General features: G+C 35.8%; 1 long non-coding RNA gene across 1 annotated transcript; it reads right to left on the bottom strand.

Moving 5' to 3' along the window:
- Positions 1-17,289: 17,289 nt before the first annotated feature.
- On the bottom strand, positions 17,290-34,122 carry LOC149747971 (uncharacterized). The gene is made up of 3 exons (XR_016394888.1): positions 32,504-34,122; positions 25,784-25,863; positions 17,290-25,387 (listed from the first exon to the last, which is right to left on the bottom strand). It is a non-coding gene; the product is annotated as an uncharacterized LOC149747971 (long non-coding RNA).
- Between the last annotated feature and the right edge of the window lie 37,967 nt (positions 34,123-72,089).

Here is a 72,089-nt window from a genome sequence, read left to right as displayed (position 1 = left end):
TTAATCCTATCTGCTTTAATTTTCACAGAAAACACAGATATAACTGATTATTGAAGCAAGTATAAAAGCTAAGAAATATAGAAGGAGAAAGGGCAAGAAAAGGAATTTGGTTGAACCAGAAAGCCTGAACTCAGGATAACTACCGATTTAACAAAAAAATTAGCTTTAACCTTCTTGGTAATCAAGCCGCCCCCCCAAAAAATAAAAAGAATATGAGTTGCACAGGTTTCTTAATATAATAAAAAGAATCATACTAGTTAGAAAAACTTCTTCCCTGATTTAAACTCTAAAACAAGCTAGGTATATGGGTACATCTTCATATTGAACATACAGAACAAAATCACAGTTATTTTTAAAAACGGAGATTTTATAAAAGTTTTGAAATATTGAGCACATTATGAGAGTTTATACTGCTATATGTAAAAGTAAGTTGTGGTACTTTCAAGGCAAATACAAACTTTATTAACTGGATTTTCATGTCAGTTTTAAACTATCAACATTTAATATCTTTAAACATTTCTACATTGGCAAAACTTTTCTTAAACGGCAAAAATTCAAAGGTAAAGGTATTAAAGGAGGAAAGAAGCAAGGAATTGACATTAAAATTTGTTGACTACAGCATCCTTGTAATTTTTTGGTTACCTCTCCCTGTTTATGATGCATGAAGCTATGAATAATTTAGAAAATTATTCTAAATGATTTAGAATGTGTACAGCAAAAATAGGACCCATATTTCCTGTTCAGTCTCCTCATTTTTACACAGAACATCCCCTTAATCTTTTCCAATATGTGGTTTCATAGTCTACAATAATCTCAAATATTTTTATCAACACAATAAACACTTGATATTTACAACATGGGCTGAATACTAGATATTTCTTTCTGGAGAAATAGAGACCCATATCTAATTATTCATCTACCCTCTTTTGTTAAACTGCTTTAGGTACATTAATTTTAAAACTATTTCTGTGAGGAAAATATTTTATTCAAGAAAGTAGATATAGGAGATAGCAATGTTTTCTTCCTTATATATAAATAATGCTTTTATTTCCTTGTTGTCCTGCTACTTATTTATATATTTTCTACACTTTTCACTTTCATCACAAGCTGCTACAACAGAATCTGAGAACACAAGATTCTTAAGTCCAAAACATTGCAAAAGAAAAAGAAATGGTACTTATAAACTACGTGGGGTGCTGCAAACTCCTGGCAATTAATTTCAATTAAGTTATTTACAAGGTGTGCCACTACTACCTTGTGCCCAGATGTTTCAGTTGGCAAAATGTGATGGCCACCAATGTAGTCAATTTCAGTATGGAATTTTCACACTGAATTCACAGCACCTTCGTAACATTAGTACATGATGTCATCACCCTTTGCCTCATCATAACCATAAAAATGCCAATACGAGTTGCAACAAATTACTGCAGGCAATTGCTGAGTTCTAGCGATGTTGTAGTGAACACCTGGACTGGCTCGGAATCTAGCAGCTTTCAAAGTTTCGTTACCAGATGTTTGTGGAACAACTTATGTATGTATGGAAAACATACACTTTTTTTTTCATTTGCATGAACGATTACCAGATCTTTGGAAGTAGTGGAAACACATGTTTCATGAAAAAAAAGTTAGCTAGTAACAATTTTTTAGAGAAATATTTTTATTAAAGTCAGCACGTTTAGTCTTAAACACTCTGAATTGAATCTGCATAATCATGTTTATATGCAATTATTTGTTCACATAATAAAACACATCTTCACAAATTAGGTAAGTGGCTTAGTGGATTATATATACCTTTCTTTGGTGAAGAAAAAAAGAATTTAGGAAAGTTTCATTAATATTAAAATAAAAATCATCTTTCTGTCTGATTTTGATATTTTTGTATTTTTAGAATAATATCCATTTAATAATTGTCTTCCTTTTCTTAAATATCCTACGTCTTCCTAGAAGAAGACAGAGACTGTTTAAAATTGGCTGTATTTGTTTATTTTTGCCACTAATTTAAGATAATATTAACTTTCAGTGCATTTTAGGAAAATTTCACTTTGTTATTCAAATAATAAGTAGGCTTAGAAAAACACTTTTCTGTATCATTTCAAAATATATTCTACACCCATAATGAGAATAAGAATAGGAAGAAAACCATCACTAATTTTTTGATGGCTCTATTTCTTAGAGGATTCTAAGTCTAAAGAAAGTGATGATATTTAATTTTTTAACTAACTGAAATACTAGTCCTATTAAAACCAACAGGTCTCCCCTTTATTAAAGTTAAACTATTGTTCCCATTGTAATTCACTATTTTATATAAGGATCTGAAATAGACTACATTTTCCTCCCCCTGGGCAACTGCAAGAAGTTGTTAAAACTATTAATAGCTGTCTGGTAACTGTTAGATTTTCAGTGATTTCATTTAGTTCAAAAGACCTCTAAATTTAACCAGGTGTTAAATTTATTAAGTCCTGGATAATATCAAAGGATATTCTATTAGGGATGCATTTCAGGATTTGATGAATACATTATGTCCATAAAGGCCCACGTATAAGAAAATATATTTCTGCTACTCACTAAACAAGCAGGTAAGTAAATGTCTGAAACAAAAACAAAAGCAAAAACAAAAAATCCTCCTGTCTTTTTTAAGAAGCAATTATTTCAACACCTTTACTGAGAAATGAGAATTACACATGCCATTAAAACAGACCTGTTCGCTATCAGGGTATAAACTGAATCAAGTGCCAGAAGCAAACGTACATTAATAGGCTGGAGAGTAAATTTGAAATGAAAAACCCCTTTGCAGCTTTAACACTTAGGAGATGGATACACATCACTCTTTGCACTGCTGTGAAGTTCACGGTGGTCCTGGGGTGCTACCCTGATGATTTAGTTTGACTTTCCTTCTTGTATGTCCAGGAATCCCTCCTCATCTCCCGGGAGTCATTCTGAGCTGGGGGTGGTGCTGCAAACAGGCGCCTCCAGGGCATCCCTAGGGAGGCGCGGACCAGAGACACACTGAGAGTCACTGTGGAGCCCACATTTTCTCATTCCTTGTTTGTTGTAAGACCTGGGCCCAAGAGGGTGCACAAGAATGCCACGTGAATATAGTCCCCTATGTTTTGTTAAGAAAATGTAAATGTTTCACTGTTGCATTTTTAACCTGAAATGATCCTGAAAGTTTAATCTTGACCCGTAGGCAAAATAACAGAGTACCTCTTAATGCCTATTTTAAAAATAAGCTGCAATTTGTTTTTAGTCCTTGGGACATTTTTACACTCCCATTAAATAAAAGAAATAATCACAAAGGAAATTAAACCACAAAGAAAATATGTTAAAGCCATGTTTAGCATCTGACCTAAATATATAAAACAAAGGAAATACATGACTGTGGTTAAGACTTGGTCTTTAACCCGTCTATTGCATTTACAGCACGTGGTAACATGGTAACAATATGTCAAAAAGATTCTTAAGCTGTATTTACTCAAAACAACATATTTGGAAGAAGAGTGAAAAATTCATGGAATTATTCCAATGTTTATGCACTTGAAGTAAAGCTTCCAGTTTTTTAGGAGTATCAGTAGTGTTAGAAAGGTCAGAATTGATGATTTGGGGATGTTTACTACTTATATCTCCTCCATATGCAAATATAATTTCCAGTGAAATAGCTGAACATCCATGGGTAGTACAAGTCACTCAAGTCAGCACACAATGAAGCTCTAGTGTCCACAGGCAATCTGGTCAAAATGATTCCCAGTCCAACTTCCCCATCCTTATATTCCCCAAAGAGTGAAACAGTTAAAGGAGTTCAGCACTGGTACCCAAAATGCCTTTCAGTAGTCTGAATTCTCTTTATATGTTAGAGGTAATACACCACATTTTTCCACTGCTTCATTTGACATCCTTAAGCCCACATATTAATGAAGGCAAGCAAACAAGAGCAACACTCAGAATCTTTGTTTTATCCCTAAGGGGTCATCCTGACATGCTTGGTCTGAGACCCAGGCTTTGCCCACTGCATGATTTTATCACCTCACATTGAAACTTCAGGATTTTAGCCATCCCAAAAATTTAGTCCAGTTCAACTTGCAAGTAGTCATGTATATATTAGATCATATGATAAAGTAGAAATTATTCATTGGCAATTAAGTTTTTCACATAATGAAAAGATGAACACCATATTTTTATTATTGCTAGAGGCATTGCCCAGTAGGTATATTTATATAGTACATTGCCCTGCAGATGCATATTTAGGATTTCTAAATGTCCAGTATGTTCTATATAATCTAAGCGAATCAGGTGGTTAAGGATCCTTGTCATGCATTGGAGAGTGGTTGAAGAAATCCAGTTCTGGTGGGAAGATACAATCCTGTCTAAGACAGCACATTGGGCCTGCTCCAAGGAGCTAATGTAAGAAGTGGAGTTCTGCTATCCTCTTGGCATGAATCTTAAAGAAATTTATAAATGTGTCTTTGGAAAGTCTGTTTTTGTTGAAGCAGCATTTTGATAATATCCTAACTTTTCCCCTTTGTGAAGATCTTTCTTTACATGTATTTGCTTAATTGCATTTCAGCTTTCTCTACTAGGTTCAGATGAGTTGATTATTTGGGGAGTATTTAGTATCAAAAATAACTAGGAAATTTACAACTGGAATAGAAGAAAGAAAAATTGAGTTGTTTGTTTAAATACTTTTATCATGATTAAATTTGGCCCTTATTTGAAGGTGCCCTTAAAAACTGCATCAACAAACTAGTATATATAGGATGGATAAACAACAAGGTCCTACTGTCTAGCACAGGAAACTATATTCAATAACCTGTGATAAACCATAATGGAAAAGAATATGAAACAGAATATATATATATTCATAACTAAGTCACTTTGCTGTACAGCAGAAATTAACAAAACATTGTAAATCAACTATACTTCTATAAAATTTAAAAAAAATTTTTTAAAACTGCATCAAAGCAAGCAGGAGCCTGACAGCTGAACACAATGCGTCCATGTAGATGGAGAGTTAGCCTGCCTAGAAAGAAGCTATTGTGCTATATCGTGATTGGGAAGTGCCTCACCGTGGTAGGTTTTATTTAGCATCTGCGCCAAAACCTTCACTCACCAGCTATTGAAGTTCTGAGAGACAACCCACAGAGCAGCTCAGGGACAAAATTAGATGGGAGTTTCCTACCCCTTAATTAAATTTCAACTGATTTCTGCAGTGACAGGGCTCCAATTAGAGGACGAGTTCAGAGAAAGCCTAACATAGTTACCTGTGGCTGTATCATAAGTTTTAATGCAACCCAGGGTGTGGAGAGTACAACCTTAAGTGAGCCTTCTTTATCTGTCTTAACAGTGACAAATTTAACTCAGATAAATCATAAAGCCTGGAGGGAAAGTTTCTTTTCTTTGTTGAGTTTTTTCCTAAGTGGTCTAATCCACATATATGAATCACACATAAATACAGTTCTTGGGGAGACGATTTCCCTTTGTTCCACATGAAGTATATTTCCCACAAAAGCCATCCGCAAAATCTGGTTCTAAGATTTTCACACACTCGACAAATACTAACACCATATAATGCTGGCATGCTATCAGCATTTCCTATATATATATCTACTTATATATGTAGGTACATATATTATATTCAAATAATAGTAAAGATACTAGAAAAGAATAGTAGTGCACTTCGTGATGATCTTTGTGAGATTTCCAAATTCTCAAAGTCTCAAACCTTCTCAAAGCAGAAGACATAATGATTTCTTTAAAATGTCACTAAAAATCTGTTCCCCTGTCTCTCTATTTAAAATGAGTATGGCCCATCCATTTTAAGTCAGCATTTTCAAAAAGGATCAACTGAAACTTGAACGGGCAGAAGGAAAAATGTTTCCACTTCTACCAGACTTAAAAGAAGTTGGGCATCTTTTCATATTTTTCTTGTTAGCATTGTAATACAAAACATCTGTAATAATTTAGTAAATTAAATACATTAAAACAACAAATAAAAGCTGTAATGAATAAAATACAGAAGACCCCATGCAGCTGCCTGTTCTTTTCTTGACAAGCTGCATGGTTAAGTAGCTAGAGACATGAATAACTGTGCAGGCAGGAAATACACTAGCGAGCAGGACAGAGAGCTGCCCTGTGTTCATGTGAAAACCAGCTTTGACTGATTTCATCACCTTTGTAACAGAATGCCATATTCTGCCATTTCTCTCCAATTCTCTTCCCGTCTGTGGAAACAGTAATCTCATAACTTCTTTTTCCTTTATCATTCTTGTCTAATCCCATTTTCTCTTACCTGCCAGTTCTCTTTTCTATATCTTTCCATCATCAGAACTACTACGTTTATCCAAACTGTTATCTCCTACCTAGATTACTGAGAAGGTTTTGAGCTCATATCTCTCTCTCTTCATTCAAGTTTAGCCATTATATAGAAGTCAAGTGCCTTGTCTCAAGTAATTCAAATAATTCTCAGAAAAGAACTTAGAGTGACAGACAAATGCTTAATGGAGAAAATCTAAATTCTTTGACCTCATTACTTATGGGCCTCTATCACCAAGTCCTTCTGAAATTATCCCTTTTCAGCTATTAGAATTCTACCAATAGAGTCTCTTAATTTCATACAGACCACCTTCTATTACATACCTATTTCAATCACTCACATTCATGGCTCACATCTCTTGGCCATTTTATGAGCTGATCTACCAAGAATGAATGAATGCCCACTTCTTTCATCATGACAGTCGACATCTGGGGGCTGCAAACTCAGATGTCTTCAGGAGCAGGGCAGGTAGCATACTCATGATAGAGTAAATGAGGGGACAAAACACGAAGGAGGGAGGACCTTCAAGATGGTGGAGGAGTAAGATGTGGAGATCAGCTTCCTCCCCACAAATAAATAAAAATTACATCTACATGTGCAACAGCTCCTACAGAAAACCTACTGAATGCTGGCAGAAGACATCAGGCTTCCCAAAAGGCAAGAAAATCCCCAAGTACATGGTCATGTGGCTGACAGGGTCTTGGTGCTCTGGCTGGGTGTCAGGCCTGAGCCTCTGAGGTGGGAGAGCCGAGTTCAGGACATTGGACCACCAGAGACCTCCCAGCCCCACGTAAAATCAATTGGTGAGAACTCTCCCAGAGATCACCGTCTCAATGCTAAGTGCCAATTCCACTCAACAACCAGAAGACTCCAGTGCTGGACACTCCATGCCACACAACTAGTAAGACAGGAACACAACCCCACACATTAGCAGAGAGGCTGGCTAAAATCATAATAAGGTCACAGACACCCCAAAACACAGCACCAGATGTGGTCCTGCCCACCAGAAAGACAAGATCCAGCCTCATCCACCAGAACACAGGCACCAGTCCCCTCCACCATGAAGCCAACACCACCCACTGAACTAACCTTACCCACTGGGGGCAGACACCAAAAACAATGGGAACTACGAACCTGCAGCCTGCAGAAAGGAGCCTCAAACACAGTAAGTTAAGCAAAATGAGAAGACAGAGAAAAAGCAGATGAAGAAGCAAAGTAAAAACCTACCAGACCAAACAAATGAAGAGGAAATAGGCAGTCTACCTGAAAAAGAATTCAGAGTAGTGATAGTAAAGATGATCCTAATCTTGTAAATGGAATGGAGAAAGTACAAGGAATGTTTAACAAGGATCTAGAAGAACTAAAGAGCAAACAAACAATGATGAACAACACAATAAATGAAATTAAAAATTCTCTAGAAAGAATCAATAGCAAAATAACCGAGGCAGAAGAACGGACAAGTGACCTGGAAGATAAAATAGTGGAAATAACTACTGCAGGGCAGAATAAAGAAAAAAGAATGAAAAGAATTGAGGACAGTCTCAGAGACCTCTGGGACAACATTAAGCATACCAACATTCGAATTATAGGGGTCCCAGAAGAAGAATAAAATAAGAAAGGGACTGAGAAAATATTGGAAGAGATTAAAGTTGAAAACTTCCCTGATATGGGAAAGGAAATAATCAAATCCAGGAAGTGCAGAGAGTCCATACAGGATAAAACCCAAGGAGAAACACATAGGGACAGATATTAATCACACAAACAAAAATTAAATACAGAGAAAAAATATTAAAACTGGCAAGGGAAAAGCAACAAATAACATACAAGGGAATCCCCATAAGGTTAACAGCTGATCTTTCAGCAGAAACTCTGCAAGCCATAAGGGAGTGGCAGGGCATTTTTAAAGTGATGAAAGGAAAAAAACCTACAACCAAGATTACTCTACCCAGCAAGGATCTCATTCAGATTTGGCAGAGAAATTAAAACCTGTACAGACAAGCAAAAGCTAAGAGAATTTAGCACCAACAAACCAGCTTTACAAGAAAGGCTGAAGGAACTTCTCGAGGCAGGAATCACAAGAGAAGGAAAAGAAGACCTACAATAACAAACCCAAAACAATTAAGAAAATGGTAATAAGAAAATACATGTCGATAATTACCTTAAATGTAAATGGATTAAATGCTCCAACCAAAAGACATAGACTGGCTGAATAGATACACAAACAGGACCTGTACATATGCTGTCTACAAGAGACCCACTTCAGACCTAGGGACACATACAGACTGAAAGTGAGGGGTTGGAAAAAGATACTCCATCCAAATGGAAATCAAAAGAAAGCTGGAGTAGCAATTCTCATATCAGACAAAATCGACTTTAAAATAAAGACTACTACAAGAGACAAGGACGGACATTACATAATGATCAAGGGATCAATCCAAGAAGAAGATATAACAATTGTAAATATTTATACACCCAACATAGAAGCACCTCAATACATAAGTCAAAGGATTACAGCCATAAAAGGGGAAATGGACAGTAACACAATCAAAGTAGGGAACCTTAATACCCCACTTTCGCCAATGGACAGATCATCCAAAATTAAAATAAATAAGAAAACACAAGCTCTAAATGACACATTAAAAAAGATGGACTTAATTGATATTTATAGGACATTTCATCCAAAAACAACAGAATACACTTTCTTCTCAAGTGCTCATGGAACACTCTACAGGATAGATCATATCTTGGGTCACAAATCAAACCTTGGTAAATTTAAGAAAATTGAAATCCTATGAAGTATCTTTTCTGACCACAACACTATGAGACTAGATATCAATTACAGGAAAAAACTGTAAATATACAAACACACGGAGGCTAAATGATACACTACAAATAACCAAGATGTCACTGAAGGATTCAAAGAGGAAATCTAAATATACCTAGAAACAAAAGACAATGAAAACACAATGACCAAAAACCTATGGGAACAGCAAAAGCATTCTAAGAAGGAAATTTATAGCAATACAATCGTACCTCAAGAAACAAGGAACATCTCAAATAAACAACCTAACCTTACACCTAAATCAATTAGAGAAAGAAGAACAAAAAACCCCAAAGTTATCAGAACGAAGAAAATCATAATGATCAGATCAGAAAAAAATCAATCAGAAAAAAAAAAGAAATGAAGGACACCATAGCAAAGATCAATAAAACTAAAAGCTTGTTCTTTGACAAGATAAACAAAATTGATAAACCATTAGCCAGATTTATCAAGAAAAAAAGGGAAGAGACTCAAAACAACAGAATTAGAAATGAAAAAAGAGAAGTAACAACTGACTCTGCAGAAATACAATGGATCATGAGAGATTACTGCAAGCAACTATATGCCAAAAAAATGGACAACCTGGAAGAAATGGACAAATTCTTAGAAAAGCACAATCTTCCAAGACTGAACCAGGAAGAAATAGAAAATATAAACAGACCAATCACAAGCACTGAAATTGTGGTTGTGATTAAACATCTTCCAACAAAGAGAAGCCCAGGACCTGATGGATTCACAGGTGAATTCTATCCAACATTTAGAGAAAAGCTAGCACCCATCCTTCTCAAACTCTTCCAAAATATAGCAGAGGTAGGGACTCTTCCAAACTCATTCTACGAGGCCAGCATCACTCTGACACCAAAACCAGACAAAAATGTCACAAAGAAAGAAAACTACAGGCCAATATCACTAATGAACATAGATGCCAAAATCCTCAACAAAATACTAGCAAACAGAATCCAACAGCACATTAGAAGGATCATACACCGTGATCAAGTGGGGTTTATCTCAGGAATGCAAGGATTCTTCAGTATATGCAAATCATTCAATGTGATAAGCCATATTAACAAACTGAAGGAGAAAAACCATATGATTATCTCAATAGATGCAGAAAAAGCTTTCAACAACACTCAACACCCATTTATGGTAAAAACTCTCCAGAGAGTAAGCATAGAGGGAACTTACCTCAACATAATAAAGGCCACATATGACAAACCCACAGCCAACATTGTTCACAATGGAGAAAAATTGAAACCATTTCCACTAAGATCAAGAACAAGACAAGGTTGCCCACTCTCACCACTATTATTCAACATACTTTTGGAAGTTTTAGCCACAGAAGTCAGAGAAGAAAAAGTAATAAAAGGAATACAAATCGGAAAAGAAAAAGTAAAACTGTCACTGTTGCCGATGACATGATACTATACATAGAGAATCCTAAAGACGCCACCAGAAAACTACTAGAGCTAATCAATGAATTTGGTAAAGTTGCAGGATACAAAATTAATGCACAGAAATCTCTTGCATTCCTATACACTAATGATAAAAATTCTGAATGAGAAATGAAGGAAACACTCCCATTTACCATTGCAACCAAAAGAATAAAATACCTAGGAATAAACCTACCTAAGGAGACAAAAGACGTGTATGTAGAAAACTATAAGACACTGATCAAAGAAATTAAAGGTGATACAAACAGATGGAGAGATATACGATGTTCTTGGATTGGAAGAATCAACATTGTGAAAATGACTCTACTACCCAAAGCAATCTACAGATTCAGTGCCATCCCTATCAAACTACCACTGGCATTTTTCACAGAACTAGAACAAAAAAGTTCACAATTTGTATGGAAACACAAAAGACCCCGAATAGCCAAAACGATCTTGAGAAAGAAAAACTGAGCTGGAGGAATCAGACTCCCTGACTTCAGACTATACTACAAAGCTACAGTAATCAAGACAGTATGGTACTGGCACAAAAACAGAAAGATAGATCAATGGAACAGGATAGAAAGCCCAGAGATAAACCCATGCACATATGGTCACCTTATTTTTGATAAAGGAAGCAAGAATATACAATGGGGTTTCCCTGGTGGTGCAGTGGTTGAGAGTCTGCCTGCCGGTGCAGGGGACATGGGTTCCTGCCTTCAGGAAGATCCCACATGCCATGGAGTGGCTAGACCCATGAGCCATGGCCACTGGGCCTGCGCATCCAGAGCCTGTGCTCCGCAACGGAAGAGGCCACAACAGTGAGAGGCCCACGTACCACAAGAAAAATAAAAAATAAAAAGGATATACAATGGAGAAAAGACAGCCTCTTCAATTAGTGGTGCTGTGAAAACTGGACAGCTACATGTAAAAGAATGAAATTAGAACACTCCCTAACACCATACACAAAAATAAGCTCAAAATGGATTAAAGACCTAAATATAAGGCCAGACACTATCAAACTCTTAGAGGAAAACATAGGCAGAACACTCTATGACATAAATCACAGCAAGTCCCCTTTTGACCCACCTCCTAGAGAAACAGAAATAAAAACAAAAATAAACAAATGGGACCTAATGCAACTTAAAAGCTTTTGCACAGCAAAGGAAACCATAAACAAGACACAAAAAGACAACCATCAGAATTCGAGGAAATATTTGCAAACAAAGCAACTGAAAAAGGATTAATCTCCAAAATATACAAGCAGCTCAAGAAGCTCAATGTCAAAAAAACAAACAACCGAATCCAAAAATGGGCAGAAAACCTAAATAGACATTTCTCCAAAGAAGATATACAGATTGACAACAAACACATGAAAGGATGCTCAACATCACTGATCATTAGAGAAATGCAAATCAAAACTACAATGGGGTATCACCTCACACTGGTCAGAATGGCCATCATCAAAAAATCTACAATCAATAAATGCTGGAGAGGGTGTGGAGGAAAGGGAGCCCTCTTGCACTGTTGGTGGGAATGTAAATTGATACAGCCACTGTGGAGAACAGTATGGAGGTTCCTTATAAAACTAAAAATAGAACTACCATATGACCCAGCAATCCCACTACTTGGCATATACCCTGAGAAAACCATAATTCAAAAAAAGTCATGTAACACCACGTTCATTGCAGCACTATTTATAGTAGCCAGGACATGGAAGCAACCTAAGTGTCCATCTACAGATGAATGGATAAAGAAGATGTGACACCTATATACAGTGGAATATTACTCAGCCATAAAAAGAAACGAAATTAAGTTATTTGTAGTGAGGTGGATGGACATGGAGTCTGTCATACAGAGTTAAGTCAGTTAGAAAGAGAAAAACAAATATCGTATGCTAACACATGTATATAGAATTAAAAAAAAAAGTTTCTGATGAACCTGGGGGAGGACAGGAATAAAGATGCAGATGTAGAGAATGGACTTGAGGACACAGGGAGGGGGAAGGGTAAGCTGGGACGAAGTGAGAGAGTGGCATGGACATATATACACTACGAAGTGTAAAATAGATAGCTAGTGGGAAGCAGCTGCATAGCACAGGGAGATCAGTTCAGTCCTTTGTGACCACCTAGAGGCGTGGGATAGGGAAAGTGGAAGGGAGACGCAAGAGGGAGGGGATATGGGGATGTATGTGTACATATAACTGATTCACTTTGTTATACAGCAGAAACTAACACAACATTGTAAAGCAATTATACTCCAATAAAGATGTTTAAAAAACTGTAGTGCAGTTACATTATAATTATAAAATATTCATAATTCCTCACTCACATCCACTGTGAGTTTCATTTATTACTTTGAGCATTAAATTCTATTTAATTTGAAAAATTTTCCAAATTCTGTAAATAAAATACTGTGTCTGAAAAAAAACAAAACAAAACACGAAGGAGTGGTACAGAGTATGGCTAAATTGGAAAGAGCTGGTCTCGTGTAAAAACATTCAAGTTTAAGTTGTTTTTCAAAATACCATCCTGGCCCAACAAAACGTAGTAGAGTTAATTTGTCAAGGGCCAGAAATTTGCAATCTCTGAGTTATAATTACCAATATCTTCATTAAGATCTGTTAAAAATTTACCTTCAGAACGTCTTTCTGAAGATTTCCATCTGTAGTCTTTATTTTCTATTCCTTCAGTGATTTCTAGACAGTTTGGCTTACATTGCAATACAATTACTTTTGCTCTCTACTTTGTTCATTTATGGCTATATTTTTTTCTCAGTTATCTAGGAAATTTATTTTGGTCAAAAAGAGGTCTTGGGTTTTGATTCTTTTGTCCTCATGTTCTAGAGATAACTTTCCTCCACTTTTATACATAAAAACATGCTGGTCAAGCATAAAAAAGAATCAATAAATCAATATACTACCAGGGTAAGATCTTCTGAAAAATTGTCTCTCTAGCTTACTTAGCATTTTCTCTGATTTCCTAGAAAGAAACAAATTGAAAAGTAAGGGAAAGGAAACTGTGGGATTCAGAGTGAAATAAAGAGAAGCAAACTGGTGTTTTGATACAGTTTATTTAATGTTAATCAGTCTCCAGTCAAGAAAGCTAAATCACATGTGAAAATAGCACTAGATGAGGAATTCTCACTTTATAACTGTGGCCAAATAATTTACTATTTGGCGGGATGTTTCCTTACATATAAAACGGTGTGTTTGGGGTGTGGTGGTAGGGGCAAGGTGGGGGTAGCCTTTCTGGGGAACACATTTTGGAATATCTGCTTAGCCTACGATCCCCTTAACTACCTCCCCTCCCCACCCCAGACTACAGGGATATATTCCTTTAAGTCACGTGACCCTCATTTCTGGACCACAGCTAATTGGAGTATGATTGGCATCCATCAATGTCTCTCCCTCAGGGAATGGAACTGTAGTGGAGAGAAAGAGATTCAGTGTGTAATGTTTCATGTTGTAGCGTATAAATTTGGGCCACATCCTACCTAACTGATTAGGAGACAGAGAAATACAGAAGATAAAAGCAGGGACGAGAGATAAGTGATAGAACTGGCCTGGGTTCAAGACCTCCTTCCTGTCACCACTTCCAGTCATTCTGTTTGTAGTTATTAGCAACCAACAGTCTAATATTCAAGGTTCCTCTCTACCCTTTAATTCTGTGATGCTATACATTTAAGTTTTCTCATCTGTAAAATAGAGGCTGTGAGTGGAAAAACAGTTAACAGGATAGTTCATTTTAGTGGGACTCGAAAACCATGTAGTCAGCCAAAACTGTCCACACAAGTTGTGTTTCCTGGGATAGAAGGCAGAGTTTGTCATAATGACACATATCTTACTTTCCACCCCAGGTGATGATATGGAGTTCAGGAAAAAAATAACCTAAAAAGCTGTGAGGATTACTAAGGTAATATCTGAAAGAGGTTTTAAGTTTCCCCAATATAAGAAACATATGGAGCCTAAGAACTTTATGCATTTCTTTTTACATGTATAAGGAACCCGAGGAGAGAGGCTCAAGTATATTCGTACATAATTGTCATGAAATTATCCATAATACTTTCAACATTGTGCAAAATAAATGCTTGTTGAGTAGTTTTTTAAATTGTTTGATCTATTAAATGGACTTAATAAAGAGACAATAATTCAAAGGGCTGTGAATGGTATTACACCCTTACACATTGGGCTGAAAGGACTTAATTTCACTGAGCGATTTTCGGTTTCAGTATTCTTGGAACTTCTGGCTGGTAGTTTCACTCCATGTACCCTCCTGTGTGAGTGCGATAGAGTCTTGTTGCAGGACGAAGGGCTATGAGAGTAGAAGCTGGTCTGTCACATATCAAATTGTGCTCCTAAAAACATAACTACAGATGAAGGAAAAAAGTTTACGAAAGGCTTGTCCCCCAAAGCAGATGTTTGTAGTAGCCTCCAAAATCAGGGCATCTCTATGGAATAGCACCTCCTTCCTTTATTTTAGCCTAAAAATCTTTCCTTTCTTAGAAAGAGAAGAAGACAAAAGAGGAGAAAGAGGAGGGGAAGGAGAGAGCAAAGAAGACAAAAAGAAAAGACCAGAAGAGAAAGAGAGAGAAAAAGAGAAGAAGAGAAAGAGAGCAGGGGAGAGAAAGCTGGTTTTCTTCCACCTGTGTTCACACTCAGACTTCTGGAGTCATCCCCCTCATGATTTTGCCCCCTCCCCTCCTTTACTCTCTTGAATCTCTTGCAATCTGGCTTTTCCCTCCTTCACACTGAGAAAATTATTTTTGAGACTGTCTCCGAAAGCCCTAAAGCAGCACAATTTGATGGGCACTTAATTATTATTGCAACGGATTTTTAATAGAATTCAAAATATTTACCAAACTTCATTTGAAATGCTTGCCATTCTTACTTTATGTGGCAATTACTTGATCTTCCTCTACCTCTATTTGTTCTATCTCCTTCTTCTTCGGCCTCTTTTTTCTACAATCCGTCCTTCTACACTTTGGTTTACCTCCAAGATTTTGTCCTTGCACTTGTCTGTTCTCATCTACACGTTCTTCATGGCAGTCTCAGCCACTCCTGTACCCTCAGGTGCCAGATATTTATGACTCTTGACTTTTTTTTTTGTTTTTTTTTTTTTGTGGTACACGGGCCTCTCACGGTTGTGGCCTCTCCTGTTGCGGAGCAGAGGCTCCGGACGCACAGGCTCAGCGGCCATGGCTCACGGGCCCAGCCGCTCCGCAGCATGTGGGATCTTCCCGGACCGGGGCACGAACCCGTGTCCCCTGCATCGGCAGGCGGACTCTCAACCACTGCGCCACCAGGGAAGCCCTGACTCTTGACTTTTTATCTTTAGTACAGGCCCTTCTCTCGAACTTCAGATTTGTATTTCTAGGCTTCCAATAGACCTCTCTACTAGATATATCACAAACACTGATATAAGCTTAACTGATCCAAAATTAAATTCTCTTTTCTCCTCTTTCCAATTCTGTTCCACTTCATTAGATCTTAGTATCCAAGTCAGAAACTTCAGAATCACTTCTTCTTCGTTACTCTTATCTAAAAATTCATTACATCTGGTTGAGTCGATGGATGTCTCTGGGATCAACTCCGTACCCACTGTTTCTGTCTTGCTTCAGACTCAGCATTTCTTTCCTATTCTGTTGCAGCAGCCTCTGACCAGATCTCCTTGCCTGCAGGCTTTCTCACGCTTCCTCCCTCCTGAATCTGTGTTCAACATTGTTGCCGCTGGTATCTAAAGCACAAAACTAGTCATGGCACTTCTCTGCTTAACATCTTTCAGTGATTTTTCATCACCTATTTTTTAAAAATCAGCTCCTTTCCTTGATGAACATAAAAGGCCCTTCATGATCTGACTCCCTCCTCCCTGTTATTGTATTTCCCCATTTTCCCCTACTCATTCTTTGTGGTTCAGCCTTAACTATCTCCTTGCAGTTTCTCAAGCATGCAGGTTTTGGACAGGCTGATGCATTTGCCTGGAATGATCTTTCCTTCTTGGGCACTTAACAAATTCCTGCTCAGTATCTGAAAATTCCATAAACATCACCCTCCATGTGCATCTTCCTACAGCCATTCTCACCCAAAGCACAGAGGTACATGCCTGCGTTAACCTGTTTCTCCCCGTGTAGTAGTTTACAACACAAGGGGGCCCCATCAGTCCTCAAGTCCCCTGAGAAATGCCTTAGTCACCTTTATTTCAGTGTTTTAAGTTTGCCTGATGCATAATATGTGCTCAGTGAATGTTTGAATGAATGACAAATGAATAAACACAGAAAATGACTAGAGAGAGGGGGTAGCTTGTTGAATGTATTTGGCATTCCTTTCCTGTGCCACTTGGACTATATGTAACACTATGCAAAAATTTCCTTAAATCTCTTGAAAGCTAAGTTTCAGAGAAGCAGAGAACTGCATAATAAAGCAAAAGTTTGAAAATGAAGCTCCTTTATAAAAAAAAAAGAAGTGCTTTCTTAACTCAAAGCGAGTATCTGAACTAATTTAAAGGAGAAATTTTTCCTTTTGTTACTAATTGCTGAAATAAGAGAAATCATGTCTGGCTTTCTCATTGTTAATTCTTCCACTAGAAATATTTGAAAAAGAGTAACCAGTCTTACAGCCTGTAGGATCACTTTCGCCCAGGGAACAAAACCTGGACAAGTGCGTCACCAGCTACCTGGCAAAATCCTCTAGCAGACCTGCATCTACACGCACGTCTCTGATTTTATAAGATCCTGTACCTGACAATAAACACATCAACAGTGCATCTAGACTACGAGGTCATATGCAGAAACTTATGACTTCAGCAGGGGTGGAGATTGTGGGGCAACAGAGCCTAGATCAGGTGAACTTCAAAATAGAAAAAGCACTTGTGTGTTCATGTGGAAAGGAAACAGGAAAGAAACATGTTAACAAAAGAATGACTTGTCATCATTCTGGGAACTACTGGAGCAAAGAATTATGAACTTAATCCAATACCTGGATAATTGTAATGACGTACAGAGCTTTTCAGGAAGATTTCTACTAACTCTTGCGTGAGAAGTGGGTGAAGAATAGCAATTAAAAGTGCATGTGAAGATCAGTTTGCAAAAGGCATTTCCATTTACATTAAGAAATTTCTTTCTTTGGATGGTAGATGATGTCAGATTGAAAACATGTTGACAAGCTGAAAGAATATTTCCCCGAATAGGAAATGGAAATAAAGGAACTTCCATGAGCCACAGGCCTGGCCAGAATCTTTGCCTCTTAAATAATGTTTATACTGTTTCCTCCTCCTCCCTTGGCAAACCCCGTATCTTTCCTCTCTTTATCTGTACTAATTGTTCGTATCTTCCCTAATAATTTTTTTTCTTTTCACTTGGAGGGAGGGATGACTTTACCATTTCCAGAGCCCAGAAATCCTAGGACAAGCGTAGCCAGATTCTGCTCGACCACAAGTCCAACATGAACAGACAATGCATGGAAAAGAAAAAAGCAGAGCAGCATCACCTTTGTGTTATTTTGAATCTTCTCAGCAAAGTTATAAAAATCTATTCCATTAAAATCTCCACTTAAATCTTTAAATTGCTGATTCTGAATACAAATAATAAATGGTAAGCTATCATTATTCGTATTCCATTCATTGGAATTTATAATGAAAAAAAACAAAAAGCCTTGTGGTCAGACCCAGTTTCATGCAACGCCGGTCTCTGTCTCTGATTACAGAGATGTTTTATGGGGAAATGTGAGTTGAATTTTCTAATGTCAGACTAAAGTGTTTAGAATTGCACTCCCCAATTCTCTATTTTCTTTCCATAATCTAATGTTAATTTTATTATGCAGTAATTCTCTCTTCAATCCATTTATATATGTAGTCTCCCTTCTCTTCTGGAGGTAATAAATTTCAAGTTTTCCATCCATCATATAAAATATACGTTTTTCTTCTAAATTCCTGTTTAACAAATTTTATGGGGGTGTTCCCCATTTTAATAGGATTATCACTATACTTCACAATTTTAGAAATTTAGGTTTTTATTTTTTTTGAAACAACCATTATTGAAGCTGAAAATTCTTAAACTTTTTTGCTCTCCAAATAATTTATGCAGTGCACTTGACTTTACCTAGCTTCTTGGGTTAAAACACGTAATTATGGTTTAGTACAAAAGCTATCCATTGTTATGTACTTTTTTAGCTTGTTTTGATTGTGGCTGCATATTGGGCTGCTGTCACCTGATTTCTCCAGCTGTGGTTTTCAAGGATTTCCAGTTTCTTGTTTCATTTTTTTAAATGAAAATAATGGTTCTCTTTATTAATTAAAAATCCAACAAATAAAAATTTCCAAAAAATAAAGAAAATGAGTCACTTGACTATCTTCCTTGCAAAGATCACTGCAGTCGACTTTCTTCTGAATACTTTTTCTTTGCTCATATTCTGATATATTATTTTCCTAAAAGGAAAAAAAAATACAGACATGATTCTTGACTTGGGAAGAGTCTGGGAGGAAAGGAGTGGTGTGGTTGGTGATTCAGAACCATCTGGGGATCTTTCTCAAAGTACACATGATTCCCCACCTTATTCAAACCTGATTCCTGAAAAGGCAAATCAAAATGAGTGGGGGGAGAGAAGAGTGAATGATATATCCCACCTTAGCCTATCATTATCCTACCATTCCCACCTCTCCATTTGAGAATTATTGTTCTAACGCCACTTTGTAATCTTTTTTCTCATTTACTCTATGTTGTAAACATTTCTCTGTACCAATGACCAAGTATCAACTATTCAGTCAAAGAGAGATGTCTATAACATATTTTAAATGGAAAAAAAGAAATTAGAGGTTAGCACAACATTGTAAATCAGCTATACTTCAATTAAAAAAATTTTTTTAAAGAAATTACAGAACAGAGTGTTCAATATGTTGTCATTTATGTTAATGCTATACATATATATATATATATATATATATAAAATGTTTTGAAGGGGTGTTTGTCTGTTAATAGGATTTATCTCTGGAGCTTTTGGGTATTGGGGTGTTGGGGGCATCTTCACTCTTGTATGATTTGAGAATGCGGAGAGTTTTGTGCAACTAAAAAGAGACTGTGTTTTGGAAAAGACGAATATAGATATAGAAAATCATTTTAATAGCAACTTAATACTGTGTGGATCAACTATAATTTTTAAAGTAGTCTCCTTTTTCTCTTTTAAAAACATTGTGAATAATGCTGATTTCAGTATTGATGTATCTACCTCTTGTATCTATCTCTTAGTGCACTTGTTTGTTCTTAAACAGAATTCCTGATCAGGGAAAGGGTAAAGAGAAGACATGTGGAATACTTGAAATCTGTTGTCAGATTACTGTCTGAAAAAAAACACTCATTTGTTTCCACCAATGGACATGTCCACTTTCTCACAACTTTATCAACAGTGGGTATTTTCAATTCTTTTCACCTTTGAAAATCTAATACGTATGTGAAAAATGTAATTGAAGTTTGCATTTCTTTGATTACAAATGAGGGAGAATATTTATTCATACATTTATTGATCATATACATTTCTTTGGTGAGTTGCCTGTTTAGGGTCTTTGCTCACCTTTCTGTTGGGGTGTACATATTTTTATTATTAATTTGTAAATGCTTCTCATATCTTAGGTGTATTAATGATTGCTATATATTACTAACATGAAACTTGTGAGCAGTTTGCCATTAGTCTGTATAGGTTTTCTTTTGATTACAGAAATGTATATGCTTATCCATTTACTTATTCATCCTGTCCTGTATGATTGGCTTTCTTGATGCAAAGTTACAAACAATTTACTTTTATTAATATTATCATTTCTTATATGCATTTAAATCTTTAATCCATCTGAAATATATTTAGGTGTTATTGCTTCCATTTAAGGCAAACATTATTTTGCAATAATTTGACCTTAATTTCTAAGTATTCAACAAAGTCCAAGTGTCATTACACTGATACTGTAATAAGCCATTTTGTATTTATTCTTCTTATTTGTTTAATGCTATTAAAATATAGTGTTCTACCTCATTCTTTCTCACACTTTTTTTCCTCTTCCTCTTGTAGTCAGTTGTAAGCAGGGTCTTTTAATCATGCATACAGTACAGATGTTTCGTAAAATAGGGAGGTATTAATTTATTCTGTTTCCCTATATTCCAAATATGAAATGTAGGGATTAATGGTTATTTCAAAAGTGATTTAAAATGTGGCATAAACCGCCTCTTGGTTTGCCATAGTGTCTGACACATTGCAGGCTTTTGATAAGGGTTTTGGGAATGGCTAGATTGACAAACCAAACAAAATATTCAAATCATAGCCAATAAATGGCACTAAAATCTCACAAACAATGTGATGTTTATACTGCTGTTCAGCCCAAGCTTGTTAACCCTTCATTTATTCACTTTGCCATGATATTGGTAAGCAATTTATTTAGCACCATGGACTTTCTGATCTCCATTTGTCATAGGGGTCATTTTTAATCACCTCTCACAAGATTGTTGGAAGAGTAGCAAGATACGATTCTGAAAGTGTTTTGAAAGAAAATAATTTTTTACATGAAAATATGCTGTAATACAAACAAATAGCAATGGCTGTGGATGGTCTGCTGCTGCTATAAAAACAAATAAGAGCATGATAGCCAATCAGCGTGTTTCCAACTGGCCTATAAAGGGTTGTGATTTCAATTCTGAAACAAAAATGAATTCCCCACACAAAAATTCATGAAGACAAGTATCACCTGTCCTGCCAGACCACAGTGAGGAGGAGACTGGTTGCAAGTTAGGTATTTCCTGTGGGCTCAGCTGTATCTATGATTATAAGTGGTGAGTATTCATTCTTCAGAGTTGATGTGTGTTGATGACACGTCTGCCCTCTGTGGCTCGGCTCCAGGGCTCTCCACATCACAGCCAAGCCATGATAGGAAGAACTGCATTGTATAATAATGACTTACCTCACCTCCTTCTGACATAATATCTCATACTCTCATGGGGCTTTGTAGTCATATGGCAATTTTATGCCTCACAGAGTTTCAAGGAAGAAGGTAAGTTTCATTACTATGTGTGAGTTATGGTAATATGTGCCATACTAATTTTTCGTTAAAAAAGCTAATTTACAGGAGACTGACTTGGCAAAGTTAAAGATATATGCTCCACAAGCACTGCCTCAAATGGCAAAATCAGTATCAGAACTCAGGTTTACCCACAAGTATTTATTTAGAAACTACTATGTGTCCACAACTGTGATGCATGCAAGAGCCACTTGTTTTCCTTTAAGAGCCTTCATAATCTGAAGCTTTACCCTCTTTAGAGGGTAAAGACAAAACTCAAAAGTAGGTGTAATATAACAATCCCAGTACACCTCAAGGGTTGTAACTACCTTCATGTGTAAATCAATACACCTGAAGAACCAGATGCTTAGACCAAACTCAGGCACCGCAGACTCACTCACATCCTCACATGATGGAGACACTTGGGAATCCTGGATTCCCTCTTGGGGGGAGATTTTAAGCTGTTTCTCAATGGCCGTGCTATTGGATTATTGGATAGTATAATTCTTTGTAGCACAACAGTGGTAGAGAGAAGGGGGAACTCAGCATGAAAACTATAGCATCCCCACACCTTCCCAATGCCCCCTTTGTACTGAGTGGATACATTTCCAAATGCCCCCTTAGGGGTGGGCTCCACCCCAGGTGAAAACCACTGGTCTGTGAGATTCCAAGAATTTACTTTATTTCATTAGCTCATTTTAGCTGTGAAAATCCACAGGGAGTCACAGAAAGCAAAATTTTATTTGGTTACGAGTGATTGTGATTATCCATCCATGCTTCTGAACTTCACGGCAGGTCATTCCATTTTTGAAACAACTCAAACTGTTAAAAAAATTTCTTAAAATAAGGAAACAATGACTTCTGGCCCAACACATGGATTGAACTCTTGCACACTGTAACCAAACCTCACACGAAACAGAGTAAATGGATAAAAAGCTCAAAAGGACCATGAAAACAGGAGAGGAGACGACATTGGGTGTAAAGTCAAGCCTGAACATATCACTACCTACTCAAAACTCATCAATGTCTTCCCATCTCACTCAAAGTCCACAGTCCTTGCCAAGGCTACAAAGACCCTGCACAAATACTGTCATCACTTTTATTCTGTGACATCACCTCCCACCACACTGACCTCCTTGCTGTTCCTTACAAGCTAGTGTTCCTGCTTCAGGTTCTTTGCATTTGAATGAACCATATCTGCTTATCTCCTTCCCTAACTTTCTTCAGGCTTTTGTTCAAATGCTACCTTTCGGAAGAGTCCTTCTCTGCACATGCCATGTAAAATAGCACTCCCGTCACTCATCTCTCTCATCCTAATTTATTTTTCTTTATAGCATTTATTGCCATTAGACTCCTTTTATATTTTTGTTTATTGTCTGTCTCCTCCTCTAGAACATAAGCTCTAGAAGGGCAGGGGCAAAATGATGTCAATGAACTGAACGGGTCAAGGAATGTCAAGAAATTTTTTTTTCAAAAATGGAAAACACGTAAGTAAAAGAGGTAATTGACACAATCGAGAAGAGAAAGCTGAAACCTAAGTATCTGTAGATGGAATGGCAGCAGAAACCAGCCAAGTCATACTGCAGAGCCTTGAAAAGTCTTAGAAATTGGAGGCACCAGAGACCCCAGAAGAAGAGAGTGGATAGTAGATTTGAAAAACAAGGTGGTGAGGATCAGCTGAAATTCCTATAAAAGAAATTAGATCCCTGGTCCACTCTCCAACTTCATGTAACCAGGCAATAAGCTCTCTTCAAGACTGACAAAAGACTAGAAACGGAACAGAAACTCAGGATGAGAGGATGTCAGGTGGTGAAAACGCATGAGGCATCATATACCTAAAATAGGAGATGTAAGCACAAGTCTACATTGTGAGCTGTGAGGAACCCCTCTTCCCCCCTCCCACACACATGTGGACTTTCCAATCTGATTTTTTGTACATCACTCTTAAATATGAACATGTGGTCAAATACAATACATACTTGAAGAAAGTTCCAGCATGAAAGAGAACAAAACAAAGATAAAAAGAAATTCAGAAGGTGGGACCTAATCAAACTTAAAAGCTTTCTACACAGCACAGGAAACCATCAACAAAATGAAAAGACAACCTATGAAATGGGAGAATATATTTGTGAATAATGTGGTGAACAAGGGGTTAATATCCAAAATATACAAACAGCTCATACAACTCAATATCAATAAAACAATCCAAATGAAAAATGGGCAGAAAACCTAAATAGACATTTCTCCAAAGAAAACATACAGACAGCCAACAGGCACGTGAAAAGATGCTCAACATTGCTAATTATTAGAGAAAAGCAAATCAAAACTACAATGAGGTATCACCTCACAGTGGTCACAATGGCTATCATTGAAAAGTTTACAAATAATAAATGCTGGAGAGGGTGTGGAGAAAAGGGAATGGTCCTGCACCGTTGGTGGGAATGTAAATTGGTGAAGCCACTATGGAAACAGTATGGAGATTCATTAAAAAACTAAAAATAGAATTACCATATGACCCAGCAATCCCACTCCTGGGGATATATCCAGAAAAGACGAAAACTCTAGTTGGAAAACTACATGCACCCCAGTGTTCATAACAGCACTATATACGATAGCCAAGACATGGAAACAACACAAATGCCCATCAACAGACAATTGGTTTAAGATGTGGTGTGTGTGTGTGTGTGTGTATATATATATACATATATATATATATATATATATATGCAATGGAATATTACTCAGGCATAAAAAAGAATGAAATATTGCCATTTGTAGCAACATAGATGGACTTAGACAATATCATACTAAGTGAAGTAAATCAGACAGGCAAATATTATATAATATCACTTATATGTGGAGTCTAAAAAATAATACAAATGAATCTATATATAGAACAGAAATAGACTCACAGACATAGAAAACAAACTTATGATTACCAAAGGGGAAAAGGGAGGGAGGGATAAATTAGGAGTATGGGATTAACATATACAAACTACTATGCATAAAATAGATAAGCCACAAGGATTTACTGTATAGCACAGGGAATTATACCCAGTATCCTGTAAAAACCTGTAATGGAAAATAATCTGAAAATATATATATATATATATATATATATATACATATATATATATATATATAAAAAACTGAATCACTTTGCTGTATACCTGAAACTAACACAATGTTGTAAATCAGCTATACTTCAATAGAAAAAAAAAGAAGAAATTCAGAGGGAACAGGTATTTCAGGGAGGAGAAAAAAATGCACTTAAAAGTTATTAATATGCTTAGGGAAATAAGAGAAAAAATAGGTTGCTGTTTTAAAAGGATGCATTTAGAGGATAAGAAAAATGTACTGTGAATGAAAAATATTATAGAAGAAATAAAAATTCAATAGAAAAGTTGCATATAAAAATATAGATTTGCAAAAGATAAAGAGATGGAAAACATCAAAGAACATAGAAGAAATTTAAAAGATCAGTCTAAACAGTCCAGGTAATAAGAGTTCCAGAAATAGATACAGAAGGGAGAAGAAATTATCTAAGAAATAAATTAAGAAAGTTTCCCAGTACTGAGATATATAAATTTCTATTTTGAAAAGCCCCCTCAAATTGCTTCCACAGGGAATGAAAAATGATCCTCATCAAAACAGGTCATCGGGCTTCCCTGGTGGCGCAGTGGTTGAGAGTCCGCCTGCCGATGAAGGGGACACGGGTTCGTGCCCCGGTCCGGGAAGATCCCACATGCTGCGGAGCGGCTGGGCCCGTGAGCCATGGCGACTGGGCCTGCGCGTCCGGAGCCTGTGTTCCGTGGCGGGAGAGGCCACAGCAGTGAGAGGCCCGCGTACCGCAAAAAAACAAACAAACAAACAGGTCATCATGAAATATCAGACTGACTATAAAAGCTTCCAGAGAGAGACATTAAAAATCAGGTCATATCTAAAGTATTAGGAATCAAAATAGCAACAGATTTCTCAACAATCCTAGAAGCTAGAAGGCTTCTAGAAGGCACCTCAAGAATTCTGAGGGCTAAATAGTTTCCAACTTAGAATTTTAAACTGAACCAAATTTTCACTCAAGTCCGAAAGTAAAGAAATTTTCTTACATGAAAGGTGTAATAGTAAGGATGAGGTTATTCCTGAAAATGAGGAATATTCAAAGTACATTCAAAAAAAAAAAAAGGAATTGTTAAATTACCTGATATGTCTGAGATTGTATTCACAGCAGTTTTATAGGTAGATCAGGTAGAAATTTGAGTGTACATTAATAATAGATACCTAGAAAACAAAGAAATTGAGACAAACAAACAAACATGGTATGTGTTACCTCTAAGGAAATCCAAAAAGTCACACAATAAAGGAAAGGTAATAATACCCATCATGACTCTGTGGTGAACAGAATGGATAAACTAGACACTGAATATAATGTAACTCTCCTAGAAGAAGAGGAGGAAATGTGTGTGTGTGTGTGTGTGTGTGTGTGTGTGTGTGTGTGTGTGTGAAATAAAAGCAGCATTCTTATCTCCCATATTTGGAAGTCAGTGAATACATTCTAATATTGAAATACAAGAAAAGAAAGGAAAAAATATCACCATAAGCATGTTATTCAGAAATACCAGAAGAAATAGCTAGAAGAGTTAAAGGGTTACTTCTAGGATGCAGGATTTGGGTTGGAGAGGGGCTAAGTGTAGGTAGCTACTATTTTCCATAGTCATTCCTCTAGTGCTGTTTGAGTTTTTAGATTATGTTCCTACAGTACTTTGATTTAAAAGTAATAGAAGAGGGGGTGGCTAAGAAAGACAAAAGAAATTCAAACCTTTTCTATTAAGGGTACTTTGCAGCTATTATTTCCCTATCCCTGCCTGTAATAGTAGAAGTAGAGAAGGTTTCCAAGGATTCTCAAAATTAATGGTCCATTGGTAGAATTATTATTATTATTATTAGGCAACCAACATTATTTGAGCATGCACTGTGTGCTAGGATTGCTTAATTTAATCCTCAAACGGTCCAGAGAATTAGGCTGTATTATTACCCCTAATGTACGTGAGGAATCTGAAGCTTGGAGCAGCTTACATAACTTGCCCAAGGTAGCATGGCGAGTGAAAAACAATTCAGTAAAGCAACAGAGTTCAAAAGAGCACCTCATCTATTTACTTACATCACAGGTGTCCATCTGACCTGTGAATATGATTTATCCTTCAAAAACTCCAGTAAACTTAAGGCAGGCGCAATTTAGACATTTGTAGCACCTTTAATCTATGCCTGATCAGACATCCAAGAAGTTTCCCACAGACAGCCCTGCCTGTATACTTCAGGCCTGACCTTCGACACCCAAGGTTTTGGTCTCTTCTGAATTGAGCATGCCAAGAACACAATTATATGAAATGATGTCAGTGCTTTCACAGTATAAATATTGCACTGAGGCTTTAGGGATCCCTCAATAAAAGTTCATATTTACAAGGGCTTTAGTGAAATGTCAAATGATGTAATTATCAACTCTCTGTCATGTCTGATGAAGATATACATCTAAAGAGGCCAAAGAAATAGTGAAGATGGAAGATGAAAGAAGGTGGATTATCCAATTTGCTTTTTCAGTCTTCACCTTTTCCCAACCAGTATTGAAAAGCGCTAAGCTCATTTCCTTACGACTAACTTCGAGTAGAGTAACAAAGTGGGAATATTAATTTTCTTAGTGCCTTTCCATTCCTCCTTTCAGATGTCCCCAATTTTTCTGACCATCTTTTCTCTCACAAAACAATGTACTCTTCCAGTGTTTCCTCCTAGATTTTTATAAGGTTATGGGACACTAACCCTGGTAACCCCATGACTTTGGCTTTGAACAGGGCTTTCCTGGGGACTCAAGGCCAATAGCACACTTTCCATAATGGCAATTACATATTTTTATTCAAAGAATTGACTCATTTGACAATTTGAATAGAAAAGAGAGGGGGTAGTACAGAAACAGAAACAGAAAGCTTGAAGGAAGCATTTTATCATTAAAAAATAGGACTAGTTTCTAATTTGGATGAGTGGATGGATTTGGTACTGTTAAACCATAATGTTGAATACTGGGAGAGGAATCAGCTTTTTGAAGGAAGACAGGAGTTCTTTTTGATGAAGTGGAGTTCTGCAGAACATCCAGATGAAGATGTCTGATAGGACTTTGTCCTGTTCAGGGCAATTTGGTAGCAGAATTCAGGAGATGCCACTGGAATCCAAACTAGGGGGACAGGACTTAGAACAGTTTCAGTCTTCTTCAGGGTGCGGTACCATAGTCTGAACCGAAAAGACTGTTTTTCCAGACATCAAGGGATGAACAGAAATAGCTAAATCCTCTGATTTAGTTTCACTGCCTCCTTCTACCCTTCCGAGCTATGCCTACTAATTATCCTCATCTGTTTCTGCTTTAATTGCTTTTCTGGCTCACTGTTTACCCCAGGCTGGGGCTTACAGATACCACGCTGCCACTCAGCCCTGTACCCACAGAAGACATTGCTGATTGAAGAAAAACTTCCCCCGCTGGGTCCAGGTGGTCAACAATGCTCCCCACCTGGTGTTCCCAGCAGCAACCACCAGGCAGAGCTGGCGCAAGGGATGAAACCCACCTCTCTCCTTTGTCCTTGCCCAGGCCTAAGTTCTCCAATGTGGAGCCAATTATTTGTGGGGTTGGGTGTTTTTTTTTTTTGAGATCTCTTTTTCCTCTCATTTTCTAAACATGCTTACACAATTTTTGACATTTCTGCCCATCCTTGGTTACCAGTTCTTATCTGGGGTTTCCAATTTCCAAATCAAGGCCACAGATTCAACAAATTGGAATTATGGAAGCACAGCAGAAAGGTCATGGGCTGTGAACTCAGACAGACGTGGGTTCAAGTCCTTGCTCCATTACCTGCAAATCTTGTGACTTGGGCATGTCACCTGACCTCCCTGAACCTGTGTTTCCACAACTGTAACATGGTGAAAATAATATCCACCTTTCAGGATTGTTTGGAGTTTAACTAATTTACATAAAACTTGGTACATAGCACTTGGTCAATAAATATTTATTTTTATTATTGGAGCAGCCTCCATTTCATGCATTTCCTCCAGAACACTTTAAGCTCCCTGAGAGCCAGCTGTGTGCTTTATTTATCTTTGTATCTTTCACAATGCCTACTATAACATAGGTCCTCAATATGCCCTCAATGCATTCTTCTCGAAGAAATGGATAAATTACTTGATAATTTTGGGGGGATAGGGATCCATTCTTTTTATTTTAAATAAACCAGGGTGTATCATAGCATAGGAAGCAAGGGATTATCTTCAAAATAATCAGAGCTCATTTATTGAGCCCTCAGTGTATGCTGGGCCTTCTTGTGAGCACTTCACTTGAATTAACTCATTCCATCCTCACAACAGCCCCGTAAAGAGATACTACTATTATTATCCCCACATAACAAAATGAAGTAATTGAAGCAGAAGAAGGATAGGCTGCTCATTCAAGGTCACCCATCTAGTAAGTGGTGGCTCAGGGATTCAAGATCAGACCATTTGGCTTCAAGAACCTATATTATTAACCTCTACACCATACATATGGGAAACCTGAAAAAAATTCTGCTTCTGGCTGACCTGCTCAGGTTTTGTCCCTAACCTTTGGTCTTCACTCTTGGCTGTGGTTAGGTCTACTTTGGTGGAAAAATTGGAGAAGCTGTGCCTAAAGAAATCTAAGCACGAACATCCAAGCACTAGCAACTTGCTATTAGCAAGACAACAAATTTCTAGCATTTAAGATAGATTCAGAACATTTCCTTCAAACAAAACCGAAAAACTTAACTTCAAATAAGAAAGCCACACTAGTTTGTAGAAAGACTCTCATGTTCCTTGTTCCCAAGGTCTAACTGAAAATTTGTTTACAAACATAGACTGATGACTTACACATGTCATTATCCATTTTCCCAGATTTGATTTATCCATCTTCACATACAAATATATCCACCTTCATACGTGGTTTTTTGCATGCTTATGAGTGCACCTGGAATTATGACACAAGAGATTGAACAGGCAGGGGCTACAGTGGCTGGTAAAGTTGGGATGTACAAAGAGATAAACAGAAAATGAGGTTTAACTTATTCCCTCACACACTCTTGCCTCCCTTTGTCTTTGCTGCTTGCTTCCTGCAGGGGAAGATTCCTCAGGGGAAACTTTGTAAACAGGCCCTTTCTCCAGCTCAGCTGCACTAAAAATGCTGTTATTGTGTGTCCAGGCTTAGCAGGTTTGGGAGAGTTCTTAAATAGTCTGCTAAACGACCTCATGAATTCTTTGAGGGGTAGCTACAGTTTTTTTTATTTCTTCTTGAAAATTTTTCTTAATCATCTTTTGCTGTGCTGTAGTTTTGCTGTTGTTGTTTCATTACTTTGTTTTTGGGTATTTCATGATTAATCAAGGAAAAGGCCAGAGATAGAAATTGAGCAGAAGCTTCAAGCTCCATCTAGTGTAGAACTTAACCCTTTCACTCTCTGAAGTCAACCTTTCTGCAGTACCAGCAATGACCAGAACTCACACCTTTACTGGCTGAGCTGTAGATGAACAGGGCAAAGTTCTTGTCCAGGGTGGAAGAACTGAAGCATATCTAAGGGCAAGGCCAAGATGAAGAGCAAATTGGTGTCAGAGTAGAAAGAACAGCAGGCTGAAAATCAGAAATACTAGACCTTACCCCTTACCATTAACTAAAATTGGGAAATTCACTTCCTCTCTTGACTTTGATTTCCTCATTTGTAAAATAAAAATAATAAATGAGTGATAATAGCTAACATTTAATGAGAACTCACTAAAGATGTCAGGCACTGTTCTACTCTCAAATGGATTAACGCATTTTATCTTTATAATAGCACTATGAGATTGGTACTATAATATCCTCATTTTGAAGTTGCGAAAACTAAAGGACAAAGGGATTAAGTAACTTGCTCAAGGTTTCAATTCTAAACTCACATTAGCTCTGGGACTTTTGAAGGCATGCTTTGTAGAGATACAAAAGAATTTAAAAACCCAAGTTTACTAAGGCTAGTTGGACTTGCATTTCATTAAAAATCTTTAGTTTGCATGTATAATCTATTTCCTTTGGGTGGAGTTTATCAATTTTACATGGTTGTAAAAGGACCAACTTTAATTATAGTCCCAAACTCAAGAGCAATTTGACACGGAGTAGGAAACATTTTAAATATTCACATACTTTACTTTGATTTACTAGATGGAATAATAATAATAACTAACATTTATCAGAAGACTTAAATGGATCCAGTCACTGTGCAGAGCGCTCTATACATACTATCTCATTTAATCCTCACTCACGCCTAAAATGACAGTCTGATGGGATATTATCCTCATTTTACAGAGGGGTCAAAAAACTTGCCCACAGTCACACAACTTAGCAAAAACCTCAGGATTTAATCCAGTCACAGTCTTGCTCCAAAACCTTCATACTTAACTTCTCTACGTGGAAGGAAAGTAAAATAATAAGAGATGGATTTGGGGAGGAAGGTAAACACTGGAGTGCTGTATTAAGTGTTTTAAAACCTGCTCAAAGGTTTAGAATGGCAAAATTAAGATGTGAACAAAAACCAGTCCATAATGACTACTGATCTTTGCCAATTTAAGCATATCATTAGCATTAAAATTAATTTTCCATTATCTATGTCATCTAGGACTTGGAAGAGCACAAGGAATTCTAATTCTCAGAAGAAACTCAGACCTCATTTTAGTCAGTAGTCTCAGCCTTTTCCCTGACCAGACATTTTACAGAACAGCCTAGTTATTACAGTTTGTCAAATGGAATGCTATGGAATTTTGTGAGTTCTTTTTTCCTCTTTGATTTAAGCTGCAGTATAAGGTGTACTCAAAGTGGATAAAAGTGTATTTGGACAATGAAAGTTGGGGGAAACATGACCTGTGCCTGGATACTATTTCAGATGAATAAGTAATTCCTTGTTAATTTGTTTGCCAAAATTCCTCTAAAATCTGTAACATGTCGGATTCCATGTTAACCATTTTTTTATTTTCATATTTCTGCTTTAAAATGTGGAGAGTTGAGCAAGTCTGAAGGCCAGTTACAAAGCACCCAGAGTACACTGCCTAATAGATAAAACAAGTACGTAGCAGCAAGTACAAGAAATGCAAGATAGAGTAGCCTTTTCTTTATCTAAGAAACCACAAGGTTTTGCTTTGTTCTGAGCTATTTCATACTACCCATTATAGAAGCATTGTTTCATGGTCATGACAGCAAAAAAGGTCAGGATATTCCCTGCAGAAATGTAAATATGCATTGCTGAAGCAGTTGGGTGCCTTCTTTATAAGCACGGAGCAATGGGAAAGATTTGTTTTTTTTAATCTGATGCTTCTATCAAATTCTTGCTATAAACATATGATGGGCTGTAGCAAATTAACATTTAAACACTGGGTTTATGTACTTCTTTTGTTTGTCTTATAGCCACAAAGAAAACCCACCTTTTCTTAGTTTTTAGTATCATGAATCACAGACCTATTATTTCCTCCTTCCCAGCTACATTTTACAATTTTCAGACAAATAGCACTGTCTCCAGAAAAGCAGTAATTTCATTTCTGCCAGTTATGTTCTTTGTTCACTTTCTCCTTGACTTCCCAGAACCATATAACTGAAAGGAACACTGAGAAATCATCTGGACCAACCATCCCATGAAGGCATTTTATAACATCTACTTCATGGATTGATAAGAGATCCTCTATCTGACATATGGTTTTCTTCCATTAAGATAACTATGTACTTTAATTCATCAACCAGCAAGTATTTGTTTTTATTTCATGTCAACAACTGTTACTGACCTTACGAGAATCATTATAACAATGATGGGAAAAAACATTATTCCACAGTTTTCTTATCTATAAAATAGGGGGTGATACTACTTACCTTGCAGGGTTGATAGGTCGTGCACAGAAGTCCACTGAAATGGTTGAGTATCACTAACTCAATCTGTAGATAAAGGAAACTAAAATTCAGAGAGGTTAAGTGGCATCACCGAATTATTCTGCGCCAGTCATAAAACTAGTAAGTGACAAAGTCTTGACCTCAGGTCTTCGAATCTCAAGTTTTTTCCTTTTGATCTGCTGCTGTTTTCCCTTCCTTCTGAATACCTCACACTTAAGTCACAGTATACATTTTATAAAATTCTTCCACATACATCCTTATTTTAATTAGATATTCTTATCTTTATTGCACAGATGAGGAAACTTGGACAGAGAAGAAATGGCTTGTCTGTAGGCATCTGGCTGGCGAGGCAGGCCAGGTCTTAGACAGCTCTCTTCTGATCCCAATTTTAGTGTGTTTTTCACTGCATTGCTGCAGTCGCCAGTCTTGCTTAGGAACCCACATAAACACACATGAAACCGAAAAAATTAAATCTTAAAACTCTGCACTACTACTTACAAGTACAATGGGAGATCAGGGTTCATGAGCTATTTTTCAAATGGTTTTCATACTGTCTCCATCCCTACCAGTTCTATTGTCATTTTCTGTGCCCTGTATGGTTAAAACTTTCCACTTTCCTCTACCATTTTAGTCGATCTGCCTGCTTTCCCTTGAACTTCATTTGACTTGTCTATTAAATATTTCCAAGCACAAGTACTACATTCCTTTAATCCTTAAACATGGTTATCCTCATAAATGTTTAAGTTTGCTTAGAACAATTTCTCTTTTTGTTAACTTGGGAGACGGATTGCTCATTATTACACTGGGTTTACGTGTTCATACAGATTGTTAAATACCTTCCATGTTATTCCCCAGCTTATGTGGCTATGCAGAGACTTCTCAATGACTCAGTTCAAGTGTGTGCCAAATACTGTAGCTGTGAGCAATCATCCTCTTTAAAGGCACGTCCCTTGGCCTGCCTTTGCCTTCCACTGAAAAGCACAGCTTGGATGATTATTCTTTCCCCAGTGTTTTGGCCTAGCAGAAGGTCATGTTCATTCTCTAAAGCTGCCCTTGTATTGTTTCTAATGCTAAAGTTGGGGCAAGTGAAGAAGTAGGTTCAGCAGCGTGCAAGGTGTGGGACCGTGCTGTCTGGGCTCAGTGTTCAGCTTGCCAAAGCTGTGTGACCATTCCTTAGCTACTCTGGGCCTGTTTCCTTGTTTGTAAAATGAGGCTAATAACCCTTGCTTCCTCCTAGGATTATTGTAAGGATTCAAGGAGTCCATGAGTATAGAGTGTTTGAACACACATACCAGTATTTGTGTACTAGTATCATATTTTTAGTTAATCAGCAGAGTATGGCTGGCATGGTGTAGGGAAGGTGATATGTTTTAGTTAGTTCATTGAATCCTCATAAGAACCTGAAAGACCAGTGTCATTAGCCTCATTTATGATGAAGAAATCGAGGCACAGAGAATAATCAATGTGCTCAAGTTAATATGGCTAGAAAATGGTAGCGAAAGAGGTAAACCCAGATCAGTATGATTCCTGTATGCCAAGTAATAATAATAGCTGAATATTTATTCAACGCTTATGAGACACCTGGCATGGTGCTCTTTTATCCCTCATAAAAACCTCTTAAAGTAAGCACTATCATGATACTCTTTTTACAGTTCACAAAGTTGAGGCTTAGTGAGTTCTAAGAACTCACTTGAAAATTAAATCAAACTGATACTGATTCAAAATATAAATTTTTTCTGATAAGAGGAGGATCTCAAAATTAGAAGGTGAAATTGAGCAAACTCACTAACGTTTTTGGCAATAACTAATATTTAATAGAATAAAACATAACAGCAAGAAGAAAGAAACTCTCTCATGGAGGATTAAATGTGAAACAATTTAAGGATCTCTTTAATAGGTTACCTACAATGTAATACCTTTCTATATGGAGTCTGAAAAAAATCAAGTACTTCCTCTTCTAGATTACTCCATAAGCTGTATTTCCTCAACTCTAAGGCACATTCTTTCATATTGGAACATCTAAATTAAGACTCTTATTAAAATGATAGTTGGGAAAGTTTTCTCTTCTTTAGTGATACATAAGATAATAGTGCTATTTACAGTTGATGATTTCGTAAGGTTCACTGGATCCTGATACTTTGTTCTCTATTGTGTGATCTCATTATTATAGCCTTAAAGGGTGTTTTTTTTAATTTAATAGCAAGCAAGCTCCTTACTTGGGCTTAAATAAGGAATGAGAACTCCCACAAAATCGCCTTTTTATTCATGATGCTCCATAGTTCATCGATAGTTATAATAAATCATGAGCTGATACCATGAGGAGGGAAATAAGTGACGGGTTTTCTCTAGACTGATTTAGGCTGGTGCTGTACAAGACAAATGGGAACCAAATAAGAAAGTCAGCATGTGGTTGAATGTTCCGTTTCTCTTCTTAAAAATTTCCTTTGGCTTCATGAAGTCACAGTTCAAACGTTTTCAAGTTGTCATTTTTGAAAGATACTAATTACTCTCAAAATTCCCCTACTATATTATTTGCTTTAAGTTTCTTTTTCTGTGATCCTGATACTTTTCCAATTCCCACCCCCAGTTTAATCTTAGGCTTTTACCCACCTTTTGCAGGTGAGAGTTTTAAGGACCTCTCCTATCTCATTTGCTTGAAATAAATTTTGCATAACTCCAGGCTCCCCCCAAAAATATTCTTTCAATATAAATTTCTATCAGTGCTTTTTTGTTCCTTATTTGTATAATCAGATTGCTATGCATTCTTATTCCAGCCTCTTCCCCTCTTCTCTATTATAGTCAATGATGTTCAGTGTAGGTGAATAATGTAAAACACCCTCCATTCTAAGAACTGACTGTGGTCTCTTTTGTCATTGTTTCCTCATGTATTACGTGTGTGTTTTCAACTGCAACAACTTTTGCTCATTGAAAAAATCGATTTTCACACCCATCTTATGGGTTTGAGGCATGCAACACAAAGTGTGAACCCTAATATAAACTATGGACTTTAGTTACTAATAATGGATAAATATTGGTTCATTAACTGTAACAAATGTACCACAATAGTAGGGGAAGTTCTGTGTGTGTATGTGTGTGTTTGTGTGTGTGTGTGAGTGTGTGTGTGTGTGTAGGAACCTCTATTTCCAATCAATTTTTCTGGGAACTTAACACTGCCCGGAAAAAATTCTATTAATTAAAAAAATCAATTTTCCCAAATTAAGAATATAATATAGCTCATGGCTTTATGGTCTTTAAAATCACTCCCCTTCCAGGATCAGGCACAGACCTCGTTGTCCTGGGAGAGGACATTTTTCCCCCCAGGAAATGGCCATGAAAGGCTGAAAGAAGGAAACTATGGTTAATGTACAATATGCTCCCTTTCCTCACTGAGTCAGTACCATTAATGCTTCTGTAGCACTTTATGTTTTTTGACAGCTTTACAAGAGCTTAATAGCTGAGTCTCACAATACTTCTGTGAGGTAGGTGGTCAGCAAATACCTTGCTTAGCAGTTTCATTTGAACAGCAGGATGCCCCAAATAGCCAATGACAAAAGCAAGGTGAGTCAGGGAGTGGGGAGGAAAGCGGACATGGGAACATCTTCTGAGTGCCTCATTCCGTGGCGTTGGCCTTTACCAGATCAGCATGCTATGCGGTGTGTAATTATTAAAAGCCTGTTTTTCATGGGGTAGCTATTTAAAGGGAGGGAGGATTGAGCGTGAGATGACAGGACTTTGCACCACTGTGTCTTTTGTAAGCATAAGTTGCACATGCCAATCCCCTGAGCCTAATACTGGTAGAGAGGAGGTGACCAGACAACTCCATGGAAACAGTTTCCTTAGAGGTGAAAAATAAAATGAAAATTGATGGAAAAACCCTCTCAGACTTCTTGTTTTTTAGTTAAAATTTTTTTAATTGAAGTATAGTTGATGTACAATGTTATATGTTTCAGGTGTACAACATAGTGATTCACAATTTTAAAAGGTCATACCCCATTTTTACGGTTATTGTAAAATATTGGCTATATTCCCTGTGTTGTACAATATATACTTGTAGCTTATTTATTTTATTTATACTTCCATACTTAAAAAGTGAGAACGCTACTCTCACTGTCCTATGGTGAAATCAGAAGAGGTGTGCGTTTTAGAATTTAGAATTCTAGAGTTTCTTAGAATGAAAGGTGCTACTTAAAACAAAGATGTTGTGATCCAAGGCATTCCATGTTTTTCTACACTTGAAACCATTTAGTCATTTCTGAAAGAAATCAGATATTATGGGGAAAGGAGTTCAGATATATAATTTTTGCCTTTATCACATTTAGAGAATACTTGTTTTAATTATTTCCAGAGCTAGTGAAGCAGAAGAAAGTAAAAAGATATTGGTCCTTAGATCACTGGTATAAATCAGATAATCATCCTTACATGCATAATGGTCTCTTAGGGAGGAATAGAGAATGAATACATGGCGGCACGAATAAATGAAACATTAAATGCGAGTGAATTAATTAGCAAACAAAGATTGAAGTTGGAGAAATATCTACATTGACGTCTGCCAAGGGAAGTGTTTATGGTTGAAATAAGGCCAGGCGTAGACAGAGTTATTCAATAAATTTTTTTTTTCTGGGACGTGAACAGGAAAGTTTGCATGAGATCATTTTATGTGAAATGATATTGGCTTTACGTTCTGTCAAAGAACAATTATTTATTGAGCAATTATTTATTATGTATATGGCTGTACTTAGGTGTTATAGGGAATACAAAGATAATTTCTCCATAAAACTTAACAAGGTGTCTGTAAGTTAGTGCGATAAAATTTTTCTACCTATAATAATAAAAAATTATAATCAACGAACACATTGCTCATAGCATTAAAATTCAGTATAGATTTGTTTTACGTTTAGAAGATAAAAACTTCTCAAATTCGTCTTCTTAATTGAACACCTTATCACAACATTATAGCTACACAAACCTAAGAAACCAGAGTAATCAGCAACTAAAACCTGAAGAACCGTAATTACCAAAAGGGCCCTATGGTGTTTACCGACTGGTTTTAAAAATTAAGGTAAAACATTTGAGGGATCTCTTGATACACACTTATATATTTTTAATTTTATCTATACAATGAGATCTGGTTTATTTCAGTTTTTGTTGCAAAATTATTTCTGCTAAAAGTGAAAAATCTCTAAATCTTGAAATTGGATGATGCAATTTTCCCTTACATGAATGGAAGAAATAATTTTATAGATGCTTCATAATTAAGATGGCAACATATTTTGGAAATGGGAAAAATGCCTGTGCTGATTCTCTGGGCCACGGAATGGTTAAGACTATTATTTTTCCTTGAAAGTTAAACATAGTGTTAGAACAATAAATTCTACTATCCTTCTCAAATCTAGAGGGTGATTTTAATTAATCAAGGAGAAACATTAATTATTTGAAATAAGAATTCACAAGTTTTTAAATAAGAATGGAGGAAAAAATTACTGAGTATGTGACTAAAAAAAATGCTCTAAAAAGTTTAGTTGAGTTTTTTTCTCATAATATTAATCTTTATTCCTTTAATATACTCCATTGTTAAAGTCCTTTTTGAAAGAATCTCCTTTCAAGTCCCAGCACTTTGAAAGCTACAGCAAACCAAATGCTTAAAAGCATTTCAGTTTTGTTTATTTTGGACAGTACATGATGTGTGATATCTTTTTTTTTTCTTTTCTCATCTGAAACACAAAAACTACTAGAAACCCTTTTGTTATCAGTATGCATCACGAAATATGAAAAAATGTTAGACATAAAATATTTCTTGGAAGAAGAATAAACAAGCTATGCCAGTTATAACAAGCCAAGGAATCTAGAACTATAATATATGTGATATTATTAGTAAATAGGAGAAACTGGGGGGAAACCCAGAACCAAAATGTTTGTGATACACCAAAAAAGAGAGAGGAAGCTATTTTAAAAAGTGTCATATTTTCACTGCATTTGGATGTTTTCAACAAAGCTGGGAGCTTTGTGCCCAAGCCAGTTGGCATTCTACCGTACCTGTGTGGATTTCTGTGGTACTTCTCAAGCTATGAGAAATTTGATTAAGCATTACATTTGTTCCTTACAGCAAGAAATTCTCTTGTCTGCTGTAAGTCAGCCGTTTTCATGCAATTTTCTAAGGAGAGAAACTGTATCAAAATAAAGGTCCACTCTGTGCAATAAAGAATTAAACCCACTTCACCATAATTAACATGGAAAAAAAATTCAACCTGACCTTTCCCTGTTACTGTTTATACCCTGGGGCTTGAATTTGATTTTTCTTCATTGCTTTGAGATGTCAAAGTATAAACTTCAAAGGTATAAAATGATTGATACATGGGTATTCACAACAGATTTTTTAAAGTAATACATATATATAATGATTCATTTTAAACATTCCTTTAATAATTAAAACCTCATTTTTAAAGAAAACACTCAGAAATAGAGCATCACAAAGAACTACTGTGATGACATCTGCCTCTTCCTGGATATAATTCTTCTTAAAGTTATTATTCCCAAAATATAGTCAATTCTTACACATTTATTTCATTTTTTTGTTTCCATTCCTACTTCAATATTTTAAAAAATACTGTTTTTGACTCATGTAGAAATTGCTTTTCTTTTTTGATGCTTTCTTACTAATCTAATTTTATCTTAAATACAGGCAAAGATTTTGTATAATGATTTTGTATCTTTCAGTTTTTTACTGTCAATGCCTTTGTTTAGCTCTTTCCAAATTTCATAAAAAGAAATAATCTACAGTACGTGGGAGTGATAACTCGGATTAAAATTCTTTAAGATGGAGATTTTCACATTTCAGAAAAAAAGAAAAAAAAGGAGTAAAATTGGTGAAAAGTGGTACTGATTATAGCTGCTAAAGAATGGGGAAAAAAATCCTAATTTTGGTCCATTCTTTACATGAGACCAAGTTAAACCTACCTGAGAGGGGCAAAGGAAGGGAGAGGGAATGTAAAACATATTTGAATGTGCCGTCAAAATGCCGATACTTTTGATTTGCTAGACAACACGCTAAACTAGCAATTCTCTTTAAAAAGATAAAACCTTAAAAAAAAACTTATAAACCAGAGAATTAGGAAAAGATTACCACATATGAGTTTCAATAATTATGTTGACAAACTTATCAGAAGAATTTCCACTTATTTATCATAATCGCTGCATTGCTTTAGTGAGGAGGGATCAGAGCGGAGCTGCTGAAGTGTAGCTGGCTGTCTGGCCACTGATTCCCATAAACCTATCCCTGCAGCGCTCTGTCTGCCTCCAAACCCAAGTTCATAGTTTCAGCTCTTCACCAGTAATTTACAAACTACGTGCATTTTAACATACACTTTTAAGTCCTCTCTTTTAAAAACGATGAAGAAAACAAAATGCCAAGTTAATGCAACTTAGTATTGCCAGATTAAAATAGACCTTGTTGTAAAATGTGTATTCCTTTTCTGTTGGTGTTTATTTAAAAGATTAGAAAGATAAACCCAACAATTAGGTTATTTATTTCATTACAATCAATAGTTACCTCCCTCAGTGAGAGGAAGACATACCATTGCTTTCCTCCCTCACCTGCCCTTAACTCCTTTTCCTTTCAAAGATGCTCTGGGGGAAAAATTAGATGGTGGATAGTATGTGTGACGGTTTGGCCAATGTTAGGACTTTTTTGATGATAGATACACTGTCAGTAGTATCAGACTATTCCCAGAAGGTGATTAACCCAATGGACTTGAGGTAACACAATCTTTTCCCAGATTTTCATGTCAGAAGAGGGCAATTAGTGGTCTGCTTTTGTTCCAAAAATCTGTAGTTTGGAATACAATCACAGTGACTATCCCACCCAGCTGTGAAGCCAATTCATCCTTTACTGCCACCAGCCACACCACTACTCTTTAATATTTCCTTCTCATTTGATACTCATAGCAGAATTCCTCTTCTTTCAGGATTTACATCCTTCAGCTGTTTACAGACACTTGTGTTTTTTCTAATTAGTTCATACTGCACATACTTCTTGAGTCTTCCTCTCAGAGTCAAACCCATTTTTCTTTCCTTCCTGCCTTCCCTCTTTCCTTCCCTCTTTCCTCCCTCCCTCCCTCCCTAGTTCCTTCCCTCCTTCCTTGCTTCCTTCTCCTTCTCATCCTACCCTCCCCCTCCTCCTTCCTCTTCTTTGTCTCAACTTGCTGGTCTTCTACAGACCTTCTGAGCAAAGAGCAGCTAGTGTACAGCTAGTGTGAAATCTTTCAGAAGCCCTTTTGTTGATTCACTTTAAACAGTTTCTTCAGGGTGAATTAACTCCTTTGGAATGAGCTACTTTTATTTCTGTCATTAATAGTTTGTGTAGTTTGAAGCTAGTGTGTTTAAAAATCTATAAGGATTTTTCTAAGTGACTGAAATAGTCTCCATTCTGTCAGTTTGCACTTGGTGGTGCTTACTTTTCACATACTGCCTCTCCTACTCTCATTGGCCCTGCAAGAAATGGTGCATTATTCTCATTTCACAAAGTAAGGAACGGGGATTCCCGGAGGTTAAATACATTGCTTCATATTGATTAACAGAGTCTGTCATACAAAAAAAAAGAAACCCAAAGAAACAAAAAAATGGACCACAAACCTATTTGTTAAACTGAACATACCTAAGAAATACAGTTACTAAGAGGTGAAACTAGGATCCTCTTGATTGGTGAGATTCCAAACTCCCTGTTCTTTCTGTTACAACACACAGCTTTTAAGTTCATCAGAATAAACTAAAGAAACTAATTAAGAATCATGCCAAAGAAAATACAACCAAAGTTTGATTTAGTTGACCCTGCTTTAAAAAAAAAGGGGTTGGCCATACTGACCCTATTTAGCTTGTATCACTTTCTTAAAAACAAAACAAAACAAAAAACAAAAATTGATGCTTCCTGTGGTATGTTATAATGATGTAAAACCCAAACCAAAAAATTGTGCATGCAGAAAAGACTACATGGAATTAGAGAAAACTCATCAACCTTTAAATAGGAGTTATCTTTAAGTGAGAGGATTATAGATCTTTTATTTCTTTTTCACTTTCTATTTTTCTGTATTTTCCAAATTTTCTAGTAAGTATGAATTACTTATTCACTGAAATAAATCTTTAGTAAAAATAATTGGTAGAATTAAATAAATTAGTGTAAAAGAAAAAAAATTTGCTGTTATTAGCTTACATTTTTACCACGAGATTAAAAAAAAAAAGGCAGCTACATAATATCAGGTGATTGTGTGTTATGTTTGTAAAAAATATTTTAATCAGGGCTTAGAGAGTTTAGGAACCCCCTGCCATGACAAGCATGCTACCCGTTCAATGGAAGAACAAAGAGTTTTAACTGAGTTAAGCTTTGGAGTTTAATTACTATTTGAATGAAGAATTAAGACTTTAAAACCCAGCTGGGCATTAACTCATCAAGGCCTCTGACACAACTGTTTTAATAAAGCTTCTGAAGTTGATGCCACACAGTAAACAGGGGCAAAAAACCCCAACTCAGTGAATTCCAGGATTGAGTTCATACTTTATGAAAGCGGTAGCTTGTCTTAAGTAGTTGAGGGAGCGGGAAATCTGTTGAGCTCATTTATTTTCAGACACTGAAACTTCTCCATAGAACTTTAAGTATAAGCCTTACCTTCCAAATTTATTCCCAACTGATAGGGAAATAGCCATTATAGGAAACTGTTTTATAGCTTTGGCGCTTCCAGTTTAAATCATCTTAACTGAAATATATTTTATTTGAAAACAGCAATATCTGATTCTCTTCCATGAAGATAGTTCAGGTTTCTCAGAAGTATTCTTATATTATTACCCCAGAAAGGTATGGTATTATTATAGGAAAGGTATTATTATATTCTTATATCCTTACCCCAGAAAGGTATGGTAGGTCCTGGACAATCATATTCTAAATATAAAGAATACTTTGAAAAGTGTTTCTTTATTCACTTTTTCATCAAACATTTGTTCACATGCTGAGGATAGAGACAAATATGAAATGATCCTAGCCTCCAAAATGCCAGGTGAGGGGCCAGAAGATAGGGACTGTTTGCGGTATTTGCTTGAGAAGTAGGACTATTGTGTTGTATGCTTTAAAAACCACACAATTCAGTTCTCAATTTCTTGAAACCATCCCAGGGTAGTATGGGATATGTGTGTTTGTGTGTATATAAAGATGTACACTATGTAACTGACTGCCTAACAAACAACTCAAACGCTTCCTCTAATTATTAAAATGGTCACATATAAGAGATTCTAGAGGAAAAAGAAAGAGAGGTGACTTTCTTTTTTAAGGTGGGGTGACTTCCAGGTAAAGGAATTAAGGAAGAGTATAAAATGAAAATACATAGTAAAAATGGGTTTTACACTGAAATTATATATTTTTTAATTGAAGTGTAGTTGATTTACAATGTTGTCTTAATTTCTGCTGTACAGCAGAATGACTCAGTTATACACATACATACATTCTTTTTTATATTCTTTTCCAGTATGGTTTATTCCAGGAGATTGGATATAGTTCCCTGTGCTCTACAGTAGACCTTGTTGTTTCTCCATTCTAAATGTAATAGTTTGCATCTACTAACCCCAAATTCCCAGTCTATCTGTCTCCCTCCCCCAACCTTGGCAACCACAAATCTGTTCTCTATGACTGTAAGTCTCTTTCTGTTCATTTCTGTCATATCTTAGATTCCACATATAAGTGATATCATATAATATTTGTCTTTCTCTTTCTGACTTATTTCAGTTAGTATGATGATCTCTAGTTTCATCCATCTTGCTGCAAATGGCATTATTTTGTTCTTTTTTATGGCTGAGTAGTATTCCATTGTATATATGTACCACATCTTCTTTATCCATTCAGCTGTTGACGGACATTTAGGTTGTCTCCATGTCTTAGCTATTGTGAATTGTGCTGCTATGAACATAGGGGTGCATGTATCTTTTTGAACTATAGTTTTGTCCAGATATATGTCCAGGAGTGGGAATTCTGGACCATATGGTAATTCTATTTTTAGTTTTCAGAGGAACCTCCATACTGTTTTCTATAGTGGATGCACCAACTTACATTCCCACCAAGAGTGTAGGAGAGCTCCCTTTTCTCCACACCTTCTCCAACATTTGTTATTTGTAGACTTTTTAATGATGGCCATTCTGACTGGTGTGAGGTGGTACCTCACTGTAGTTTAGATTTGCATTTCTCTAACAATTAGTGATGTTGAACATCTTTTCATGGGTCTGTTGACCATCTATTTAGGTCTTCTGCCCATTTTTCAATTAGGATTTTTTGTTGTTGTTGCTGAGTTGTATGAGCTTTATGTATATTTTGGAGATTAAACACTTATTGGTTGCATTGTTTGCAAATATTTTCTCCCATTTCATAGGTTGTCTTTTTGTTTTGTTTATGGTTTCCTTTGCTGTGCAAATCTTTTAAGTTTGATTAGGTCCCATTTGAGTGTTTTTGTTTTTATTTCTATTGCCTTGGGAGACTGACCTAAGAAAACATTGGTAGGATTTATGTCAGAGAATGTTTTGTCTATGCTCCCTTCTAGGAGTTTTATGGTTTCGTGTCTTATGTTTAAGTCTTTGAGCCATTTTGAGTTTATTTTTGTGTGTGGTAAGAAGGTGTGTTCTAACTTCATTGATTTACATGGAGCAGTCCAACTTTTCCAGTATTTCTTCAGTCTGCTGAAGAGACTGGAGACTGTCTTTTTCCCATTTTATATTTTTGCCTCCTTTGTCAAAGATTAATTGACTGTAGGTGTGTGGGTTTATTTCTGGGCCCTCTATTCTGTTCCATTGATCCATATGTCTGTTTTTGTACCAATACCACACTGTTTTCATTACTGTAGCTTTGTAATATTGTCTCAAGTCTGGGAGGTTTATGTCTTTTGCTTTGTTTTTTTTTCCTCAGAACTGCTTTGGCAATTCAGGGTCTTTTATGGTTCCATATACATTTTTGGATTATTTGTTCTAGTTCTGTGAAAAATATCATGGGTAATTTGATAGGGATCGCATTAAATCTGTAGATTGCTTTGGGTAGTAGGGCCAAGAGCATGGGATAGTTTTCCATTTCTTTGAATCATCTTCAATTTCCTTTATTAATTTCTTACAGTTCTCAGTGTATAAGTCTTTCACATCCTTGGTCACATTTATTCCTAAGTATTTTGGTTTTTTTGTTGCAATTTAAAGGGTATTTTTTTTTTTTTTTACATTCCCTTTCTGATATTTCATTGTTAATGTAAAGAAATGCAACCAATTTCTGAATGTTAATCTTGTATCCTGCTACTTTGCTGAATTCATTTATCAGTTCTGGTGATTTTTGTGTGAAGTCCTTAGGGTTTTCTATATATAGTATCATGTCAACTGCATATAGTGACGGTTTTACCTCTTCCCTTCCAATTTGGATACCTTTTATTTCTTTTTCATGTCTGATTGCTGTGGCTAGGACTCCCAGTACTATGTTGAATAGAAGTGGTGAGAGTGGGCATCCTTGACTTATTCCAGATTTTACAGGGAAGGCTTTCAGCTTTTCACCATTGAGTATTATATTGGCTGGGGGTTTGTCATAAATGGCTTTTATTATGTTGAGATATGTTCCCTCTATATCCACTTTGGTAAAAGTTTTTATCATGATTGGATGTTGAATTTTGTCAAATGCTTTTTCTGCATCTATTGAGATGATCATTTTTTTTTGTCTTTTCTTTTGTTAATGTGGTGTATTATGACTTTTGTTTGTTGGAAGTTTTTTTTTATGACAGATTCTGTTTCACTTCTAGTGATCAGTCTGTTCAAATCATCTATTTCTTCTTCATTCAATTTTGATGGGCTGTATGTTTCTAGAAAGTTGTCCATTTCTTTTAAGTTATCAAATTTGTTGGCATATAATTGGTCATAGTATTCTCTTATAGTTTTTTGTTTTGTTTTTGTTTTTGTATTTCTGCAGTATTGGTTGAGATTTCTCCCTTTTCATTTCTTATTTTGTTTATTTGGGTTCTCTCTCTTTTCTTCTTGGTGAGCCTGGCCAGAGGTTTGTCCATTTTGTTTACACTTTTAAAGAACCAGCTCTTGGTTTTATTGATTTTTTTCTACTTTTTAAAAAAAATTTCTATTTTACTTATTTCCTCTCAGATGTTATTTCCTTCCTTCTGCTGCCTTCAGGTTTTACTTGTTCTTCTTTTTTAAATTCTTTAAGGTTGTAAATTAGCTTGTTTATTTATTTATTTATTCTTGTTTTTTGAGGAAGACCTGTATCACTATGAACTTCCCTCTAAGAATGGCTTTTCCTGTATCCCATCAATTTTGTATCAGTTGTGTTTTCATTGTCGTTTGTCTCAAGGTATTTTTAAATTTCCTCTTTGATTTCCTCATTGACCCTTTTTTTTTTTGTAATGTGTTGTTTAGTCTCCACATTTTCTTATTTCTTTTCCTGTGGTTGATTTCTGGTTTCATGCTGTTGTGGTCAGAAAAGATGCTTGAAATAATTTCTATACTCTTAAATGTGTTGAGGTTTGTTTTTTACCCTAGTATGTGGTCAATCCTAGAGAATGTTTCATGTGCACTTGAAAAGAACATGTATTCTGGTTTTTTGAATGTAATGCCCTGAAAATATCAATTAAGTTTAACTGTTCTATTGTATCATTTAAGACCTCTGTTGCTTTATCAATTCTCTGTCTGGAAGATCTGTCCATTGATGTGAATGGGGTTTTAGTCTCCTACTATCATTGTATTCCCATCAATTTCTCCCTTTATCTCTGTTAGTATTTGCTTCATATATTTGGGTGACCCTATATTAGGTGCACATACGTTAATGAGTGTAAAATCCTTTTCTTGTTTTGATCCTTTTATCATTATATAGTGTCCTTCATTATCTTTCTTTATGGCCTTTGTTTTAAAGTCTATTTTATCTGATATGAGTATTGCAACTCTGGGTTTCTTGTCATTTCCGTTTGCATGAAATATCTTTTTCCATCCCCTCACTTTCAATCTATGTGTGTTTTTGCCCTAAATTTGGTCTCTTGTAGGCAGTATATTGTAGGCTCTTGTTTTTTTTTATCCAGTCTGCCACTCTATGTCTTTTGATTTGAGCATTTAGTCCACTGAAATTTAAGGTAATTATTCATAAATATGTATTTATTACCGTTTTAAACCTTGTTTTTGAGTTGATTCTGTTTCTTCTTTGTTCCTTTCTTTTTCTTTTCCTTTTTGCGGTTTGATGATTTCCTTTTAGTTTATGCTTATGTTCTCTTCTTTTTGGTTTTTTTGAACCTATTGTATGTTTTTGATTTGTGGTTACCCTGTTTTTCAAGTATGTTAACCCCTTCCTATGTCCTCTTGCCTTACACTGATAGTCATGTAGGCTCAAATCCATATTTAAAAAAAAAAGAATCTACATTTTCTTGCTCTCCTTCCCCAAATTTTATGATTTTGATGTCCTCTTTTACATCTTCATGTTTATCCTTTTGCTATTCCTTGTGTTTATCATCACTTTCACAAGTGGATTTTTTTTTTTTTTAATCTGTATACTGGCTTATTTAAGTGACTTACCTTCCAGTTGTGATTTTCTCTTTCCTATATCTTCTTGCCTCTTTTCTATTTAGAGAAGACGTTTCAATATTTCTTTTTGGATAAGTTTAGTATTGCTGTATTCTTTTAGTTTTTGCTTGTCTGAGAATTTATCTCTTCTCTTATTCTAAATGATAATCTTGCTGGGTAGAGTATTCTAGGTTGCATATTTTTCCTTTTCAAGACTTTGAATATATTTTGCCACTACCTTCTGGCCTGCAGCGTTTCTGTAGAGAAATAAGCTGATATCCTTATGAGGATTCCCCTGTATTTAGCTCTTTGTTTTTCTCTTGCTGACCTTAGAATCCTCTCTTTATCTTTAATTTTTGCCATTTTTATTATAATATGTCTTGGTGTAGATCTGTTTTGGTTCATCTTGTTTTGGACCCTCTGTGATTCCTGTATCTGGATATCTGTTTCCTTTTATATGTTCAGGAAGTTTTCAGCATAATTTCTTCATACATTTTCAATCCCTTTTTCTTTCTTCTCCTTCTGGAGTCCCTATTATGTGGAGATTGGCATGCTTTATATTACCCCATAGGTCTCTTACACTTTGCTTTCATTTTTGTTTTTTTCATCTGGCTTTCTGTCTGCTGTTCTGATTGGGTAATTTCCATTATTTTATCTTCCAGATCACTTATACTTTTTTTCTGCATTATTCATTCTGCTATTCATCACCTTTAGCTCAGCTTTTGTCTCAGCAAATGAATTTTCTAATTTTTCTTGGCTCCTTCTTATAGTTTCTAGTTCCTCTTTACAGTATTCTACATTTCTGTTGATAGCCTTTTTTAACTCTTTCAGTATTTTCATTACCTCCTTTTTGAACTCAGTGTCTATTAGACTGAAGAGGTCTGTTTCATTGTTTGTTCCTTCAGGGAAGTATCGGTCTTTTAACTGGGAGTGGTTCCTCTGCTTCTTCATTTTACTTATATTTCTCTTACTCTGTTAGTTTAGGAGAATCAATTATCTATTGTATTCTTAGAGGGCTATTTATATTCAGGAACATCCCTGTGTAGCTTGTGTGGGTTTAATATTTTTTTGGCGCAAGGGCTGCTTTTAGTTTGGATGTTTGCCATCTCTTTTCTCAGCATGTGCTGGCCGTTATCCCCTTGATAGGGGGTGTGCAAGTCTGTGGCCTACGTGTGCTCCCACAAAGGCAGGGCCAGTGCTTGGCTCCTGCTTGTAGGACCCTTGGCAATGGCAGTGGCCCACACCCTCCCCTGGAATCTGAGATGGCACTGGCAGGTTATTCCTGCTTGCACCTGTCCTCAGAGACCTGAGAGCACATATGAAGAAAAAAGCTCCTATGGTGGTCCTGCCCCTCTTGTGTGCCTCCTGTCAATGGTGTCTTGCCTCTCTGGCAGGCCCAGGCTCCTTCCCGTACACCCTCAGTTATGGTACACCACACCCCAGCCCCCTCAGGCTGTCTCCATGCAGCCAACCTCCGTCTGCTCCTTAGGTCTGACCTCCGAAGCCTAAGCCTCAGCACCCAGCCCCTGCCCACAACAGAGGACAAGTGTCTCAAGCTGGGGAGTGCCGGGCAGCAGCACAGACCCTCTCTGCAGGTCTCTCTCTGCTTTGCCCTCTGCAAACCAGTTGCTGCACTCTCCTCCAAGGCCCTGAAGCTCCCCCTCTGTCCTGGCTGATCTCCCCACCAGTGACAGGACTTCCCAGTGTGCAGAAACCTATCCTCTTACACAGCTTCCTCCCAGGGGTGTAGGTCCTGTCCCGATTCCTTTCTCTCTCTCTTTTTTCTTTTTTCTTTTTTCTTTTGTCCAACCCAGTTACATGGAGATTTTCTTGCCCTTTTGGAGGTCTGAGGTCTTCTGCCAGCATTCAGTAGATGTTCTGTGAGAATCATTCCACATGTAGATGTATTTTTGATGGATTTGTGGGAGAAGGTGAGCCCCATGTCCTTCTCCTCCACCACCTTGATCCCATCTCCCTCCACTTAAATTATTTTAATTTTTAAATCAATAATATAGTCATTGGTTACAAAAGAATACACAGTAAATACAACTTTTTCATGTCCTGTCCCCAAAATGCAGGGAGCACAACTGTGAGCACTTTCCTGTTATTATTCCAGAGCTGTGTCATGCTTGTAAATGTATAAATATATAAAACAAATAATAGGATGTTATACATTCTACTAGGCACTTTGCTTTCTCACCTCATTAAATGTTTAAAAATCTTTTGAAACATTTCAGACATATAGATAACATACTGCTTCATATTATCACACAAGCTGTGGACCTCACAGCTCCATGGGACACCTTTCATATTGATTATGATGTGACAGGTTCTCTCTGAAGTAGGACAGCCCTATGGAAAATAACAAAAGATAAATACCTTTACATCCTATTCACCTCACAGCTTTATGAAAGCATATCAAAATGACTGTATTTGTTCCAAAATGTTGAAACTTAATAGATACAGTAGAAGTTATTTGAGTATCCTTTTTTGATCTCATTATTAGTTTGCCTTCCTGCCATAGTCACAGATTTAGTGTTTTATATGTCCCATTCATAAGTCATATCTTCACTCAATATTAATGTATTCATCAGTGTAGATAATACTACATGATGTGGTAATGCTTACTGGTTTTTAAAGTTTACTTAAATGTTATACTACTGTACATATCATTCTGCAACTTGCTTTTTTCCCATCACTCTGTGCTTTCGCTGTTCATCTTAGTGCATTCTTTTAAAATGCTATTCCACTATATGACTATGTCACAATTTATTCATATACTCTCCTATTGAATAACATTTCTGTTTCTAAATTTTTTCATTAGAGACCATGCTGAAATAAATATTTTTGCACCCATTCACTTGCACTCAAATTTTCTCCAAGTTATATACCTAACAGGGGAATTACTAAGTTGAAGAGTATGAACATCAACTTTACCAGGTATTTCAAAATTGCTCTCCAAAGTAATGATATCAAGTCACATGCTGACTAGCAGTATATGAGAGTTACTGTTACTCTATAACCATGAAAACTCTTGATACTGTCATTATTTAAATGTTGCCTGTTTGAGATGATATCTCACTGTTATTCCGCCAGGTTGAGCATCTTTTCATATGTTTATTATTCACTTAGGTTACTTTCTCTTTGAGTTTCCTGTTAATGGACTTGTTAATTCTTCTCTTTGGTTAGGAAAAAATAACAAATTCCTTTGTCATTTATATGTATTTTACAGGCTGTGGTTATTTTTTCACTTTGTTTCTGTGTCTTTGTTGAACATAAGAGGATTTTAAAATTCATCTTGGTGTCATCAAATTACCAATCTTTTGCTCTACTTTTTGTATCTTGTCTAAGAAAATTTTCCACAACTAAATGTTATGAAGATGTTCTATATTTTCTACCAAAAGCTGGTTTTAATGTTTAGATCTCTAATCCATCTGCAATTCATTTTTGTATATGGTGTGAGAATGGGATCCAATATTACTTAATTTTTCCCATATGGTTAACGAATTGCTCTTGTACCATTTATTGAATAGTTCTGCCTTTCCTCATTGATTTGTAGTGCCACCTTGGTCATAGTTCAAGTTTCCACATATACAAGCATCTGTTTCTTGGTTCTCTATCATGTTCCTTTGGTTTATTTGACTCTTCCTATGCCAATACCATACTGTCTCATTCTCTATAGCTCTATAAATTCCTGATATATTTGGTCAAGCAAATTTACCCCTCCCCCATCTTCTTCTTCAAATTTATTTTGGCTATTCTTGATTCTTTGTGTTTCCATATTAATTTTAATACTCACTTGCCAAGTTTCATAGTCTCTTTTTGATTTGGGTTAGAATTTTATTAAGTTTATAGAGTATTTTGAAGGGTAACTGACATCTTTACAATTCTTCAATGTACATCTGTATACAAATCTTTTTTGTTTTTCAAATATATTTTGTTTTCCCATTAGAAGTCTTAACCATTATACACTAGGTTTATTACTAGGTATTTTATAGTGCTTTTTTTCTGTTTGATTTTCTAGCTGGTTTTTATTGTTTTGTTGAAATGATAATGGTTTTAGTATGCTGATTTGAGTTCAGTAAACTTATGGAACTTTCTTATTAGTTCTAGTAGCTTTATGAGCTCTTGGCTTTACTTTGTTTAAAATCATATATTTTTTTTTACAAATAAGGAAAGTTTTATTGTTTCTTTTTCAAATTTTATACCTTGACCTTTCTTCTTTTATTGCACTGAATGGGACCTTCAACAGAAAAGTGGTTATAGCAACATCCTTGTCTTGCTGCTGGAAACACTTCTAAAATTTCACCTTTATGTGTGATATCTATAGGTTTTCCATAAATATTCTTTACTAGGGACTAGTCTTAGTTTGCTGTCATGGTTAATTTTATGTGTCAACTTGACTGGGCCATGGGGTGCCTAGACACTTTGATCAACCATTATTCTGGACAAGATTAAGATTTGAATCGATAGGGTGAGTAAAGCAGATTGCACTCCTTAATGTGAGTGGCCCCATCCAATAGGTGAAAACCAGAAGAGAACACAAGTTTAACCCTCCAGTGAGTTCAAGGAATGTCCTCTTGTTGACCTACCTTCAAGATAGGACATCTATTTTTTTCCTACCTTCAGGTTTAAACTGAAACATTGGCTTTTTCTGGGTCTCAAGCTTACCAGTCTTCAGGCTGGAATTATATCACAGGTTCTCCTCGTTCTCAGGACTTAGGATTGGACTAGAACTACACTATTAGTTATCCTGGGTCTCTAGCTTGCCAAATGCAGATCTTAAAACTTGTCAGCCCCCATAGCTGTGCAAGCCAACTCCTTATAATAAAATGTATTTACTTTTTATTGGTTCTTTTTCTCTGGAAAGCCCTGATCAATTCATTTGCTATCAGATTTTATCCATGAATCGATTTAATCACTCTCATCACTGCAATTAGCCTAGTACAAGACACCAAGTCATGTCATCTGGGGTACTATTGTTTCCTCCTAACTGGTCTTCCTTTTTTGACTGGTTTTGATATCAGTTATACTTGCCCTAGTATAGATTATCCCCTACATAGTAGCCAGAGAGGTTACTTAAAACACAAATCAGATCTTGTAACTCATCTTCTGAATAACCTTCAAGGTTTTCCCATCACATTTAGAATAAAATCCAAAGTCCTTATTTTGGCATATAAAACCATACATGATCTGGGTTCTAGCATTCTCTGCAATCTCTTACCTTTTTCTCAGATCCTCCACCCACCTTATTTCTCCTTATGCCTGCCAAGCATGCTTCTAAATGTTCCACCTTGATCCTTGATCCAAGCAGATTCCTACCTTGGAGCCTTTGCTCTCACGGTTCTGCCTGATGTGTTCGCTCACTAAAAATTTTGTCTCACTTCCTCACTTCATCCAGGTATCTTCTCAAAACAGCACTCTACATCATATTCTATCTCATTATACTGTTTTGTTTTTCTTTGTAGCAATTATTACATCATGACATTATACAGTTTAGCTGTCTGATTATGTGATTCATCCACTTGAACGTAAAATCTATGAGGCAAAGAATTTTTCTCTTTATTTATCTGTTATATCCCTGTTGCTTGGGCAATGCTTAACACATAGTAGGTGCTAAATCAATATTTATTAAATAAATAAATATTATTACCTTTTCCTGCATCTATGATTTGATTATGTGCTAATATGGTTGATAGGTTTTCTGACATTGAAACAGCTCTGCTCTCCTGGAAATAAACCTTACTTAAACATGATGTGTGTGTATTTTAATACACTGATGAACTCCACTTGTAATATTTTATTTGGGATTGTTTTTATGTCCATAATGGAACTGTTCTGTAGTTTCCTTTATTTATAATATCCTTGCCTAATTTGTGTATCAATAGCATACTGGACTCACAAATTGAGCCAGCCAACTTTTCTTCTTTGACTTTTATCATAAACAATTTATAATAAAATAACAGATATTTGTTTTTAGGAAGTTTGTTTAAAAATACCTCTAAAGATATTTTAGCTTGGTGTCTTTGGAAAGAGGCTTTTAATTTCTTTAATAGTTATTGGCTTATTCATGTTTTCAATTTTTTTCTCTAGGCAACTTTGGTAATTTTAATTTTTCTAGAAAATTACCATCTCACCTAAATTTTTAATTGATTTAGTAAGTTCCTCTTATTTGTAATATCTGTATTATGTCTACACTTTTGTCTCCTTTTCATTGCTAGTTATATGTGCTCTTTATTTTTTTAATTTTTTATCAGAGCTTTAGCTTATAGGCCTATTAATCCTCTGTATTCTCTCTTTATTTTCTACTTTTTAATTTGTGCTCTTATCTTTATTATGTCCTTAAATTAGATATACTTTTTTTGTTTCCTTTCTTTATTTCCCCCTAGCTTCCTGAGTTAAACACTTAATTGATTTGTTTTAAATCTCTCTTTATTTTAAGCATGTTAAAGGCTCTGCTTTTGCAGCCACGTACCCATTTTTGCTATATCCCTAAAATGCTATGTATAGTGTTAATTTCATTTATTTATATTTAAATATTTTCCTGACATATGAAATATATTTTAAAATCCAAACATATATGGGTTCTTTCAAACTACTTTTTTTTTTTTTTTTTTTTTGTGGTACGCGGGCCTCTCACTGCTGTGTTGTGGCCTCTCTCATTGTGGAGCACAGGCTCCAGATGTGCAGGCTCAGCGGCCATGGCTCACGGGCCCAGCTGCTCTGCGGCATGTGGGATCTTCCCGGATCGGGGCACGAACCTGTGTCCCCTGTATCGGCAGGCAGACTCTCAACTACTGCGCCACCAGGGAAGCCCTCAAACTACTTTTTAATGTTGATTATGTATTTAATTGCATTGTCAATAGAAAATGTGGTCTACATAGTATTAATTTCTTGAATTCATTAAGATATCTTTGGTGGCTGAGCACACAATTTTTTAAAAAGACAAATATTCCATATTTATGGAATTTATGGAATTAAGGAATGTATGTTTTTATTTTGGGGGGGTTTAGAGCTATATAAAGTTCTTTATTTAAAGCTTCTATATATTCCTTTTGTTTTTCATCTATTGAATATAATTTGAAGTTAAGTGTATAGAAGTTCATGATATACATTCTTCATGGAACATTACTTTTATTACCATGTGATGTATGCCTTCATTTCTAGCAATGCTTTTTACTTTCAAATCTATCTTATCTGATATTAATATTAATACAGTAGCCTTCTTTTGCTTAATATTTGTATGGTCTCTCTTTTACCATATCGTCAATTCATGGCATAAAGGATTTATGAGGCTTCTCTTGCTCCAGGTCACGAAGCTAAAACTCTGCAATTTGACCCCAGGAAATCTTACACCAAAGCCCGAATTCTCAACTATGCTGTCTCCTGGAATGTGCTTCCAACCTCAGAACCCAGGAAGCACATGTCTTCAATCTCCTTCTATTGAGTTTCTTTTCCACAGAGATGTTTATCCTGTGTTTGCTACTCTTTATCTCTTTTTATCTTTCTCTTATTGTTTTTTCTGTATCATTGCCACGCACTTTTTGACCTGTTCTATATCTTGCTTAACAATATTCTCGGAGATGGCTTCATATGTACAGAGCTCCCTCATTAGGTTTAATGGCTGCATGGTACTTCATTGTACATGTTTCAGTTTTAAATTAGTTAGTTTCATAAAGATGGACACAGGTTATTTCCAGTATTTTTCTCTGTTACCAATAATATTGAAATAAATACCCTGTACATAAATAGCTTAGAAATATTGAAGTATATTTGTGGGATAAATTCGTAACAATGGAATTGCTGGGCCAAAGTTTATAGGTACTTCCCAATTTATGGATAGCTATTGTACAGTTGTTTTCCACAGAGGGTAGATAAGCTATACTCCCAAAAACCACATAGGAAAGTTTCTAATCCCCATACATTCTCACCAATTATATAGTTTCAAATTCTTTGACCTTTGTTAATCTGATAAGTAAAAAAGATATATCACTGCTTTAATTTTCATTTCTTTTCCCTATTTTTGAAAGTTAAATTTATGTTTTTGCAGTTTTATTGAGATATAATTGACATATAACATTGTGTAAGGTATACAATGTGATACTTTTATATACATATATATTGTGAAATGATTACCACAATAAGGTTAGTTAACACATCCATCACCTCACATAGTTACTTTCTGTGTGTATGTGTAATGAAAACATTTAAGATCTACTCTCTTAGCAATCTTCCAATATACAAACAGTATTGTTAACTATAGTTCCTATGCTGTACGTTAGATGTGCAGAACTTATTCATCTTATAACTGTAAGTTTGTACCCTTTGACCAAACTCTACCCATTTCCCCCATCTCCCAGTCTCTGGGAACCACCAATCTACTCTGTTTCTATGAGTTTAACATTTTTTAGATTCCACAGATAGGTGAGATCATACCGTATTTGTGTTTCTCTACCTGATATTTCACTTTGCACAATGACCTCAAGATTTATCCGTAGTGTCACAAATGGTAGGAATTCCTTCTTTTTTATGGTTGAATAATATTACATATTTATCCATTTATTTATCCATTTATCCATTAATTGACATTTAGGTTGTTTCCACGTCTTGGCTACTGCGAATAATACTGCAATGAATATGGGAATGCAGATATCTCTTCAAGACCCTGTCCTGTTTTCAATTCTTTTGGATATGTACCAGAAGTGAGATTGCTGGATCATATGGCAGTTCTATTTTTAATTTTTTGAGTGATCGCCATACTGTTTTTCAAAATGGCTGCACCAATTTACATTCCCACCAACAATGCATAAGGGTTCCCTTTTCTCCACATACTCACCAACCCTTGTCATTTTTTTGATGATAGTCATTCTAACAGATGTGAGGTGATAGCTCATTCTGGTTTTGATTTGCATTTGATGATCTGTGATGTTGGGTACATTTTCATGTCTCTGTTGGCCATTTGTATGACTTCTTTGGAAAAAATATGGATTCAGGTCCTCTGTTCATATTTTAATCAAACTATTTGGTGTTTTGCTTGTTTTGTTTTGTTTTATTTTTTGCTATTGAGTTGTATGTGTTCTTTGTATATTTTGATTAACCCATTATCAGATATATGGTTTGAAAATGTTTTCTTCCATTCGGTGGGTTGCCTTTTCATTTTTGCATTGTTTCTTTTGCTGTGAATAAGCTTTTTAGATTGATATAGTCTCACTTATTAATGTTTGCTTTTATTCCTTGTGCTTTTGGTGTCATATTGGAAAAAATCATTGCCAAGAATAATGCCAAAGAGCTTATTCTCTGTTTTGTTTTTTTTCCTAGAAGTTATAATGGTTTCAGGTCTTACATTTAAGTCTCTAATCTATTTCAAGTTAATTTTTGTGAGTGGTCTAATGTTGTCATCCAGTTTCATTCTTTTGCATGTGAATATCTGGTTTCCCCAACACCATTTATCGAAGAGACTACCCTTTCCCCATTGACTATTCTTGGCTCCCTTGTCAAATACTAGTAAACCTAATATGCATGAGTTTATTTCTGGGTTCCCAATTCTGTTCCATTGGTCTATATGACTGCTTTTACACCACTATCATACTGTTCTGATTACTATAGCTTTGTAATGTAGTTTGAAATCAAGAAATGTGATGCATCAGCTTTATTCTTTTTTCTCGGGAGTGCTTTGACCATTCAAGTTTTCTGTGGTTTGCTACCTTTACAATATTTCATATTGCTTACAGTGATTTCAGTACAATCTATTCTTTGTGCAGCCCCCAATGTGGCCTTTCATTCTTTCTTTTTTTTTTTTAATAAAGCAGCTTCTTATTAGTTATTTATTTTATACATATTAGTGTATATATGTCAATCACAATCTTCCAATCCATACAACCACCACCACCTCCGCTTTCCCCACTTAGTGTCCATACGTTTGTTCGCTATATCTGTGTCTCTATTTCTGCCTTGCAAACTGGTTCATCTGTACCATTTTTCTAGATTCCACATATATGTGTTAATGTATGGTATTTGTTTTTCTCTTTCTGACTTATTACTCTGTATGACAATCTCTAGGTCCATCCACATCGCTACAAATGAGCCAATTTCATTCCTTTTTATAGCTAATATTCCATTGTATATATATACATCATCTTTATCCATTTGTCTGTTGACGGGCATTTCAGTTGCTTCCATGACCTGGCTATTGTAAATAGTGCTGCAATGAACATTGGGGTACATGTGTCTTTTTGAATTATGGTTTTCTCTGGGTATATGCCCAGTAGTGAGATTGCTGGGTCATATGGTAATTCTATTTTTAGTTTTTTAAAGAACCTCCATACTGTTCTCCATAGTGGCTGTATCAATTTACATTCCCACCAACGGTTTAAGAGGGTTCCCTTTTCTCCACACCCTCTCCAGCATTTGTTGTTTGTAGATTTTCTGATGATGCCCATTCTAACTGGTGTGAGGTGATACCTCATTGTAGTTTTGATTTGCATTTCTCTAATAATTAGAGATTTTGAACAGCTTTTCATGTGCTTCCTGGCCATCTGTATGTCTTCTTTGGAGAAATGTCTATTTAGGTCTTCTGCCCATTTTTGGATTGAGTTGTTTCTTTTTTTGATATTCAGCTGCATGAGCTGCTTGTATATTTTGGAGATTAATCCTTTGTCAGTTTTTCGTTTGCAAATATTTTCTCCCATTCTGAGGGTCGTCCTTTCATCTTGTTTATGGTTTCCTTTGCTGTGCAAAATCTTTTAAGTTGCATTAGGTCCCATTTGTTTGTTTTTATTTCCATTACTCTAGGAGGTGGGTCAAAAAAGATCTTGCTGTGATTTATGTCAAAGAGAGTCCTTCCTATGTTTTCCTCTAAGAGTTTTATAGTGTCCGGTCTTACATTTAGGTCTTTAATCCATTTTGAGTTTATTTTTGTGTATGGTGTTAGTGTTTCAATTTCCTTCTTTTACATGTAGCTGTCCAATTTTCCCAGCACCACTTATTTAAGAGACTGTCTTTTCTCCATTGTCTATCCTTGCCTCCTTTGTCATAGATTATTTGATCATAGGTGTGTGGATTTATCTCTGGGCTTTCTACCCTGTTCCACTGATCTATATTTCTGTTTTTGTACCAGTACCATATTGTCTTGATTACTGTAGCTTTGTAGTATAGTCTGAAGTCAGGGAGTCTGATTCCTCCAGCTCTGTTTTTTTCCCCTCAAGATTGCTTTAGCTATTGAGGGTCTTTTGTGTCTCCACAAAAATTTTAAGACTTTTTGTTCTAGTTCTGTAAAAAATGCCATTGGTAATTTGATAGGGATTGCATTGAATCTGTAGATTGCTTTGGGTAGTATAGTCATTTTCACAATATTGATTCTTCCAATCCAAGAACATGATATAACTATCCACCTGTTTGTGCCATCTTTGACTTCTTTCATCAGTGTCTCATAGTTTTCTGAGTACAGGTCTTTTACCTCCTTAGGTAGGTTTATTTCTAGGTATTTTATTCTTTTTGTTGCAGTCGTGAATGAGATTGTTTCCTTAATTTCTCTTTCTGATCTTTCATTGTTAGTGTATAGGAATGCAAGAGGTTTATGTGCAGTAATTTTGTATCCTGCAACTTAACCAAATTCATTGATTAGCTCTAGTTTTCTGGTGGCATCTTTAGGATTCTCTATTTAGAGTATCATGTCACCTGCAAACAGTGACAGTTTTACCTCTTCCTTTCCAATTTGTATTCCTTTTATTTCCTTTTCTTCTCTCATTTCCATGGCTAGGACTTCCAAACCTCTATTGAATAATAGTGGTGAAAGTGGACATCCTTGTCTTGCTCCTGATCTTAGAGGAAATGCTTTCAGTTTTTCACCACTGAGAATGATGTTTGCTGTGGGTTTGTCATATATGGCCTTTATTATGTTGAGGTAGGTTCCCTCTAAGTCCACTTTCCAGAGGGTTTTTATCATAAATCGGTGTTGAATTTTGTCAAAAGCTTTTTCTGCATCTATTGAGATGATCATATCATTTTTATTCTTAAGTTTGTTAATATGGTGTATCACAGTGTTTGATTTGTGTATATTGAAGAATCCTTGCATCCCTGTGATAAATCCCACTTGATCATGGTGTGTGAACCTTTTAATGTGTTGTTGGATTCTGTTTGCTAGTATTTTGTTGAGGATTTTTGCATCTATATTCATAGGTGATATTAGTCTGTAATTTTCTTTTTTGTAGTATCTCTGCCTAGTTTTTGTATCAGGGTGATGGTGGCCTGGTAGAATGAGTTTGGGAGTGTTCCTTCCTCTGCAATTTTTTGGAAGAGTTTGAGAAGGGTGGGTGTTAGGTCTTCTCTGAATGTTTGATAGAATGCACGTGTGAAGCCATCTGGTCCTGGACTTTTGTTTGTTGGAAGTTTTTTTTTTTTTTTTTTTTTTGCATTATATGGACCTCTCACTGTTGTGGCCTCTCCCGTTGCGGAGCACAGGCTCCAGACGTGCAGGTTCAGTGGCCATGGCTCATGGGCCCAGTCGCTCCACGGCATGTGGGATCTTCCTGTACCAGGGCATGAACCCGTGTCCCCTGCATTGGCAGGCGGACTCTCAACAACTGCACCACCAGGGAAGCCCTGTTGGAAGATTTTTAATCACAGTTTCAATTTCATTACTTGTGATTGGTCTGTTCATATTTTCTATTTCTTCCTGGTTCAGTCTTGAAAGGTTATACCTTTCTAACAATTTATCCATTTACTCCAGGTTGTCCATTTTATTGGCATCGAGTTGCTTGTAGTAGTCTCATAGGATGCTTTGTATTTCTGTGGTGTCCATTGTAACTTCTCCTTTTTCATTTCTAATTTTATTGATTTGAGTCCTCTCCATGTTTTTCTTGATGAGTCTGGCTAAAGTTTTATCAATTTTGTTTATCTTCTCAAAGAACCAGCTTTTAGTTTTATTGATCTTTGCTACTGTGTTCTATGTTTCTATTTTGTTTATTTCTGCTCTGATCTTTATGATTTCTTTCCTTCTACTAACTTTGGGGTTTTTTTGTTCTTCTTTCTCTAGTTCCTTTAGGTGTAAAGTTAGATGGTTTATTTGAGATTTTTCTTGTTTCTTGAAGTAGGATTGTATTGCTATAACTTCCTTCTTAGAACTGCTTTTGCTGCATCCCATAGGTTTTGGATTGTCATGTTTTTGTTGTCATTGGTCTCTAGGTATTTTTTGATTTCCTCTTTGATTTCTTCAGTGATCTCTTGGTTATTTAGTAATGTATTGTTTAACCACCATGTGTTTATGTTTTTAACATTTTTTTCCCCTGTAATTAATTTCTAATCTCACAGCATTGTGGTCAGAAAAGATGCTTGATATGATTTCAATTTTCTTAAATTTACCGAGGCTTGATTTGTGACTCAACATGTGATCTATCCTGGAGAATGTTCCATGTGCACTTGAGAAGAAAGTGTAATATGCTGTGTTTGAATGGAATGTCCTATAAATATGAATTAAATCTATCTGGTCTATTGTGTCATTTAAAACTTGTGTTTCCTAATTAATATTCTGTCTGGATGATCTGTCCATTGGTGTAAATGAGGTGTTAAAGTCCCCCACTATTATTGTGTTACTGTCAATTTCATCTTTTATAGCTGTTAGTGTTTGCCTTATGTGTTGAGGTCCTCCTTTGTTTGGTGCATATATATAGATAGATAAATAGATAGATAGATAGATAGATAGATAGATAGATAGGTACATAGATAGATAGATGTTTTCTTCTTGGATTGATCCCTTGATCATTATGTAGTGTCCTTTCTTGTCTCTTGTAACATTCTTTAGTTTAAAGTCTGTTTTATCTTATATGAGTATTAGTACTCCAGCTTTCTTTTGATTTCTATTTGCATGGAATATCTTTTTCCATCCCCTCACTTGCAGTCTGTGTTTGTCCCTAGGTCTGAAGTGGGTCTCTTGTAGACAGCATATAGATGGGTTATGCTTTTTTTATCCATCCAGCGAGCCTGTGTCTTTTGGTTGTAGCATTTAATCCATTCACATTTAAATTAATTATTGATGTGTATGCTCCTATTACCATTTTCTTAATGGTTTTGGGTTTGTTTTTGTAGGTCCTTTCCTTCTCTGTGTTTCCCACTTAGAGAAGTTCCTTTAGCATTTGTTGTAGAGCTGGTTTGGTGGTGCTGAATTCTCTTAGCTTTTGTTTGTCTGTAAAGCTTTTGATTTCTCTGTCGTATCTGAATGAGATCCTTGCCGGTTAGAGTAATCTGGGTTGTAGGTTCTTCCCTTTCATCACTTTAAATATATCGTCCCACTCCCTTCTGGCTTGTAGAGTATCTGATGAGAAATAAGCTGTTAACCTTATGGGAGTTCCCTTGTATGTTATTTGTCATTTATCCCTTGCTGCTTTCGATAATTCTTCTTTGGCTTTAATTTTTGTCAATTTGATTACTATGTGTCTTGGCGTGTTTCTCCTTGGGTTTTTCCTGCCTGAGATTCCCTGCACTTCCTGGACTTGAGCTGTTCTTTCCTTTCTCATGTTAGGGATGTTTTCGACTATAATCTCTTCAAATATTTTCTCAGGTCCTTTCTCTCTCACTTCTCCTTCTGGGACCCCTATAATGCGAATGTTGCATTTAATGTTGTCCCAGAGGTCTCTTAGGCTGTCTTCATTTCCCCAGCAATGAATTCCACCATTCTGTCTTCCAGGTCATTTATCTGTTCTTCTGCCTCAGTTATTCTGCTATTGATGCCTTGTAGTGTATTCTTCATTTCAGTTATTGTATTGTTCATCTCTCTTTACTTGTTCTTCAATTCTTCTAGATGTTCGTTCTTTCATTCTTCTAGGCCTTTGTTAAACATTTCTTACATCTTCTTGATCTTTGCCTCCATTCTTTTCCAAGGTCCTGGCTCATCTTCACTATCATTATTCTGAATTCTTTTTCTGGATGGTTGCCTATCTCCACTTCATTTAGTTGTTTTTCTGGGGTTTTGTCTTGTTCCTTCATCTGGTACATATTCCTCTGCCTTTTCATTTTGTCTATCTTTCATTCTGTCTATCTTTTCTGGTTTTCGTTTCACAGGCTGCAGGATTGTAGTTCTTGCTTCTGCTCTCTTCCCTCTGGTGGATGAGACTATCTAAGAGGCTTGTCTGTGGCCTTTATTTCTGTGATGGTTTTGTCTTTTCTTCCACTTCTTTTGAGTTTGGCAATTCAAGCTTCCTTGTATTATGCTACTTCATTCTATTATTCCTACACTCTCATGTCTATAATTAGAATTCCTATTTAAAAGAAGCAATAACTTCTTAACATTTTTAAATCCATGGCAAATACTTATTCACAGTTTTTTAACAACTCTATAAAATATTTATCTGGTGAGGTTTTATTCCCTGCCATTCTTTTTCCTTTTTTCCCCTTAGAATATATTTGAATAGTTCTATGGCAGTTCTTTTCTTTTCTTTTTTTAAATAATACTCCTGTTTGAATGAGGTTACTTCCTCCTGAACTAGTTGTCTGTTGAGTGATATGTTAAGCGAAGGAGTAGGACTATATTCTAGACCACCAAGAATTCTCCTTAAAATATAAATTTGGGGATATTAATGAGTTATTTCTCCCCAGCTAGTAGAGTGATATTTCAGGGCTTCTCACAATGTGTTCTTTCTCGTCTACCATGCCTCACTAACAGACTGCTTCTGACAATATAGCTTATCTTTGAGTTTGTATTTCCTCATTTAGCCCTTCCTGACTCTTCTTCTTTTTACCAAAACCTGTCTAAAGAAGCTTTTGCTGTTAGACAATTTATCTAACTATATTGTCCCAGACAAAGAAGAGTTGGGCTTTGCCAGCCTTGATTAGATCCACAGCATCTGGAGCTCTCCCTCGGCATCTTTCTACATCCCCATTCTACTTCAAAATATTTGGCAGCCTTCCTCACATGTCAGGATACAGAGTTAAAGGTATCTTATAGTGTGATGGAACATGAGTTTTATGTTTCTAATTTTTGTTCTTCTTATTTATTTGTGTAATTTCTAAAGCTGAAAATGTAAATATCTTCTTTATTTCACCCATTTTCAAACTGCAAATTCTGCATTTAAATTTTAAAGCATTTCTATGACTTAATAACTTATAACACTCCCTTTGAATTTCTTCACTGCTTTTATTTGTAACTCTTTAGTCACATTCATTCCTTTCTTTGTGACTATCTACAATTTATTTTCAATCTTATTCAATTAAATTTTAGAAATAAGGGAATAGTCCTTAAAAAACATAAAGAGCAGCTTATTTTACAGCCTTGCATACCATCTCTGTCATATATTTCAGGATCATATTATTTTTATAAATTATCACTTCTTATAAAAAGATCACAGTGAAATTTTTTCTCTCTGATAAGCAAAAAGTATGATGATGTATAATATAGAGATAACATGTCACAGTTCATTCCAAAATATACACATTACCATAAAGAACCTTATACAAGAGTTATGCTTTATTTGAAATTGGTAAACAGATATAAAAAGGAATTATTTTGAAATAGTATGTCAATTAATTATGAAAAAGCATGTCCACATACATTTTCATATCAAAGACTGCAACTATTGGAAGTGTCTTTTCCTTTAGTCTCTTAAATAATCAAATATATTTAGAGTAATAAGCCACTTTTAAAAATAAAATGTTAGTTTATCAGTTTGATAGGGGGAGGCTGAGGTCTATGACACATTTCAGGCTACATTTTATGGAAATATAGGGTTTTATTAAACTTTCTGTTTCTGCTGGTAGCTTGCTTAGGTAGCTGTGGAGGGCCATGTGATTACAGCAAATGCTGGATGTAAATTTATGTCTGTGGCATAAAATGAAAGATAAAATATCTGAAATTTGAAAATGTTTTTGCTTGTCTAACAATTTGATCTTAGAAGTTACTATATATCACCTTAGAGAAGGAGAGAGATAAAATTAATGTCAATAATCTAAATACTGGCTTGGGTTCCTGACAAGTTTTCCATGGGAAGCAATGAGGGTGCGATTAATGCTTACCAAGAAGAACAATTAGCCATTCTCCATCACAAAGCTCACATGTAATCTGTGGGCTGAAAAGTGTTGAATGCTAGATCCCCAGATGATTAAAGGAACTTGGTCCAAGGTAACTTTAAATCTAGACTCTAGAATTTAATAATTCTACTTAAATTAGTAAAAATGAGAGATGTAAACTTATCTGCAGATTTTTGAATACAACACAACTAATCAACAAATTTCCATAAGAAAGCTTTCCTTCTAAATGAAAAATTCTCTGCTCTGGTATGCATAGCTTCTTTTTTCATATTCAAACTTCCCAGACACTTATAAATTAGATGCCCTCTTCTCTAACAATACGGTTTTTGTCACAGCTGAACCAGTTCTATCTCCCCCTTCTCTGATTTTTGGGGGAGACTGGAAACCAGTGTGGTTTGTTTTTATACATCATGACTTGGCCCAGATTCACAGGAAGACCACAAAAGAGTCTGATAACACATTTGGACTCAGACTCCACATGTAAAAATAAAAATATACATCCCCAAACCACTTTTTCACCCTCACTCCTATGCTTAAAACGCCAAAGTTGTTGTTGTTGTTGTCATTTGTGTTTCCTGCTCACACCACATGCCTATGGTGGTCAGCTGGGTCTCTGCTCCTCGTTATCAGTCTCACTCGAGGACAAATGTAAATGTCATAGAAGAAAGGGAGAAGGGGGAAGCACACATTGTCCCTTAAACCTTCCACATGGAAGGAATACATGCAACTTCCTGTCACATGTCAGCAGTAAAATCAAGTCACATGACTCTGCCTGGCTTCAAGGGGATGGATACTGGAGATTAGTAGTTTTGAATACTATGTACCATTTTCTATTTTTTTTAAAACAGGTAACATTTGATGTGTAAGAACATTGTTTTCAGACTATGTTCTACAAAACATGAAAAGCAAAGCTATTTCCTTCTTCTCTCAGATGACAAAAAAATAAGGACACCTGGACACCAATGTAAAAGGAAATAGAAGTGCAATTAAGTAATAAAGAATTATTGCTTTTGGATCATTCAGTGTTTCAGGACATGAAATACCATTTTAGGACAATGCCATGGAGACATGCTAGGCATTCATTAAAGTTTTTAAAAACAATTTAAAAACTGTTATAAAGTGAAAATTATTCACTTTATAATTATGATTGCTTTATTCTTTTCTGACCAATCTCTGTCAGTCTCAATCTAACTGATATCCCTATAAATTCTATTAAAAATATGATGGCTACTTTGCTTTCAGTGTATGTGAATAAGGTTATTTTAATGGCTTTACTATGTACCTGTTAATTTAAGAAGTAACATGCCGGTCAAAGAGTTGATTATGACACAGTGCTTGCCCTTGAGGAAATGAGGATCTAGATGGAGGAAAGGTTAGAATGGAGAAGATATACAGTAATTACTTAAGGGTTATATGCCAATGCATTTCCAAAGCAAATGGATTTTTAATTTGTTGCAGTTGTTGAATCCTTCCTTCCTTATATGTAAGTCAGAGTTATTAGACACAGAAAAAGAGAGCTCTTCCAATTGAAATGGGAATGGGATGCCATGAATCTGTCCTGCTAGAACTTAACTCCTTGTGATGATTAAGTTTCTTCTATGGACGGTCTTGGCATTTTGGGAGCAGAGCTCAGGGACAAAAAAGAAACTCTCTTAGTCCCTACTGTATACATAGATAACTTTATTTTGTATGAATAATTGAAGACATATATATAATGTATACTAGCCTTTGAGAGGTAGCAGTTTCCTGCCATATGTGTTGGAATGGCTGTGCCACAGACTAGACTATGATTTTTTTTTGTATTTTTTTTGTTTGTTTCTTGTTTTTGGTTTTTATTTCCATTACTCTAGGGGGTGGATCAAAAAATACCTTGCTGTGATTTATGTCAAAGAGTGTTCTTCCTACGTTTTCCTCTAAGAGTTTTATAGTGTCCAGTCTTACATTTAGGTCTTTAATCCATTTTGAGTTTATTTTTCTGTATGGTGTTCAGGAGTGTTCTAATTTCATTCTTTTACATGTAGCTGTCCAGTTTTCCCAGCACCACTTATTTAAGAGACTGTCTTTTCTCCACTATGTATCCTTGCCTCCTTTGTCATAGATTAGTTGACCATAGGTGCGTAGGTTTATCTCTGGGCTTTCTATCTTGTTCCATTGATCTTTGTTTCTGTTTTTGTGCGAGTACCATACTGTCTTGATTACTGTAGCTTTGTAGTATACTCTGAAGTCAGGGAGTCTGATTCCTCCTGCTCCGTTTTTTTCCTTCAAGACTGCTTTGGCTATTCGGGGTCTTTTGTGTCTCCATACAAATTTTAAGATTTTTTTGTTCTTGTTCCGTAAAAAATGCCATTGGTAATTTGATAGGGATTGCACTGAATCTGTAGATTGCTTTGGGTAGTAGAGTCATTTTCACAATATTGATTCTTCCAATCCAAGAACATGGTATATTTCTCCATCTGTTGGTATCATCTTTAATTTCTTTCATCAGTGTCTTATAGTTTTCTGCATACAGGTGTTTTGTCTCCCAAGGTAGGTTTATTCCTAGGTATTTTATTCTTTTTGTTGCAATGGTAAATGGCAGTGTTTCCTTAATTTCTCTTTCAGATATTTCATCATTAATGTATAGGAATTCCAGAGATTTCTGTGCATTAATTTTGTATCCTGCAACTTTACCAAATTCATTGATTAGCTCTAGTAGTTTTCTGGTGGCATCTTTAGGATTCTCTATGTATAGTATCATGTCATCTGCAAACAGTGACAGATTTACTTCTTCTTTTCCAATTTGTATTTCTTTTATTTCATTTTCTTCTCTGATTGCCGAGGCTAGGACTTCCAAAACTATGTTGAATAATAGCACTGAGAGTGGACATCCTTGTCTCGTTCCTAATCTTAGAGGAAATGCTTTCAGTTTATCACCATTGAGAATGATGTTTGCTGTGGGTTTGTCATATATGGCCTTTATTATGTTGAGGTGGGTTCCCTCTATGCCCACTTTCTGGAGAATTTTTATCATAAATGGGTGTTGAATTTTCTCAAAAGGTTTTCTGAATCTATTAAGATGATCGTATGTTTTTTATTCTTCTATTTGTTAATATGGTTATCACATTGATTGATTTATGTATATTGAAGAATACTTGCAGCCCTGGGGTAAATCTCATTTGGTCATGGTGTATGATCCTTTTAATGTGCTGTTGGATTCTGTTTACTAGTATTTTGTTGAGGATTTTTGCATCTATATTCATCAGTGATATTGGTCTATAATTTTCTTTTTTTTGTAGTATCTTTGTCTGGTTTTGGTGTCAGGGTGATGGTGGCCTCATAGAATGTGCTTGGGAGTGTTCCTTCCTCTGCAATTATTTGGAAGAGTTTGAGAAGGTTGTGTGTTAGCTCTTCTCTAAATGTTTGATAGAATTCACCTGTGAAGCCATCTGGTCCTGGACTTTTGTTTGTTGGAAGATTTTTATTCACAGTTTTAATTTCATTACTTGTGATTGGTCTGTTTATATTTTCTATTTCTTCCTGGTTCAGTCTTGGAAGGTTATACCTTTCTAAGAATTTGTCCATTTCTTCCAGGTTGTCCATTTTATTGGCATAGAGTTGCTTGTAGTAGTCTCTTAGGATGCTTTGTATTTCTGCAGTGCCTGCTGTAACTTCTCCTTTTTTATTTCTAATTTTATTGATTTGAGTCCTCTCCCTCTTTTTCTGGATGAGTCTGGCTAATGGTTTATTAATTTTGTTTATCTCCTCAAAACCAGTTTTTAGTTTTATTGATCTTTGCTATTGTTTTCTTTGTTTCTATTTCATTTATTTCTGCTCTGATCTTTATGTTTTCTTTCCTTCTGCTAACTTTGGGTTTTGTTTGTTCTACCTTCTCTAGTTCCTTTAGGTGTAAGGTTAGATTATTTATTTGAGATTTTTCTTGTTTCTTGAGGTAGGCTTGTATAGCTATAAACTTCCCTCTTAGAACTGCTTTTGCCACATCCTATAGGTTTTGGATTGTCGTGTTTTCATTGTCATTTGTCTCTAGGTATTTTTTGATTTCCTCTTTGATTTCTTCAGTGATCTCTTGGTTATTTAGTAACATAGAGTTTAGCCTCCATGTGTTTGTGTTTTTTACGGGTTTTATCCTACAATTCATTTCTAATCTCATAGCGTTGTGGTCAGAAAAGATGTCCGCTATGATTTCAATTTTCTTAAACTTACTGAGGCTAGATTTGTGATGCAAGATGTGATCTATCCTGGAAAATGTTCCGTGCACACTTGAGAAGAAAGGGTAATCTGCTGTTTTTGGTTGGAATGTCCTGTAAAAATCAATTAAATCTATCTGGTCTATTGTGTCATTTAAAGCTTCTGTTTCCTTATTTATTTTCATTTTGGATGATCTGTCCATTTGTGTAAGTGAGGTGTTAAAGTCCCCCACTATTATTGTGTTACTGTCAATTTCCTCTGTTACAGCTGTTAGCAGTTGCCTCATGTATTGAGGTGCTCCTATGTTGGGTGTATATATAATTGTTATATCTTCTTCTTGGATTGAGTCCTTGATAATTATGTAGTGACCTTCCTTGTCTCTTGTAACATTCTTTATTTTAAAGTCTATTTTATCTGATATGAGTATTGCTACTCCAGCTTTCTTTTGATTTCCATTTGCATGGTTATCTTTTTCCATCCCCTCACTTTCAGTCATATGTGTCTCTAGGTCTGAAGTGGGTCTCTCGTAGACAGCATATAGTTGAGTCTTGTTTTTGTATCCATTCAGCAAGCCTGTGTCGTTTGGTTGGAGCATTTAATCCATTCACCTTTGAGGTAATTATCGATATCTATGTTCCTATGACCATTTTCTTTTAATGTTCACATGTTACTTTTTTAATAGGTCAGTAATATGGCCTTTTACTTATTTAAAGCTACAGAAAAATACTTTTTTTTTCAAACACACACTGTATTTTATTTTTATAAGAGATAACTAAACTGACACCAAGCATTGTAAATGGATGACCACAAGAAAAGCAACAATGATTGCAATTACCAAACATGAAACACACTCATACTATGTCATAATTTTGACATTCAGTCCAGTAATCCTCCACTGTAACGTCTCCTTTACTTTGCAGTGAAAATTGATTTGTATATTTTTTGCCTCTGAGTCCTTGTGGGATTTTTTTTAAATTCAAACAGAAAGTCACAAAAATTATAATCATCCTTGTCAGTTCACTCAGTCCTATGTAATTAATTTTCTTTTTCATCTTGATCTTTTGTTAGCACTTTTATGAATTCATCAGTTTTCCATTAGAGTTCTGAAAACGGTTATTCATTCAGTTCAGCAGTATAGTCAGTTACCAGAAACCTGTACTTGTCAGAGTGTTTTCCATGAATTCCTTGAAGATGAAACCCTTTTATAGGAAAATTTTTGCAAAAGAAACAGAGTACACCCAGACTGTCTGTAAATGACAAAAGACTTAAAAATGACCACAGTTAGCATCTTCCCTGGTGGTGCAGTGGTTGAGAGTCCACCTGCCAAAGCAGTGGACACGGGTTCGTGTCCTGGTCTGGGAAGATCCCACATGCCATGGAGCGGCTGGGTCCGTGAGCCATGGCCACTGAGTCTGCGCATCTGGGGCCTGTGCTCCGCAATGGGAGAGGCCACAACAGTGAGGGGCCCGCATACCGCAAAAAAAAAAAAAAAAATGGCCACGTTTAAAGATTTGATGAAAGTTCATAATAATGCAATTGACAAGAAATTTAGTTATTTCTGAGATATACATTTTAAAGTAATAACTAGAATTATGACTTATAACATTATACCAGAGCATATAAGATTTTTAGAAATTTCATGTAATGTCTGAAACATCTATATTAACATATTTCCATACAAATAACCCAAAGAAAGTTTAGTATTAGTTGTTTTTTGTTTGTTTGTTTTATACTGAAGGTTCTTATTAGTCATCAATTTTATACACATCAGTGTATACATGCCTATGAACATTTTCTTAATTGTTTTGGGTTTGTTTTTGTAAGTCCTTTTCTTCTCTTGTGTTTCCCACTTACAGAAATTCCTTTAGCATTTGTTGTAAAGCTGGTTTGGTGATGCTGAATTCTCTTAGCCTTTGCTTGTCTGTCAAGCTTTTGATTTCTCCATGGAATCTGAATGAGATCCTTGCTGGGTAGAGTAATCTTGGTTGTACTTTCTTCCCTTTCATCACTTTAAGTATATCATGTGACTCCCTTCTGGCTTGTAGAGTTTCTGCTGAGAAATCAGCTGTTAACCTTATGGGAGTTCCCTCGTATGTTATTCGTCATTTTTCCCTTGCTGCTTTCAATAAATTTTCTTTGTCTTTAATTTTTGTCAATTTGATTACTATGTGTCTCGGCATGTTTCTCCTTGGGTTTATCCTATATGGGACTCACTGTGCTTCCTGGACTTGGATGTCTCTTTCCTTTCCCATGTTAGGGAAGTTTTCTACTATAATCGCTTCAGATATTTTCTCGGGCCCTTTCTCTCTCTCTTCTCCTTCTGGGACCCTATAATGCAAATGTTGTTGTGTTTAATGTTGTCCCAGAGGCCTCTTAGGCTGTCTTTATTTCTTTTCTTTCTTTTTTCTTTATTCTGTTCTGCAGCAGTGAATTCCACCATTCTGTCTTCCAGGTCACTTATCCATTCTTCTGCCTCAGTTATTCTGCTATTGATTCCTTCTAGTGTAGTTTTCATTTCAGTTATTGTATTGTTCATCTCTGTTTGTTTGTTCTTTAATTCTTCTAGGTCTTTGTTAATCATTTCTTGCATCTTCTCGATCTTTACCTCCATTGTTTTTCCGAGGTCCTGGATCATGTTCACTATCATTATTCTGAATTCTTTTTCTGGAAGGTTGCCTATCTCTACTTCATTTAGTTGTTTCTCTGTGGTTATATCTTGTTCCTTCATCTGGTACATAGCCCTCTGCCTTTTCATCTTGTCTATGTTTCTGTGAATGTGGTTTCTGTTCCACAGGCTGCAGGATTGTAGTTATTCTTGCTTCTGCTGTCTGTCCTTTCATGGATGAGGCTATGTAAGAGGCCTGTGCAGGTTTCCTCAAAAGTAGATGGAAAATTTTAACCTACAAGATTATTTTGGAATGACTGAATATATCCTGCCTTTAAAAATCTTCCCTTTAATACATATTGTAAGAAACAACAAAATAAAACATAAGACGACAGGGAAAATGAGAGTAGAAAAAATGATACAAATAGGATTATTATACAAAATCTATACCACATATGTCTTTTACATCGCTAGCTGTGGCTACCATTGTGACCCTGAGCTTGCCAACAATTCAGTACTCAGCAAAAATATTTTTCAAAAATAAAGGTGAAATAAAGATTTTTTTCAGATATAAAAAAGCTGTAAGAATTAATCACCAACCAACCTCACCAAGAGAAATGTTAAAGTAAGTCCTTCAGATAGAAGAAAAACGACACCAGAGAGAAATATGGATGTGTACAAAGCAAAGAGAAGCATTGGAAATGATAATTACATGTGTAAAAATGTATTATTTTTCATTATCATTTAAATCAGTTTAAAAGGTAATTGACTACATAAACAAAAAAAATAACAGAGTAGTATGGAGTTTATAACATAAATATAAGTAAAATGTGTGACAAGAGTACTGAGGTTGGGAGAGGAGAAATTAAAGTGTACTCTTATAAGCTTGTTATATCATACATGAACTGATATAAAACCACCTGAATGTAGACTGTGATAAGTTAAAAGTGTATGCATTAAACCATAATATAACCACTAAAATAATAAACAGTTAGAGGTAATAAGCCAGCAAAGTAAATAAAGTGGGACCATAAAAATAAGCTTAATCTGAAAGAGGTTGAAAAAGAGAAAAAAGAAAGAACTGATAGACTCTGATTTTAAAGTAGAAATAAATGAGAGATAAACAAAAGGTAGAAAAGAAGGAGTGAAGGATGGCAGTTGGTAAAGTTTCTTTCTCATGATATTACAGAACTAATCAATTGATGGTTGATA

The sequence above is a fragment of the Delphinapterus leucas genome, chromosome 11 (assembly GCF_059928025.1).
Source record: "Delphinapterus leucas isolate spDelLeu-1000000601 "Yukka" chromosome 11, BTC_Dleu_Yukka2, whole genome shotgun sequence".
NCBI classification, from domain to species: domain Eukaryota; kingdom Metazoa; phylum Chordata; class Mammalia; order Artiodactyla; family Monodontidae; genus Delphinapterus; species Delphinapterus leucas.
The sequence above is the reverse complement of the archived record's forward strand: the minus strand, read 5'-3'. Positions and strand labels throughout refer to the sequence as shown.